The following is a 55,260-nucleotide window of genomic DNA, read 5'->3' on the forward strand; positions in this document are numbered from 1 at the left end:
CACGATAATATCGCTTATCGTCCCCTCCCTAATATGGACCAGCTCCAGATAGCTCCAGACAGTTGCACAGACAGACAAGACAAGACAGACTGATAATCTTCTAGATGGCTTGCCTCTGAAGAGCCACACCGTAAAAAGACACTGAAGACAAGCTTTGTATATTTATGCATCTGCACTTTTGCACAGCATGGTATTGAATTGACCCTTTCACTTTTTTTGAAAGTCAGCATTAATTCAACATCATCATACACAGGACATCATATCAGAATGCCCCCATATCCATTCTGCATTCTGAATGTCAACGCTGTAATCCCCTTATCAATTATGCTCGGAACCAAAGAAACATGTGTGTCTTGTACTGTATGTGAGAATCCCTGTCTGCCAATGTGTGATCTATCTGTAATGGTCTCTTTCTTCATGTCAAACGTGAAGATTTAGGTGTGATGTGTAAGACTCTGAACCCCTAATTGCTACCGATGTGCAGGTGCCTTGCATGATTTCCTCTGCCATCGGTGTATGAATGTGTGTGTGAATGGGTGAATGTAAATCACAATCTATTGTAAAGCGCTTTGGATGTGACTCGAATTATATTTGTTAAGTGAGCAGTACAGTGAAAGAAGTAAAATAAAAAACAAAGCATTGCATCACAAATACAAAACTAAACTAAACCACTTGACATATAGTTGTGACAAAATAGAACACATGCATTCAAAAATGACCATTTAAGGGAACTTGTTTTTGTTGACCTCAGACTTTGATCCAACTCAACAAACCCCCCTGTAGTTATTAAATCTGGTCTGAGCTAGGGTTTGAGCATTAGCGAGAGAACAAATCTGCCTTGTATTAACTCACTAAGAAGTGTGTGTGTGTGTGTGTGTGTGTGTGTGTGTGTGTGTGTGTGTGTGTGTGTGTGTGTGTGTGTGTGTGCGTGCGTGCGTGCGTGTGCGTGTGTGTGTGTGAGAGAGAGAGAAAGAGAGTATGAGCGAGACAGTATAATGAGGGAAAGACAGAGTGGGATGATGCAAATGAATAAGAAAAAGCAGGGATAGGCGGAGATAGATAGAGGAGGTGGGACAGATGGAGGGCGTGATGGGGAGATCTTGATTCACTTTCTGAGCATTTCAACAACCAGCATCTGACAGCAGCGTCAAGACATAAAGGACACAACTACATCCATGAGGATGGAGCTGGGAGATCTTTCATTTCATTACAACTTGGGAGAATGCGTTGTCCCTTAGAAGAAGTTTTGGACTTTACCATTCCACTGGAAGAAATGACTTAACCAGCTCTGGTAATAAAAAAAATGTTTTAATTCAAGTGTATGTGTGCTTGTGCGCGTGCTTGTGTGTGTGTGTGTGTGTGTTTGTGTGTGTGTGTGTGTGTGTGTGTGTTGTGTGTGTGTGTGTGTGTGTGTGTGTGTGTGTGTGTGTGTGTGTGTGTGTGTGTGTGTGTGTGTGTGTGTGTGTGTGTGTGTGTGTGTGTGTGTGTGTGCTTGCGTGCGTGCGTGCGTGTATGTGTGTGAGTGAGTGTGAGGGAGAGAGAAGAGAGAGAAAGGGGTGGGGGGGGCTGAAAGAGGGAAAGCAATAATGGGGCTATTGTACCAGTGTGTGTTAGGGGGTTCTATAGTCTCACATGGCCCAGTTATTCCTCACATTGTGTGCGTGTGTGTGTGCACGCGCGTGTGTGTATGCATGCGTGCGTGCGAGTGTGCACTTGCATCTTGGGCAAATGCAACATGTTATATTTTTTTAATGTGTGCCCAGTCTTACAGTATAAACCAAAAAACACAGGTGTCACACTATGTAGGGACTCATATGAGAGGAGGCTTCATGAGATGTAAGCAATGTGTCAGTTATGGACTCACAGTGGGGAGAGAGGCAGATGGGGGAGAGGGAGACAGAGAGAGAGAGAGAGAGAGAGAGAGGGAGAGGAAAAGAGTTAAAGCCCAGGCGATTATGGTCCAAACCTCAATGAATGGCTACTTTCATGTGTGGGAGATCAGTCTGCCTGTAGCGCTTATATAGGAAGCTTTGTAGTGCAACAGATTCATAAGTGACAGAAGTACACAAGCATGAGTGAGTATATATTTTCCATTTTTATTGTTATCATACATTGGGTGTTCAATGGGTGGAGGTATTTAATCTTTAATTTGTGTGTTTTCGTATTCACACCCCACTAGAGTACTGTAAATACTATATTGTTGAATACTGAAAGGACAGGATAAGTAATGAATAATATACAATGACACATGTTACATGAAGGAGAGATGGAGCATGCTTTCTAGTTATTTAATTAACCCCCAATTCGAAATCATTTTGAAAATAGCCAATATACAAGCTCACATTGTATCGCACACGTTGTGAGCTTAATGTAGATCGTCTATTTTTGAAAGAACGTTTACTTTTTTTTGGTTTGTTTTAAAAGTTTGCTTAATGACAAGAGCACAAGGCTAAAGTTGTTCAATTGGAAGCTGACCAGAGAACACCATACAGCACAGAGCACAGCTGACATTAATGAATGTGCTCACTGTTGCCCTCCTCCATAGGGTTCTTTATGTCTCTGCAGGTGTGCAGGTGCACCTGGCAGACCCAACCCTGCCCTGTCCGCTTGTGACCTTGAGCTTTGTAGATTTGAACCAAAAACTCAATTTATTACTGATTACTTATTATTCAGTAATAATAATTCTATTACTGATTATTCCCACCAGGTTTCATGAAAATCCATCATCTATCCCTTCTCAAATCGACCTTGATCATGATTGTGAGATTGAATTTAAAATGACATACCGTATTCAAATCAACACTTAAGATTATTATTTAACCAATCTCTATTTTCAGCATGTTTTCAAAATGTTCCAAAATATATATATATATATTTTTTTACATTTTCAAAATGTTTAAAATCTTTTGGAATAAACGTTCTACAGTCTCACAACGCATCGCGGTAGAGCGGCCGGATGGCAACCGTGAGGTTTCCAGTTCGATCCCGGGCTCCCCCAGAGTTAGTATCGAAGTGTCCTTGAGCATGAGCAAGACTCTGAACCCCTAATTGCTCCCGAAGTGCAGGTTGGTGCCTTGCATGGTTTCCTCCGCCATCGGTGTATGAATGTGTGTGTGAGTGGTTGAATGTAATGCACAAATGTAAAGCGCTTTGGATAAAAAGCTATACATAAATGTACCATAAAATAACACGTTTTTTAGCTATTTTCTTTTTTGGTTTGTTCGTTTTCAAGTCATTTTACAGTGGGGGGCTGAAGCCAGAGGCTTATTTCCCTCTGCTTTTTCCAACTCCTTCACCAGCCACCCAGTCAATGTGCATGATGACATTTAGTGAAGACCACCCTTGGAAAATGTTTCCTTTCTTTTGGCATTTAGTTGTAAACTTTCTCAGCAAGCATGGGGGCTTCCATTCAGCTGTCCCCCCCACCCCCACTTCCATATGTAACTTTCACGTCGCTTTGAGAGTCATCAGGGAAGTTGACTCATAGAAAGCCTACCTGCTGCCCTGCAAGCCTCGTTTGACGAAGACCATCTGGTAACTTAGCAGTCTGTATTTATTTGTTTGTTTTCATTCCCCTGAATGAATCGTCATCTGCTCCACTTCCTGCCTCTCTTCTTGGGCCTTGAACATGGGAAAATACTTGGTGAGATCAATAGTGACTCTCTCTACTTTCTCTCCCCCACTCGTTTTCTTCTAGCCAGATTGTTCCTGTGGGACTTCTGAAAAGATGGCTCACATGTTCACTCACTTCCTGTGGAACATAGTATTTTTGTATCCCAGCTGCAGTGATGCCGCAGCAATATAACACATCTTGTAAATCATTATTCAACAGTTTTCCAGATTGGAAAGTCCCCTCCTTTGTTTTGTCAACAGCACATAGAGCACAGAACAGGAAGCTGAAAGGAACCACACAAGGTCTTTTCCACCTCCTACTCCTACGCCACATGTCCACGTATTTCCACTCTGGACCCCAACCAATGTCTGTTTTACTAAAACATCATTCTAGATGTGTCCTTACACTCTTACACTACAATGCAGTGATCGGTTCCCAAACTCTGATCATCTGGTGTGTGGTCCCCTTCTGATCTCTGAACAACAGCATCCACCCCATGAGAACCAAGTTCATCTCTTCCGCTCTCTGAAGACGGTCTGAACTTGACCCTTGGGACGGCTATTCCGAAATGTTTTTGAAACTGGAGTTCAGGGCATTTGTCAAATTCTTTAACCCATCGGGGGTCATGGGGGATTGTTTGTAAAGAAAGTCTGAGGACAGAGGCGGACGCTGTGACCTTTACTCTGCAGAGACCATAATCTTGGCAGGACACCTCAGAGGTTTGTGTCCCCCCTCTGCCGCGTGTCAGGGGTGTAACTCTGCACCAGCATGGGGGTGGGGAGGAGGGAAATAGCAGAGGAGCTTCTCAGTGTGAATGAAGTAAGCACGGAGACATAAACAATAATGTGGACACTGCTCTTTGGATTAATTTTATGTGGACCTAGCTTCTATTTGGACTCTCTACGAGTACAGAAATGGTAAGTGCCTAATATCCGTTTACAGTACCATGAATACAGTAAATTGTTGACAAGATCTGTCAACAGCACTGTACTGTATACACTACTACAGCATTTTAACATTTTTCAAGGACATTTCTCAAGGGGTTTCATTTCTGGATGTTAAGGTATTCACCAATAGCTTTTCTTTTTAAAGCTTTTTAAGCTGTTGTCCATCCTTCCATGGCCAATCCCAGTCTATATTTCAATTTAAGTAATTTCTCTTTAAAAGTAGCAGACCAGACTATGTGGCGGGTTGTGTCTATTTTCAGAAGCCAATACCAACCCTGAAGGGCTGAACTGCCCCCATAATCACAGGTTACAGAGGAAAGCCACATGGAACTATTTCTTCAGCTGGGTGTGTGCATGAAATCAGTGAGGCTTGTGGGAGTTTTATATGCGCGTGGGTGCGTCCGTGCATGTTTTTTTTTTTTTTTTCGTGCATGTGTATGTGACACGCACCATCGTGCCTGTCCCTCTCGCTGTCCTGGAGTCTGCATGTGTGTATTTGGCCCAGAGCCGGCCCAGTGTTGACAGGCGGTGGGCTGATAGTAGAGGAGTAGGGGCCGGTGTCACAGTTGAACAGTGGGATGTTCTGTTCTCTGGGTCACTGGGCCCACTGAGACTCACATTGTCAGATAGAGTCTTGTGGTTTCACCCAGCTGCCTCATCTGAAGTGACATCACAGGCTGAATGAACGCCGATGCCGCCACAAGGCATCGAGTCCACAGGCAAAACGTTGAGATTTGATGTCCCAGAGTTTGAATTGAAATGTTGCACAAACCCTTACTGTATATAAGCTAGAAAGTTACAAACTTTGGAATTTGTTATTAATTTAATAGAATTGAAATTTCCTAAAGGATATCCTACTCCATCATTACTTATTGTCCATCAGTGTCTGCTTATAGAGACCTTGCCCTGCACGAACGGTATGTCACTTGTAAATACAGCTCTCCAAGTTATTTTTATAGGTGACGGGCAACAGAATGCTACTCAGAGTTGAGTAATGGCTGACATTTTCAACAAAAAGAACTGGCCGAGGGGCGCCCGCTGGCCTAGTGGTCAAGGCGCATACCACATACTAGGCTATGATGCCTGCTGGCATCGCCGGTTCGATTCCCGATCCGGACGACCTTTGCCACATGTCATTCCCCATCTCTTTCCCCATTTCCTGTCAGTCTGCTATTCTATCAAATAAAGGCATAAAAAGTCCAAAAAAGAACTGGCCGAAATGATGCATTCAAGGGGAACAAAAGTAGGTAAAGGTGTGTGGACAAGTGTCACCGATGCCAATTATGAGCATTTTAGCCTGTTATCTATGAGTTCCAGGGCCCCATGTCAGCTCTGGGCCTCCTGAACCATTCAGGGTTTTCTCCCTGTGTGGCGCCCCTGTCTGTGGGTGAGAAAAGACAAGGCCACGGTCTTGTAGCTGACACGCATGTCATGATGAGTCATCTGCATGTGTTTGTATATGCGTGCACGTGTGCATGTACAGTGTGTGTGTGTTGTAGGCATGTCTAGTCCTTTGTGGTTGTTTTCCTCCTTGGCTGATGATGGTGTATTCACAGCTGGAACTAATCTGTAGCATCTGTCTGAGAGTGTGGGGTTTGTCTGCTATTGTGCTTGTGAGAGCCATGAGTCATGGTGAGTTGTGATCAGAGGAGGTAGTGATCTGAACTGTATACTATACAGAAGTGGTCCTCAAACATTATTATGTCAAGGAATCGACCCCTATTTGATCACAGACTACTATCTGAAAACCCACAAGTTGAAATCTTTGCGAAAACGCATCACATCAGAATGTGTTGTTAGCTTGTAGGTCGGCTATTTTCAAATAGCCGAAATCTTTTGCAATTTGCATAATGACATTTATAATCCCTTTAACGGCACAGTATGACAATATCACAGTAACAGCTGTTGGGGTCCTGTTCAGGTGCATAATTGCTGACATTATTGACAGAAGGTGGCAGCAGAGATAGAGTTACTGTAATACAAAGGTATTACAAAGGTATTACAAAGGTAGCCATACAAAAATGTTACAGTATGTTGTAAGATTACAACACACTGTAAAAGTAATGCCAACTTTTTGATGTATCCCATGTTGTGTTGCTTGTTACGGGGAAACAATGAGCCATTATGACAGTTCTGACTGTGTGCCTTGTCACATGGCTTATAATTGGGACAGAGGGGTTTCTAAGCAGAGCAATGTTCCTATTGTAGTGCTGCTGTGTAGAGGCAGAATTCCCACTGGTCTGTTATGTGTATTGCTGGTGCATGCTGTAGGATCTTCACGTGCCAGATGGTTGCAGTGATAACTCAGCAGACATGGACCGTGTGAACTGGAATACAGCGCAGCATGGCAGACAGACACACCAAGTCTTACAGGTGAGCCATAAAGGGACCTTTAATTGTTGATAACATTTGTTTAATCTACACCAGTCTGTAGTTGTCAGTCTATTTACTTTTAGTTTGTTCAGAATAAGCTTCAACCCAAATTTGTGTATGTGTGTGTGTGTGTGTGTGTGTGTGTGTGTGTGTGTGTGTGTGTGTGTGCGTGCGCGCGTGTGCGTGTGTGCGTGCGTGTGTGTGTGTATATACTATACACACACACGCACGCACGCACACACGCACGCACGCACGCTCGCACGCACGCACACACACACACACACACACACACACAGTTATACACATAATTCTTTTTAAATTGCTTTCTCTTTAGGCTATACTACAGTATCCCTAAACCTCTTTGCCCTTTTTACTATTTTGAAAAACATTTTAAAATACTTCAAATAGCCGATCTACATCGACATGTTGTGAGTAGATCAGCTGTTTTTGAAAATAGCAAAGGCATGGACAAAAAGGTTGATTCAACTTGATACCATACAATAAACAGTTAAATTTGACTCAGAACTGTGTACTAATGGAACCAAATGGACCTTTACGGGTCACTAAGGAGTTACTATGTAGTACTGTATGTGCACAGTATGTAGGCCTACCCACCCCTGCAACGTCAAGTACATGCATAGTATGCTTTAGTTTTGAGGTCAGCTCTGTATCACAGAAACAGAGCTGGTATATCCAGTGGTGGATCATTAGGAGCCACAGTCAGCATCAACTGTGCTTATACTCTGTGTTATGTACCAGTCATGATTTAAAACAAATGATATTAATATTGTTACTGATCATATTCATACTATATTCAAAGGGATATGCTTACTTAACAGACCTTAATATGGACTTTGCTACATATGCACTTAATACAGTGGTGTGGTACAGTGAGGACCGGGTAGTGATACAGTATGTAGCAGTGCCGTGTTATGTTACACATTTTTGAAGAGTAAAGATAGGTAGCTCTGGGAGGGTCTAGCTTAACTTTGCAGTGCTATGAAATGTAATCACGATACATGATAGATTATCAAATGATATGTAAGGTGCTTGAAGATGTTTTCCACCTATTTGTGATGACAGAGCACCCCTTTGGACCTGTTTGAGACTGGCAAGTCTTTGAAGGTCCAGGCAGAGCGCCCTCATCTGGTTAGTTTGGGAAGTGGTCGTCTGAGCACAGCCATCACCCTGTTACCACTGCAGGAAGGTGAGCCCTGCTAGGTGTGTGTGTGTGTGTGCGTGTGCGTGTGCGTGTGCGTGTGCGTGCGTCCGTGCGTGCGTGCGTGCGGGTGTGTGCGTGCGTGCGGGTGTGTGTGTGTGCGCGTGCGGGTGTGTGTGTGCGTGCGTGTGTGTGTGTGTGTGCGCACACACGCTTGTGCGTGCACAGTATCTGAGCAAACTTAGTTCGCATGATGTAAACAGTCCTCAGTGTACTGTATGTGTCCATTGCCTCTATACTATAGGCTACTTTATAGATATTGTTCATCCGTACATTCCTGGCCTCTGTGTTGAGCAAAACGTGATGTAATCTGTATCCTAGTCACTAGTCAGCCAAATGGATAGTATGCACAAGGATGCTATTCATATGCAGTCAGATCTAACACGGGTTGGACCTTTCACAAGCAAACAACACAAATTCCTTCATACAAAGAATCACAGCATTCAGCTGAAGTTATGGAACTCACGGGTGCACCCCCAACACAAACACACACGCACAAAGGCACACATGCACAACACACACACACACACACACACACACACACACACACACACACACAACACGCACGCGCACACGCGCGCACACACACACACACACACACACACACACACACACACACACACACACACACACACACACACACACACACACACACACACAGCATTATTACTGAAAGCATTCTAAGATTATAACACGGATACAACAGGGATCATATTCACACAGCAGTCAATGGGCGTTTACAATTTACCTGTAAATTCTATCAACTTCTGTGATTTCTCTGTTGCCATCTATCCAGCAGCACATACTGTGGGTGAAATTCCTAGTTAAAGAGTTTACTTTAGAGGCCAAAAGGACACAAACAGGGTCAATGTGAACCTATTAGTCTGCCGGCCTAAGATTGTCTTTGGGGTGAACGCCTGTCATTTCCCATTCAAGCACTTGTTCAGTCTGATTCCATTGGTAACTTGGTCTTGCAGCCATCACCTCATGTGAGATCTGTACTTGGTCTGTGACTTACGGTATAACCACGGTTCCACACTGCTAAAAAGACATCCCAAGGCCAGCAGTGATCATGTGTTGTCTACTGTTGCAGGAAGGAATACACTGGGGAGTGAGGGTGCAGACATCCCTCTTCAAGGTGCAGGCATCTCCGCTCAGCACTGCTACATTGAAAAGCAGGCAGGCAGCATCACCCTGCACCCATGTGGAAACCAGTGCTCCGTAGACGGCCTTCCAGTCACCAAGCCTGTTCGCCTGACACAAGGTAGCACCTCACACACACTACAAAACATAGACAATTAGGCTACCTGTATTGCAATATTGAAATGATTCTAAAGATGTTTTAGATGGATGGAATAGTCTGTGGTAGTTGAATTATGGAAAGCAAACCACTCTTATTTCAGTCATTTTAGTTGATGTGTTTTGCAAATTGGTACGTGCCTTTGTTGTCGCTCCATCCTGCACTGTTAAGTCTCTTGATCATGGCATGATGAAGTTTTATAGCTCAAAGTTGAGAGAAAGAGGAGAGCACAAGGGGCAGTTTTACAATTGTTGTGTGTAGACTGTCTAGACAATTGTAAAACAGACCCTTGTGTTCTACCAGTGGTATGCAAACTTGCCCTCATAAGGGGCCAGGCATGTCCCCCTCCCCCGGTTCAGCCCCCACCTCCACGAGCAAACCGCATTTGAAGCAGAGTTCTGGTCGGTGGGTGTGGAGGCAGCAACTGCTCAGCAGCAGCAACACTACTTCAGGCTTTGGATTAAAGGGACAGGACTATTACTGAAAAATATGAATCAACATCTCTGCTAATTATTCACGACTGGAAACAAAGTTTCAACATCGGATTATTTGAGGTATGGCATTGATGTCACTGTGACATTGTCACATGATTATTGTGTTCCTGCTGGCTTGACAGATACTTGTATAATCCATCCCTAGGTTATTATGGCCAATTGGCCATTATTATTTGTATTTATTTGTTTTACAGTGTTTTGGGCTAAAATGTGTTTGTTATAATTTATAGACCCCATGATAATCTGTCATGTTTCAGACCACTGTTGAGCTGAATATCTCTTCCATTCATTCCATCATTGTTCTGCCCATGTCTAAAAGGCCTTCCAGTCTCCTATCTCTCATGCTTTATCACATACAGTATGCCCTCTCTCTCACCTGTTCTGTGACTGTGGCCACATGTTGCCTTGTTTTGTGGTTTACATTCAATACATTCCACAGTCAATGTAAAAGTGGACTTGAACACATCCATCTTCTATTGTTCTGTAATGGTAGCTACAGCTTAAAAGTAGAAAGCACAAGCGTCACAAAGTCATTTTTAGGAACCTAATGTATAGGACTGTGTGTGTGTGTGTGTGGGGGGGGGGGGGGGGGCAAAAGTTGCTTATGAATCATGTTAACCTAGCGAGATTAAAGTGGATACGTGGGATCAAGTGTTAGTGCTTTGTTAAATGTAGTCCTGTAAACCCCCTTTACACATAAATATGAGCAGCTGAGTTGAGTTTGAATGCTGATTGTCAAAGCTACCGTATTTTCTGCACTGCAGCAGCAACACTGTGTCCCTATTTGTTTTAGTATAGGCAGAATTGTAACGTTAGGCCCTAACGTTCGTAATTTGAATGAGTGTATGTCTTGGCTGTCCTCCACCTAAACAATGGCAGCATGTAACCTCCTGGGTTTGAATCATCTGCTGCTCATCCAAAGGGGATTCACCCTGGGAGGGAGAGGGAGGGAGGGAGGGAGACATTAGGCAGTTGCTACTCTGCTACATAAACACACCTGCTCCTTACACATATGTTTGTTTGCCCTGACAGGGTGCATGCTGTGCTTTGGTCAGTCAACCTTCTTCCGGTTCAACCACCCAGAAGAGGCTCAGAGGATGAAGAGCATGCTGCCTGGAGGAAGCTATGGATTTGGCACCCCAAGATCTCACCACATTGGTATGAAAGAACAAAACAAAACAAAAACAATATTTTCCACAAACAATGGGCCGGGACCAATTTGTATGGGTCTTGAGTACATTTCCTAGAATTCCTACAAACGTTTTAATTGTAATAAAAAAAGAAAATAACATAAAATAAAAATCCATATATTAAAAGAAAAAAGAAAAAAAAAAAACTTTAGGAAATAGTGAAAATAGCAGATCGACAAGCTCACAACAAGTCATATTGTGAGGAATGGTAAGTCTTGATAGACATTTTCACATGACATACAGTACAGTACGTAGCGACATCTTGTACAGGTCTCATTATCTGTGGCCTACATATTAATCTATTTCAGTCATGACACAATTTAGGCATTTGTAACTCAGAGAGTGGCTCGTACTGGTGATTCTCAAAGTGGGGTAAGGGTCGTTGGGGGGGTCCCAAGTAGAGCCTCATGGTTCTGTAACTCTGAAAGTGTACAAATGGAACCAAATCCATTCACAAACATTGGTTCCAATTGTTTGGTCCATTTGTAAACGCTCAGAGTTATGGGGGTCCTTGAAATGAAACAGTGTGACGGCCACTGCTGCAGATTCTATTCTCCTATGACCTTAGAGGTTTTGACGGGTGGTGCCTGACCTATGAGCCACCACACCCAGTCTGGTGGGCGTGCAGCCCACTCCTTCCTGACCAGGCCCAGATTGCATCTGCCCCGATTGAAGTATGGGGCCATAGCTTTTATATTTAGCAGCACCAATCCCTATAGGATTACAACACATAGGAGAAACCAAATATCCTGGGTTTGGTCAGAGTCCACGCAGTAGAACAAGGGCTGTGTGTGTGTGTCATTTTCTATGATCTTTGTGAGGACCAGAAATCCCCACAAGGATAACAAATCCAGAAGAAAAAGGTCAATATGTAAAAATGCCATTGTTAAAGGGAAACTAGGTAACTTTAAGACCATTTTTAATATATATGCAATACATTTTTTAGCAGTTTCCCTTTATCAGTCACTATATTATTGTGCTGGGGAGTTTCCTTGTAGAAAGACACCTTCCCTCTGGGTGTATTTTGGTTTTATTCCACTGTTTATGTTGACATTCATCCCTTGGAGGGACGTTTTTGTCAGGGGGAGTCCTTTTGAACTTGTGCACAGGTAATTGATAGGGCCATAAAAGTGTCAAGTGATCGTTAGTGATCTCTCTTATCAATAAAAGCATCAAAGCCAACTACCTGTTTGATGCCTGTCATAGAGGGGAGGGGGAGGGGGGAATGTGTATGTATAGACACATACTTGCCTAGTTTTAATTAATGAAGTTGGGATGTTTCCAAAAAGTTAATAGTACGATAGTGTGTGTGTGTGTGTGTGTGTGTGTGTGTGTGTGTGTGTGTGTGTGTGTGTGTGTGTGTGTGTGTGTGTGTGTGTGTGTGTGTGTGTGTGTGTGTGTTTGCGCGTGTGCACACATATGTGTTCCTGAGTGGCTATACTTTCCATGTATTCTCCATTCTAGTTCATATGCTTCCATGTCCTTTCTTACAGATGTCCATGGTGCTCTGAATGGAAGCCACCAGCTTGCTGCAGGTGAGAGAGGCCACCCAGGACAAGGCTCCCTGGCCAGCAACATAGAGAAGGACCTCCAGGACTCTCTGGTGCTGAAGGAATGTCAGGGCTCCCCCTCCTCAAGGCCTAGAAAACATCACCTGATTTCCCAGTCCCCTCGGCAAGCCATGCTCAATGGAAGAGACAGCGGACTGCAAGGGGATGCCTGCTCTTATTCCAAGCCAGCAGCCACATCAAAGGACTGCAGCTATGACAGAAGCTCCCCATCCTTGCACCTTCCTGGTGAGACGCACGGAGCATCAGCTCCTCCGGTGCCTGCCCGTTCCATGCGGTCCGCCCCCACCAGCCAACCTCCTGTTCCGCTTCCTCGGACCATCTCTGCTGGGGCCTCCGCTGCTCCTGCAGGGGGACAGAGAGTGCCAGGAAGCCCTAAACCTTTAAGGAGCGTCCAAACGTCATCGAGCCCTACACCAAACTGCAGAGGGCCAGATCAGGAGGCAGAAAACATTAGATCAAGTCACAGTCCATCCCCGATCTCTAATACGAGACTGACTCCCAAAATGCCCCTTGTAGCTCCATCAAGCCCTAGGTTAAGAGGCTCTTCCCTGCAGAAGAGATCGCCGAGTCCCCTGAGAGAGCCCAGTCCGTTGCTCTCGCACACTGACATTCTGCAAAAGTACAGGGCTCCCAGCCCCTCCATGTCCCGCAGAGGTACCCCAGGATTCCACGGCTCGTCTTCCTCCCTCTCCTCCCATACGTCCACTGTTAAGCCAGTCTCAGGGAGTCCTCGGGCCCCACGCAGGCCTGTGATTTGCTCAGAGGAGGAAAGTGTGAGGCCACAGAGTGCTCAGAGTCCATCACTGACCTGGGGCTTGGTTAAAGAGCAGGGTGGGGGGCATCCGGGGGGGCCGGGCTCTTTGTCTGGCTCGTCTCCTCTGACCAGCCCTCAGAGCCAGAGAAAGGCTTCTTGCACCGCAGAGAGCAGAGACCCTTTTCTGATGAAGCCTTACACCAGGGGACGCAAAAACAGCATCTCTGAAATCAACGACGAGGACGAGCTGCTGGAATATCATCGCTGGCAGATAGAGGAGAGGCTCCGTGAGCAAGAGATGGAGAAGCTGGTAAGTGATTTAGGACTGAACTGAACCATGTATAAATATAAGACCTGATCCATTTCTGTTAGAATGGTTCAGTTCACATTTCAGTGGTGATCTTGGATTTGTACTTTGGCATTCCTAAAGACACATATGGTCCTCCTCTCTCTGGAGTCCCTGGTTCCTATGAGTGGGTGGTCTTTTTCTTCTGTACAGTATGTCTGTTTCTATGCGTTAGTTGACAAGGATTTTAGCCTGCTAGCAGACAGCAGGTCTGAGTGTCCTGGCACACAGCCACAAGCTCAGCTCCCCATGGTGCTGGTGGCATGGTTTACCAATTTGGCTCCAGTCTGAAATGCCAGTGTACATTCCCCAGCCAGTCTGAGGGTACATGTGCAGAGGGCATAGCCAGATACCTCTCATCACTATGTTTAACCGATAAAAGAGCGACCTTCACATATTAAGATGCCTCCTCTTGACTGCAAGCTCCCACTTATTCATAGAAGCCCTAAAAGAACAAGCATAGTTCTTACCCATCCTCAGTCCGCTCCCACACACCCACCCACCCACCCTCCCTCCATCATTCCTCAGCCCACCCCAGCCGGGGCCTAACAGCTGAAGGGACCACAGAGGGGGCAGTTCCCGTCTGTCCATGAGCACAGGCTATTTCAGGAACCAAGAGGTTTCTGGTAACAAATAAGACAGTTAGAGACAACATGCAACTGTGGTGGAGTGGGAGGTGTCTGATCACTATGGTTTCTGTACAGTATGTGTGTAAACATGGAAGATACTCTCCCCAATGTGTTAGTTTCTCACACTACAGGGTTCTCATATATGATATAACTAGTTAGAGTCACACATTTGAACACGTCATAGCATGGGTAGTAATTGTCTCTCCTCTCTGGAACAAGGGCAATTGTTTTGTAATTGGATTCATGTGTTGAAAGTCAAATACACAATGCAGGTAATGCAAGGCAAGTTCATCTAACTATTAATGTACAGAATGTCTGTCCGCCCGCCGTCCGTCTGTCGTCTGTCTGCATGCTGACATCACTGATACTAAACAGTGTCGCCACCATCAGCCGCATGCTGAAACAATGCCCAAATTTGGAGATGAGCATGCTGACATCACTAATACTAAACAGTGCATTCGGTAAATTAATTGCAAATGTAGGTCGCAGTTTACTATCAGAACCGTCACAGCGTGTCTATAGACGTCCGTCTGTTCGTACGTCCGGGTGTGTACACATTTTTACTTGCCACTCTGACATCATGCTCTGGCTTCACTGTGATGTCACACTAACAGAATCCCTTTTATGCCCATATATGGAGTTCCCTGATGTCATCAATATTAAGCCCATATCTAACAGGACTTCATATGGGAATGCCCATCTATAGAGGCCACATCGGCCACAGGATCCGCCAAGACAGATGGCTAAGACAGCCCATATCTGTGTGGCTGGTTCTACAGTCAGGGATCTCCATGTATGGGCATAAAAGGGTATGATGTCATATGTCATTACATCATAGGACTTTCACATTACGAATAACTGAGTAAGCATGTTTGGGCTCTTACAGCATATCTCCATATACAGTACATGGATGGGTACCGGGGTCTCAATATATGGGTAACTGGTCCGATATACATCACTGGCCAGATGGCCAAGACATGGGGTGAGGCCGCGTCTCAGCATCTTACTAGTAGTTAGATAAGTCATTTTTGGGCAAAAGAAAAAGAAACATGTTATAACAGTATTATAGTATTAACAGTTATAATTTGTAGTCAGTAATCTCCTTTATATGAAACACCCATTCAGGACACAGAAAAACACAATATACCATTTTAATAGAAAACCATATAAGACTATATCAACATGTTTATAAGTACATTGATGATATATAGTTGCTATTATTTTCTGAGGCATTGTTACACACTCATTTTTCCTGGCTTGGCACAGCTTTGCTGGCATCCTTATCTCAGTATAATGGTGCCAACCTGAACCTGTAATCATTAACTCTGACAAAAGCACTTTGTGCACAGCTGTTTATCTGTCATTAAATGTAAAGGTCACAGCCAGAGTAGAAAGGTTAGTCTTAGCATCAATTGCAATGACCGGTGGGACATTTGACAGACAAAGGATGCCTGTGTTTTTGTTTCAGTACAGTTTCAGATTCAAAACATTGCTTAAAGTCATGCTGTGTAACCTTTTTAATTAAAAAAGAAAAGGAAAAAGGTTATTTGTTTAAATAATCCTCCACAGTATATATTTCACAATAACCATTCCACATATAGTCAATGTGCTTTCTTTTTATTCACGAAGTCGGCCCCCAATAAAATGACATCGGAAATGTGTTTATGTATTTTACAGTAATAAATAATGTTTCTGGCGACATGTTTTTGCTTTCCAAAATATCCTCCTCGGGCATTATAGGACCCAAAGGGGTGTCGCTAAACAAACAGACTTCTAAAATGAATGTTACACACTTACACAGTAACATTGATATGACCTTTCTTTGATTTCTATATGATCATACAGTAGTTTAAACCACTAATTTGAAAATAATGACTTGTCAGTCAAAAAGAATGATCTCTTTGTGACAGTAGTTTCCTCTGCTTGCTACTTGTGGACAGGAAGGTCCCACCCTGCCAATAGCAGTTTGCTCAGACAATTACTGCAGGTCTGTGTGGACTTTCCATCTTGGCCTGCCACTATATGCAATCTAAACAACATTACATTTAGAATAGCGTTGTTTGCACAGACCCCACCACATTGTCTGTTCAATTCCCACTGGATCAAGTTATAATTCATTCTCACCTCGAGCGAAAGCAAGCATTACTGAGGATGATGAAGAGCTTTGTTTACTCACAAACTCTACCCATCTATTGCCTCAGAGCAAACTCAGCAAAGCATACCATATTAGATGCTAAGAGCCACAGGCTTGTTTGGGCCAAGATTTGAGTAGTTTGTAGGAAAGCAGAGGAGCCAGGCCCAGGCCTCCATGGCCTGGGCCTGGGAGATAAATAGATAAATAGATAGAAATCTATTTATTAATTTAAAAGAATGGATGTTTGGTTGGAGATCACATGAACTTCAAATACTTCAGACTTATTCCACTTACTATAATACAAATGTTGGAGAGGGCTTTTCATTTCTTGACAGATGTATTTTAGGTATAATAACCATTTAACACAGTCTGTGTTATTACCTGCACTGTTATTTAGCTGGATAAGAGTATAAATCAATTTATGAAATATACAGTGGTGACAGAACAGAGACAGAACCTATCATTGGCAAATTAAATAAACAAAGGCACTGAAAAGAATGTCAACATCAGAGAAGCAGTCATGCTTTTAAAATGATCACACAAAAGCAACAAGGGCAGCAACTAAAAGCAGCTCTGATCCCAGAGTCAAGAGCAAAATGAGTGTTGATGAGTGGTTTGCGGTATCATGTGGTGCAGCCGGTAGCTATCCATTTCTATTTACTGTAGGTGAAAACTGACTTGTCTTGTCTTTTTTTGCGCCTTTCACTTTGAGCGCAGAGCACTTTATGAGCATGTTAAAATAAAATAAAAAACTGTCTAAGGAGTCTTCCTTTTTTTTAAAGATTTGTTTTTGAGCTTTTATGCCTTTATTGATAGGACAGTAGTAGACTGACAGGAAATGGGGGGAGAGACGGGGAGTGACATGCGGCAAAGATCATCCGGATCGGGAATCGAACCGGCGCCACCGCCAGGCAGCCATGCCTATGTGGCAATGCCTAAGTGATATGCGCCCAGGCCAGCGGGCACCCCTAATGAATCTTCCTTAAAGGTCTAGTAGAGAGCAAGTCTTTATCTGCCAGTTATCTTTTTTCAGATCAGACCAACAAAGACGTTTTGTGATCTGAGCTCGTAGATGTATACTATTTTCAAAACATTTTGAAAATCTTTGACAATATTCACATGCCCAATTTAATTATTACATTCATAACTAGACTGATCTACTCTGGGCCATGCAAGTCAGTCCGTATATACTGTAGGCGCAGTGGGGTGCGTAGCGTTTGTTCCAGCACGCATTACTCAGAAGTTGCGTTCGTCCGACTCTCCCCATCACTAACCCCAACCCTAACCACACGCATAGCCACGTAGTCGGAGTAATGAGATGTCGGACTGACATATTCCTCCCGGCGCGGTGGCACAAACGTAACGCAAAGCTCAACCAATCCACAAAGCCGATGGGTCTGGTTGGGTTGTCCTAGATCAAGGAAGCTGACGCTTCCAACCCCAAACACACAGAGTTATGATGCGTCGTCCTCCACAGACCCGCGGACACTAAGACAGATACAGGTTCTCAGAAACTGTTTGTCTCTGCAGCGCACACCTCCAGGTCACCTGGGACACAAACCAAATCTTAGGAAAATGTTAATACGTGTATATTGTCCTCTCCTTTTCAATTGGCCCCCCAGGTGTCCCACATGTGATATGTTAGAGTTTGACTGTCCTCTACATAAACAACACTGCAGCTCTCCCAGCTAACCCCCCCCCCCCCCCCCCCCCCCCAGAGATGATGTAAATGCAAAATGGCTGCCATGTGAATATGGCCAGTAATCATGTTCAACTCCATGTGGCTCACTTTGTCTGTGAAGTCTGTGATAGACGTGACCCAACTCATTGCCCATCTCACTCTGAGCCTGCCAAAATACTAGTGTCTGGCATGCTCTAGTACGATTCTGTTTTCATATGCTGTACAGTACAGTACTCGCCCTGGCAGAGGGTGTTAGGCGCTCCATGTTGAGGGCGCAAATCACGTCAACTTCGCCATGTTCTGCTATCAGGTTACCGCTGGCCGCTGCCAACGGCTTGACCGACCGACAGCTGCTTCAAAGGGACAATGTCACGCAAGGACATTTCAGGACGCTCAGGAATAGGATCTGCATTGTATGAGGGCCGTGTTAACCAGGGGCGTCACAAGAGGGGGAAAAGTGGGACTGAGTTAAGGTGGAGGGGCCTTAATTCTTTTATACTTTAGCTATTGAAAAATAGCAGATATACAAGCTCACAGCGCAGCACTGAGTGCCGTGTTGCGAGCTTGTAGATCAGCTAGGATTTAAAATATTCAAACACTTAAAAAGAAATAGCAGATCTACAAGCTCGCAGCGCGCCACTCTGTGTTTATCTGCTATTTTTCAATAGTTAAAGCAAATCATGCGTAATAATACGTTCCCAGTCTAAATGGGTTAAACCCCCTCACCCCTATGAAGAACATTCATGCGGGGCCCGCAGTGAATCCTTGTACCCAGGGCTCAGAATTTGGTGCGACACCCCTGCTCATCTACATTCCTTCCCTCTCCCTCCCCGTCCGCAGGAGCGCAAGAGGCTGGAGTCCATCCTGAACCTGTGTGCCGGGTACAACCAGGAGGACAGGCCAGAGGAGCCGGGCCAGACGGGGAGGACAGGGCTGTTCCCTGGCATGGGGGAGGAGGGGCATGCCAGAGGCACCTGCCCAGAGTCTGGAGGAGGAGGACCGTCTGCTCAGGGCGGAGACAAGGCTCAGAGGCGGAGAGAGACTGACGAGGAGTACCAGAGAGAAGAGTCAAGCAGTACGGAGAGCACCCATCAAGAGGTGAGATGCACTAAGAACACTCTCTCTCAGTATGCACACCATGTCTTCTGTTCTGTCTGTCTGTCTCCTAAAATGTCTTCTAAATCCTTATGGTTTTCTGAAAAAAACGTATGTTTCTGTATCGGTGGTGCTCAAATAGCAGATCAACAAGCAGATCAACAAGCTCATAGTGCCGCGCTATGAGCTTGTATCTGCTATTTCTGAATAGCTAAAGCAGGGGCTGCTAAAGTATAAAATAATGGTTGAAATCTAAAGTGCTCTCCGGGTCTAAATGGGTTCAAGTGATATGCTAATCACATTGTGTTCCTAGTACGGTCAGTGTGAGGAGCTGTTGGGATATGGTATGCCTGGAGCCAGCAGCCAGGAGCAGCTTCAGCTGGAGGCTGAGAGGAACATGGTGCTGTCCAGAGTGGACCAATTGAAACACACCGTCACTGAGCTGGAGCAGCAGATACAGGAGGCCAGGCAGGAGGTTAGAGCACTGAGCACCACTGGATCTGGAGTCGGGAGCCATTTGTGGGTCGCCGACAAATGATCACAATTTATTTCATGAATAAATAAAAGAAAAATCTAATAAATTCCATAAATTAGAAACCGAATGTTTAAAGGAGTAGTTCACCCTCAAAATGACTTTTTTTCTTTTGATTACTCATGCCATAGACATAGAGACTTGAGTTCAATAATATTTTTTTTTATATTTGTCGCATTCCTAAGACAAAAATGTGATTATAGTAAATTTACCCCCATTATTCCGGATGGGGACACGAATACATGGCCCTGCATGGGGACCCAAATGCATGGCACTGGATGGGGAAACCGTCAGGGTAAGTTTACTATAATCACATTTTTGTCTTAGGAATGCGACAAAAAACAAAAAATATTATTGAACTCAAGTCTCCATGGCATTAGTAATCAATAGAAAAAAGAAGTAGTGAAAATAGCCGATCTACAAACTCACAACACGTGAGTTTGTAGATCTGCTATTTTCACTAGTTTGGGTCCCTGGCAAAAGTCTAATTTCTATTTTGGGTTAGAGCAGTAGAGCACACACACGCGCGCGCGCGCACACACACACACACACACACACACACACACACACACACACACACACACACACACACGAACAATAACAATCATACCGTGGCAAACAAAACGTCTCTTGGATCAAATTACTGTTTGCCGATTCACCTCTGTGTGAGTTGATGTGTGGTTCAGCATTTATTTAGTTCACTGCTGTGCAACACAATGCTATTACACCCCACGTGTCATGTAAGTCAGATTAACTTCACCTCAAAAGCACCGTAGCGTTCTAATCTAATTGGTGCAAATCTTTCATATCTCCATACTGAATTAACTGAAGAGCTTATTTCACAAACAATTGATGCTGTTATTTAACCGCTCAAGAAAATATTTTATTTCATTTATTTTTATAAAATTTCTATTGAAAATATTCGCCAAGATAAGGTAAGATTGATAAGATATATATACTGTAAATAAATAAATAAACAACAACCACATAGCAGCCATCAGTCATAAATAAAGTAATAACACTCAATTATAGGGACAAATATAGGAACGTCAGGGTTAATATGCTTAACCACATTGACAGGCACGTGCACACATAGACATCAAAGGGGGCTTGAGCCCCTGCCCTTTTATCAGTCTGTAAAAAGTGCCCTCTCCAGACCACAAATGCAGTTTTTACTATGGCGAAAGAAATGCAAATGCCCTCTTTCCATGCCATGCCTGAAGGCAGCGTTCAAGAGAATTGCCTTTTCCAAACTCTCCCGAAGCTGAATGCAGCATCTTGAAAGAATTGCCCTCTCTGTGTAGAAATCAAGCATCGAAAATAGCAGACCTCCAAGCTCACAACGTGTCGCGACGCGTTGTGAGCTTGGAGGTCTGCTATTTTCAATGCTGCACGTCCCTGCACATTGAGATCTTTTGTTCGTGTTTGTTGTTGCTGTGAAGTGACTGTTAAACGGCTCCAACCCCCCTGCAGGTGGAGATGGAGCGAGCTCTGCTGCAGGGCGAGAGCCAGGCGGAGCAGGAACAGGTGGAGGTGGAGAGTGAGAGGATCGCTCAGCTGCAGCTCCAACTCAGCCAGCTGGACAAGACCACCCAGAGGGAGAAGAGCAAGGTGGGCACGCAGCCAGGGCAGGTTGCAAACATGTAAACATAGCCCTGTCAGCCCAGTCTGCTCCGTCCGTCACACACACACACACACACACACACACACACACACACACACACACACACACACACACACACACACGAGAGAGAGAATGCACGAGAATGTACGGCACGCTAAAAACAACAAAAAACATACCGTTGTTGACCATAATACTGTATAACTGAGCCATGCACTGACTTGTGACTTTTGCAAGCTGTTCTGACCCTAACATGTGCCCACTGTCTGTTTTAGGTCTCCTTATGCCGTTTATGCAGTCGTTGTTTTTTTGTGTGTGGATGTGATTTCATTCATTGTATTGATCTAAAACATAAACATTCCCAGTTTTCCTTCTCATTAATGCCACTGAATTGACTGAAGCCTGGCTGTCCATAACGCCCTGACCTCTAAGCTCTGCTTCATTCATCATATATTATACTTAACATGGAACGCTTGGCTGCATGGATTTGAGATTGCATCTGTATTTTGCTTTGTTTTTCTCCCTTGGTTGGCACGTGTGCGTCTGTGTGTGTGTGTGTGTGTGTGTGTGCGCGCATGTGTGTGTGCGTGCGCTCACGCATGTGTGTGTGCGTGCGCGAGTGGCTGTGTTCGTATCACTGTGTGTGTGTGTGTGTGTGTGTGTGTGTGTGTGTGTGTGTGTGTGTGTGTGTGTGTGTGTGTGTGCATGCATGCGCACGTGTTGTGCATGTGTGTGTGTGTGTGTGAGTGTGTGCGCGCATGTGGCTGTGTGCATGAGTGTGTTGTGTGTGAGTTTGTGCATGCATGCGCACGTGTGTGCGCACATGCGTGTGTGAGTGTGTGTGTGTGTGTTTACGTGTGTTTACGTGTGTTTTAGGGGAGGGCTAATGTGTCGGCTGAGCGGCAGCTCCTGGACAGACAGAGGGAAGAGTACAATGAGCTGAAGAGGCAGTTTGATAAGTGTGCCTTGTCTCTAAGGGAACAGTTGCAGGAGCGACTCTGCAGGGTCAGTGTTCTCTCACAGCAGCCCACTGGCTGGCAACAGTGAGTTATACTACACCTAGTGACAGACAGAAACGCAGGCACTGCACACCTAAAGCACTGACTTGTACTGTACATAGCTGCATGGGGTCACAGGTAACCGGGAGAGTGGGGACCTGAGAAGTCTGGCCACCTCAATGTGAAATTGACAATTCTTTCCTAAATGTAAATACTTAACAAGAATAACTGTATGCTTTGGGAAATGGTCTTAAATAAGGTAAATTGCTATATTCATGATTTGAACATTTTTGAATATTTTGTCATTTAAGGCCTAATATTTCTACATATATTATAATATTTCTACTACAATATGTCTACTACAAAAACAATAAGTTGACGGGTAAATTTAGGTCTGATAATGATGTACTGTGCATGTTCAAATCATGTAGCCTACCTGTACAGTACATTATTTCTGAACATTTTCCAAAGCATACTTTTATTATTTACTTTTTCACATTTATGAAAAAAATTGCTGATTTCACATCGAGGTGCTCAGACTTCTCAGGTGCCAAGTTCAACTCCTCCTGTATCTGTCATGCACCAGGAATTGCTGACCTACAAGCTCACAACGCGAGGCAGCGCAACGCTTTGTGAACTTGTATTTCCGGTACGCTACACCTGCGTGCAACTATTTGAAGTATAAATCAGGCTTAACATTAGCACTGTTTGATGCACTCCAAACAGAGCTAATGATAGTTTGCTTATTGTGCACTTCTACTTCCCCTGACGTGGTTCTCTTTTTACTTCAAAGCTGAATGCACATTTCTAAGGTTCATATTAGCTCTTTGCATGTTTGTGAGATATGAATAGACACTGTGCTTGTGCCACTTCTTGTGGTTACTTGGTCTCTCTTACCTACTCAGTCTGGATGCTGGGGAACTCCGGCCTATTGCAAGTACGATGCATTAATATTACCACTCAGCACCCTGCCTCTAACAGCTTGCTATTGACTTGCATATTAATCTTCATCATGAATGATGACGCCCATCCTTTGTGAACATTACACTGTCACATAAGGACAATAAGGCAATAAGGACAGTGGTTAAGTAAGGAGTATTCTTCTATAAATACTTGTTCTCTCTTCAGCGTGTTCCAACAGTGTGAGTATTCTGTGTGTGTGTGTGTGTGTGTGTGTGTGTGTGTGTGTGTGTGTGTGTGTGTGTGTGTGTGTGTGTGTGTGTGTGTGTGTGTGTGTGTGCGCGCGCGTGTGCGTGCGTCTGATCAGGAGGCTGAAGCTCTGGAGAGTAGGACCAAACAGTTTGAGGATCTGGAGTTTCGTCAGCTGGAGGAGGAGAGCAGTCTGGAGGAGAGGAAGGAGCTGCAGACCTCCCAGCTCCTCCAGGAGCGAGCTGAATACCACCGCAGTGTGAGCCACAGGAAGGTGCTTACATCCACACTCACAGCAATTCTCTATTATGTTTCTAAATATACAATGGATAGATTGACAAAAAGCTATATTTTGCGGCTAGATGTGTTTTCACATGGCACATTTTGAAAGAAATAATTAAAAAAAGAACAATGAAACATCAATTTACTATTTACTTACTATCTACTATTTACTATTTTACTATTACTATTTTCAAATTCAACCTTAAGAGGTGGCTTAAAGTCAAATTTATAATCATGGGTAACTATCTGCTCCATCTGTCACTGGTGTCACTCATAACTTGTTATAATTATGTCCCCTTACTGTTTTTACTGTACTGTACTGTACTGTACTGTACTGTACTGTACTGTACTGTACTGTACTGTACTGTACTGTACTGTATGTATTAAACGTATTGTATGTACATGTTTTTGTATGGATAGCCTTATCACCACTTTTTTACAGCCTGCTCAGGGACTAAAGATGCAAATTAGCTTATGGCTAACTCTGGCTCATTTACATTGATGTGAAAACTGACATGTTGATTAATGTGCTTTGTCCCTGACAAATAAATGAATAAATACTTAAAATGCAGCATACTGTCATACTGTACGTGGCCGTGACATTGTTGACAATAAGACGTTGATGTTGATTGATTGCCCTCCAGGAGAGGATGTCAGCTCTGGATGCTCAGGCCAAACAGATGGGACTGCAGGCAGCTCAGGAATGCGAGAGGATGGCTAAAGACAGAAGCCTGGCCCTGCAGCTGCTGCAAAAGGTGACAAATTGTGCCATCAATGTCCCTCTATTTTACTTGCATGGACCCTGACAGGTCCATTTTTCTGATATCTTAGTACTAATATCTACTAACTAACAAGCTCTGTGAGCTTGTAGATCGGCTAGTAATGACAGATGGGCTAGTATAAACAAAAGAATTATAATACATTAATTCTATCTATGCATTGGTGACTGAACGCACACAATATGGCTCTATTTCTATCTACTGCTTAGGCCTATATACATTATCCATACCTGACCGGCCCAGGTACAGAGTACCTGATGTGATGTTATACTGTATCTTCTTTTATATTGTTATCTTTTTATTTTATTTCAATTAGCGTTACCCTACTGGGTAGAGGTAAGGGTAGAGTATACCCTTCATCCTTACTGTGGTGCTGCTTTGACAAGTTACTGAATTTCCCCCGGGTAGTAATAAAGGTCTATCCATTGTATCTATCTGTTACTTGTGTGACCATGCCGTGTGTGTGTGTGTGTGTGTGTGTGTGTGTGTGTGTGTGTGTGTGTGTGTGTGTGTGTGTGTGTGTGTGTGTGTGTGTGTGCGTGCGTGCGTGCGTGCGTGCGTGCGTGCGTGCGTGCGTGCGTGCGTGCGTGCGTGCGTGCGTGCGTGCGTGCGTGCGTGTGCGTGCGTGCGCGTGCGTGCATACGTGTGTGCGTTCTAGGAGAAGGACAGGCTGTGTTCCCTTGAGAAGAGCTACCATGCTCTAACGGGAGGGAGAGGCTTCCCCAAGCCCCACAGCAGCAGCCCCAGAGAGGTGAGCAGGAGCCTACCATATCACAGCCTAGCACAGTTACAACACTTAGAACCACTGTTTCTTAAACAAGTTTTATGGGTCGCGAGTAAATACATTTCATAAATAAAATGTAAACATTGGATCATTTCCATAAATAAATAAATAAATACAAGTTTAAGAAATACTGAAAATAGCAGATCTACAAGCTCACACCGTGGTGCAAAGCGATGCGTTGTGAGCTTGTAGTTCTGCTGTTTTCACTAGTTTGGGTCTTGTGCAAACATCTCATTTCTGTTTGGGGTCTTGAGCTAAAAAGTGTGGGAACCACTGACTTAAACCCTCTAGACTTAATAAACTGGATATGAGTAAGCTCTGTACTTGGACCGATTTTTTCTGTTTACACAAAATCTCTCGCCTAATGTCCCCCCAAATCATAGATAGAATATGAATGCTGGGGTTCAAGTGGTTAAACACTGTTACGTGTGGTTGGTGTTATTATTATTATTAAAAGCTGGGCTACAATTAAGGCAACACTGCTTATTGTCAGTGCTGTAACTCAGATCAGCTGTTTAAACAGGAATCTAGGGCTGCAGGCAGCTATCCATTATTTTCAGTGATTCAATCAATTACTTTTGCAAAATCAAATAATAAAATATTTTGTATATATCGTCACTGTCGGGCAGAAACCTCGTATCTCCAAGTTTCAAATTGGTATGTTTTTTTTCTTTTCGCAAAGTAAAGCGCTGCTTCATCATACAAGGCCGTCGCACAAAACTAGTGAAAACAGCCGATCTACAAGCACGGTGCGAGGCGTTGTGTGCTTGTAGATCTGCTGTTTTCACTAGTTTAAATCATTTCTTAAATGACAAATACAAAACGAACGGTTTTGGACATACAAGGTTTCCACCCGACAACGACGATATATTTATTTATATATAAATTAATGGACCCGAAAGCAATTCTATTCTAATTCAAAATTTCCCCAATCTATAATTCTTTTAATGATTGGAGCGATTAGTTGGATTAACCGTTGCGCCCCTACAGGAGTCTCTTCACATCAGCGAGCCTGACCTCGCTAACGAGGAAGGTCTGCTTCCTAGCGCTCGCTCCTCTCCCACCTCCTCCTCCTCCTCACACATCCCCTCCCCCGAACTCTGTCCTGAACCCTGCCCTGTTAGGCCACAAGAGGTAAACCACAACAAAACCCTTCTTCAGACTAGAGCCCGGCCGACAGGCACATGCACACATAGACTTCAAAGGGGGCTTGAGCCCCTGCCCTTTCACCAGGCTGTAAAAAGTGCCCTCTCCAGACCATGAATGGAGTTTTTACTAAGGTGAAAGAAATTCAAATGCCCCCTTTCCATGCCGTACATGAAGGCAGCGTTCAAGAGAATTGCCTTGTCCAAACTCTCCTGAACTTGAATGCAGCATCTTATGTTGAAAGAATTGCCCTCTCTGTGTAGAAATCCAGGCCGTTACGCCACATCCACAGTATTGACTTGATTATGCCTAGTTCAATGTGGTATCAAGCACCTAAAATAGCCAACCTCCAAGCTCACAACGCGTTGCAGTGCGACATTCTCTGCACGTCCCTGCCAGCCGATATAGCCGTCTAGCTGATATACCGGTAATTATACGACTAAATAAATCTGTCTTCGGTCGGGCTCTACTTTAGACCAACCTAACAAACGTGTGACAGCCGCTTGTTCGTACACAGTAAAATCCTAACTCAGAGAGTTTGCTAACTAAAATGAATGAGCACGACAGTGTGATGAAGTGAAGAAGAAAAAAGGAATTATAACTCGTTTTTGAAACGTTTTGCTGCTGTGTTTTTAAAATTGCCTGAGCATCAGTTTGTATGAAGTACAAACTGTAAATATATATATATATAATCTAAAGAAATGGCTTGGTTTATTCTGCCATCATCATACTGAAATATATACAGTAACATACAAAAAACGGGCTAGTCCCAGTTGTCCTACGCCCAGTTGTCCTACGTCCCAGTTGTCCTACTGTGTCCCAGTTGTCCTACTGTAGCCTGGCTGTATGGGCTAGTCCGCGAACAGACTGTAAAGCAAGCGATCTTCATCCCATTCATGCGTTTATCGTGCGCTTGCCCAGGCCTTACGGCCTGGGCATAAATATAACGATTGCATTCACCACGGCTTCGTAACTCGCGCGGCGCTCCGCCGGACGCGCGGCCCTGGCCCGCTCTTCGCGGGCCCTCGCGCCTGTGGCGCTCGGGCGCGAAGAGCAGGACCAAGGTCCGCTGGCCTTTGCGCCGCTTGCAATGTCGTGGACAATAATTACAGCAGTAGGATGGCGAATTTTCGGCGAGAGCTGTACACTACTTGAGTAGCTGTACGAATGCTGAGGTGGGGGTAGGCTACATGTAGCTACTGGCTACAGTAGGACAACTGGGACACAGTAGGACAACTGGGACGTAGGACAACTGGGCGTAGGACAACTGGGATTTTCCCACAAAAAACATATTTCCATGGAAATATAGGCCACAATATATATAAAATATATTGAGAAAAATGTAATTCAAATATTTTTAAAACATTTATTTGGGTAAATTTGCAAACATTTTGAAATTTTAATACACTTGATATTTATTTGTAAGTCACTTCATTGTAGCTGGATGATGTGACAATGTGTGACATTAGTTGGTGTGATGGTATGTTTGTGTAATATTTACCTCAATGGCAGAGTGCATGTGAGTGGTTTGCAGTGTGAAGCGAATGGGAGTGAATTGTTTTTTGGAGTATTTCTCCGGTCAGTCATTTCCTATATTCCCTGTGTTCTGGCTGTTGGTTCAGGAGTACCTCAGGATGTCTGATGTCTATAAGATGTATGGAAACTGTTCTGTCCCACACCATCCTCCTCCTCCTCCTCCTGCTACTCTCCACTGCTATTCCTTGGCCGTAACGTTAGCCCCGGCTCTGCCCTCTGAGGTAGAACCACTGCCTGCTCTCTGGCATTCTCCTTTTGTCACATAACTCTAAACTTATGCCTAATTTATGCTCTGTCGTACCATGGCGCCGCAGGCCGGAAATAGCCAATCTGTAAGCTCACAACGTGTCGCGGATGTGACGCGATCTGAGCTTATAGATCGGCTATTTTCAGTATACGATGAAGTATACATCGGCCCGTACTGCGCTCAACATACAGTAGCACCACTGATGTTGTATCTAAATGCTTTGCTTTTCTGTTTCTGCTCTCTTTTCCTATATTGTGTGTGTGTGTGTGTGTGTGTGTGTGTGTGTGTGTGTGTGTGTGTGTGTGTGTGTGTGTGTGTGTGTGTGTGTGTGTGTGTGTGTGTGTGTGTGTGCGTGCGTGTGCGTGTGCGTGTGGCCGTGTGCGTGTGTGTGTTTGTGTTCGCGCGTGCGTGCGTGATGTGTGATGCGTGTCTTCATGGGATGGGTTGGTTGTTGTGTTGCTGATGATGAAGGAATACATCACAGTCAGTCAGTTAAGCCAGATCTACAGGATGCAGATACACGACTCCTCCCCTTCCTCCTCCATCCAGTCATTCCAGCTTCCTCCTCATCCTCCCCCTGACCCCTCCTTACTGTGCCACTCAACTGCATGTGGCCCTCCCCCCTTGCTCTCTATGCAGGTGTGTGATCCTTGCCTATCACGTTCATGTATAACCCCATTTTTCAACTGACTTTGCTTTCAATTCTTTGGGAAATGATTCCTGCTTTCATTCTTGGTTACTTTTGATTGCACAAAGAGGAAAACATATCGTCGTTGTCGGGTGGAAACCTTGTATGTCCAAAACCGTTAGTTTTGTATTTATCGTTTTAAAAATGATCTAAACTAGTGAAAATAGCCGATCTACAAGCACACAACGCCTCGCACCGCGAGGCGTTGTGTGCTTATAAATCGGCTGTTTTCACTACTTTTGTGCGACAGCCTTGTATGATGAAGCAAGGCTTTACTTGGTGAAGAAAACGTACAAACTTGAAACTTGGAGATACAAGGTTTCTGCCCGACAGTGACGATATTCTATAGAAAAAGAATTCCTGCTTTATAATTATTATTATTATTAAACTGTTCATTAAAATATAAGGTATCTGGTGAACTTTAAATGCTCCCCTTTGCCAGCGCAATCACCATAGAACAACACAGGTTTGATATCGTACTCTGTTTCTTAAACTGAACCCTTTCCCTTTTACTGCCTGCTTGGAATGCTGCTCTTTTCTCCTCTGGCTGAACACTTTCTTTCATCTCAGAGCCAATTTGATGTGAGCAGGCATGCCATGCCTGCACTGAACCTAGAGAGGTGGTACCAGGACATCATGGCTCTGGGACAGATCCAACAGTCATGTCCTCCTCCATTACCTGCCAAGTCTCTTTCCACACGCAGACAAGGGCAGGTAAATTCTCTGTTGTCTCTCGCATGTCTCTTCTTCCTCTCTTATCTAACTCTGTGTGGATGGGAAGACGATAGATGTGTGTATGGAACAGTCAATTATTTGGTTTGATTATGTGAACGTTTTGCTTTCTGTTTTCACTGGTCCGTGTACTTCTATCCTTACTTGACTACATAACATGAATTGAATGAATTAATGGATTATGAACATATAATTTATATTTATAAACAGCAAATAGACTTTTTTGTTACCACTGCGCTCTGACTTGACTTTTGCGGTGTCCTCTTAGATCATCAAACATGCATAGGAAATGGATCGCACACAGTGGCAATTAAGAGTTACTTTTCTTTTTTGCTTTATTGTATATTTCTTAGGATGAGAAACAAATGTTTCGGCTGTCCAGCTATTCTTCATACACTGAAGAAGCCTGGATAGCCGAAATGTTGCGAAATATGCAATAAGGCAAAAAAGAAAAGTAACTCTCGCCACTGTGTGCAATCCATTTCCTATTCATAGGCCTATTTATAAACGGTAGACATTGTTTTGCTACATTTTTAGCTGCAAGTTCTCAACGCCAACTTGCATGTTCTGTATTTGTCAGTGGTCACTGGTCCTGCCACCTCAAACCAACCAATATGTCAAAGTGGAGAAAGTGCCATCGTTATCTCAGCTGGGCCAGGAGGAGGCAGAGATTATGTCCATGTGTCCGTTTGTGGACAGCTAATCTTGGACACTACTGGACCGATCAGCATGAAATTGTACACTCCCAGTTTGTAGGTGCCTCTCAATCCAAGTGAGAAGAATATTTAATGCAGTGTTATTTTCAGGTATTTCAGTGCAAAGCAGATGGAGATATTGGACCGACAGCATCGTACTCTTTTGTCAATAGTGTTGCACACTCCAACGGAGTGGAGAAAAATGCACCCAAAAAGGTCAGTGTATTAATCACACACATCTGACAGAATGTGATCTCCTCTTTTGTATTCAGCTTGAATAACTTCCTGTCATTACGTCTGATGTCTTCCTTGTGTGCTATCTTGGGTATGCAGCTGGCGTTAAGAGAACTGTCAAGTCTTCCAGACATGGACTCCAGGAAACAGTTGGCTCTGCAGATTAAAGGTAATGTTGTCCCTGAATGATCATTCGTACTGTATCACATTAATGTCCTATTGTTTCTTATATCATTTATTTGGGTAAATTGTTGACAGGTTAGAGGATTTTCACTTACATGTCATTTGTTTATTCACATCTTCTGGACAAATATTGTACATAAATAGTTAAAGCCTCTTGCTCCTGGCCTTTTAATGAGAAAATGGAAATAGTGTGTCGTCTGCCGGTTATCGTGTTGTCTATTGTTTACTGTATAATGTGTACCAAGACAGACAACTCTGTCAGAAGACCAAAGTAGAATGGCATGTAAAGCAAAGGGTGGCAGAGACCCTCACAGGCACTAGAGGGCACTGCAATCCTTCCTCAACAGCGGTGGACAGTAACAAAATATTGTACTTTTCACTCTGGGAAGTACATGAATTAACCACTTGAGCTCTAATATAGTGATTATATTTATTTATTTTTCCTGGAAAATGTCTAAATCTATTGATATAAAAAGAACACACTTTATAATGTATTGTACTTTTGAATACTAAAGTATATATTTTTTAACCATGTACTTTTTTGTAGGCTATAGGTACAAATTTGACAGAGCAACTTTCACTTTGCAGTTGAGTGATATTTGTCCAGGAGGAGTGTATACTTTCACTTCAAGTACCAGGCCACAGCTCTTTGTCCACCACTGTATCCTCAGTGACCTCAAGAAATCCCTTTTGCTCTCACACACACAGGTCCTTCCCCTATGGTCCATCACTCCATTCTACACCACCAGACGCCGTCTAGTGGCAGCCAGGCGTACGACACCCTCAGCCTGGAGAGCTCAGACAGCATGGAGACCAGCGTTTCCACTGGCAACTCCAACGCCTGTTCGCCAGAAAGGTGAGCGTCTGGGAAGGAAGACGAGGCTTCTGGCTCTGTTTCCATGGGAACACTCAAGTCTGCCTTGTCTCCCTGAAGAAGGGTCACTGTGCTTTGTTCCCCCGACAACATGTCTGCTGTCTTGACTAGTTGTTAACGCTGCCTTGTTGCCATGCCAACGTTCTCAAGTTTTTCAATGTTTCACAAGAAAATAGTTTGCTAAACATTTAGTCAAAACGTAAGGCGGTTTGCTGGTTTCACTGCGGAGCTCTAAGCGCTAGAAGAGTTACCACTCACTGTTTTTTTTTTTTACAGTTTGGTTTTTCAGGTACATCTACAGTATATCGTCAGTGTCGTGCAGAAATCTAGTAACCCAACTTTTTGGTCAGTTAATGCTACACTTCGTCACACAAAAGTAAAAAATAGCCAATCTAAAAAAACATTATATAGTATATCTGTGGGTTTTATAAATATCAAACCAATGAAAAGTATTTAACATGAGTTTGTAACTAAATAATAACTACATTGGATCCATTGGAACACAGGTTAATTAGTCAATTTCCAGAAAAGAAAGCTTTTCGGGCATGAAGGTTTTCACCCGACAGCTACAAAGTGTTCTTGTCCAGCCTTGTAGTGCAGGTGTAGTTTTTTAGGCCCTGCATGAAGGCCAGAGGCCTAGCTGCCTTGGCTCTTTGGATGAGTGGCAAACATTTAGTTTCCCATGTGGGAGACTCAGATTTTAAGTCTCCAATTAAGGGAGGTCAGAAGGCTGGTGAATGTAGCAGAGTAGCCCTACCTGTAGCCCAGAAGTCTAATATTCCGTTGGCCAAGCGGGGAGGGGGATTCCCCTTTAGATGAGCGGTTTGGTTTCCCAAACCCAAGTTAGAATCCAGGTGATTACACAATCATGGCTCATCAGATATGAACTCTGTCTGTGTGTGTGTGTGTGTGTGTGTGTGTGTGTGTGTGTGTGTGTGTGTGTGTGTGTGTGTGTGTGTGTGTGTGTGTGTGTGTGCACGTGCACGCATGTGTGTGTGCGTGCGTGTTGTAGTGGCTGTGGGCTGGAAGCCCAGAGGATAGAAGACATGGAGAAGATGTTAAAGGAGGCACAGCACGAGAAAGCCCGGCTGATCGAATCTCGGGTGAGTTCCCAACAAAGTAAAGACCTGTGTTTAAGGGGCTGAGAATCACAGAGGATTATTTTACATCAACAACAACAAAAAACCTACTCCTGAAGAAGCTGTTTGTATACACACATCAGGGACATATTTTACAAACGCCCTCGATCGGGACTTAATTTCTCATGTGTCGACTGCTGTCGCTGAGGCACTTTGTTTTGCAATATTTGTCTGCCATTAACACTCCTTATCCCTCTTTACTCCCCTACCTCTTCTCCTCGTCTCCCCATCTGTTCTCCCCTCTCCTCTCCTCTCCTCTCCTCTCCGCTCCCGCTGCTCCCAGGAGAGGGAGGTGCAGGCTCGGCGGCAGATGTTGGAGGAGGAGCGGAGGAGGCGCGAGGAGGCCGAGAGGAGACTCGAGGACGAGACGACACACAGACACAGGCTCGTGGAGGAGGAGGTGAAGATGAGAGAGAAGCACTTCTCCCAGGTCAGTGGAACAGCAGGACAGAGGGATGAAAAGAAGGGAGAGGGGAGGGGGAGGATGAGAGACTGAAAGAGACTGAGACACCACAGAGGAGAGTGAGAAGATCAGAAGAGTTTGTTAGAGAGTAGAGAAGAGACACAGAGGAGGTCTGGAGGTAAAGGGGGAGTAGAAGTAGAGCAGCAGAAAATTGTGGGCTCAATGTAAAATAATAATACAAATTATCCCTAGTTTGATCTCGCCTGATCATGTCTTTTCTTCTGTGGTATGACTATTCAAAGTAAATAAATATCCAGTTAACATGCACCAAATCACTTTTTTCCCCGTCTGTAGGCCCGTCCGATGACACGCTACCTGCCTAACAGGAAGGAGGAGTTTGACCTGCGTGCTCACGTGGAGTCGTCGGGTCACAGCATAGACACCTGCCCCTATGTCATCCTCACCGAGAAGATGTGCAAGGGCCATCTGGTCAAGATGGGGGGCAAGATCAAATCGTGGAAGAAACGCTGGTTTGTGTTTGACCGCCTCAAGAGGAACTTCAACTACTACGTGGGTGAGGCCCCCTGCATTTAAACGGATTAAAAGCACTGCGATACCTCAACAGTTAGATTTTTAACAACACAAAAACTTTGGTAGGATTCTTATTCTAACTTATGTTTGTGTCAATAGAGAAAACCTTTCTCTAGTACAATATATAAATATATTGATTTATTTAAAATAATGCATTCACCTTGATCTTAAATCAAATCTGTAAATGTATTAACTATGGTCCGGTCCGCCTACATGCCTTAGAATGAGTTAATCACCACCCAGGACGTACATCAAAGCTTTATTATGATTCTTCATGAATCACAAATATTCTGCTTGGCTTGGTTTACAGAGAAATGTCATTTGGCTTTATTTTCTATGATTCCATTGATCACTGTAGTGAGCAGAACATAGAAATTCCAAAGTACCCGCACAGTACAGTAGCCAGCACTCCCTCAAGTCAGACCAGTTGTTCTAGCGAAAGTTATTTCTTACTGGCAAGAGTTGTGCTACTGCTAACCTACACTAAACTGTAAACTTCTCTCTTGTAATAAGATGCATTCAACACAGCTAATTGAGTCTATTTGGAGTTCAATCTTTAAGATCATGTGTATCCTAATTGAAATTGATTTGAAATTCATCACACTGATGGGAGCAATCGAATTTCGAAAGTGTTAGAAATGAATATTTAGAGAAATTAACTTGTATGTCCAAAACCATTACTTTTCAGGAAGCTGTGTTCCAATGTAGTTATTTTGTAGATACAGCTATTTAATATAATTTATTGGTAAAAGTATATATATATATATATATATATATATATATATATATATATATATATATATATATATACGGTATATATATATATATATATATATATATATATATATATATATATATATATAAATATAAAAAGAAGAAATATCTATATATATATATATATATATATATAAAATAAATATTTCAAAAACAGCAAACATAGCTGATCTACAAGCTCTCAACTCATCGCAATGCGACAAGTTCTGAGCTTGTAGATTGGCTGCTCTTACACAATGCCAGAGTTTGGAAAATGTAGCATGGAGATACAAGGTTTCTGGCCGACCGCGGCGATATCCTTATCACTGAGTCCCTCGTTCTCTCTGCTTCTCTTTCTACTCAATTGCCTAGCCTTTTCACCCCCTCAATCCTGATGAAGATCATGGTGATGATGATGATGAAATAAGATGCAATACCCTCTCAAGATGTGTTTTTCTTGGGGAGGAGGCTAGCTCCTGGCTTCTTCGGGGCTAACGAAACAAAACGCAAATTTCAAAAACATTTATCTCATTACTAAGCAGATTTGGGCGCGCGGGAAAACGGGAAAGCAGAAGATAAAATGTGGGCCGGATTTCAAAAGAATGCTTTTAATTGTTGCTGGGTGTTTGTTTTATTGCCGGGTCTGGAAAAGATGAAAACAAGAAACGCTGTTTATTTGAACAAGAGCGAAATTCAAAAACATCTTTTTTTAGACTTGTTTTCCAGTGCAAGAGACGTTGGACAGGACTGTATGATGCTTTATTCATCTCAGGGAGGCCCCTGGCACAACCCCCATTTAATATCACCCAAAGAATGATGTAGCCTAATTATCTGACATGGGTTCATCCTTAAAGCATCCTCAGAATTCTCTGGATCACAGTCACTTTAACGGCTCAATCTGGTGCAACAGTAGAATGTGGCTTTGGCTCCCATAGAAGCGCTCTTAAGATCTGCTTTAAGAAAAAACTCTCCTTTTACATGTCAAAGAATGAAACTCGCTCAAGAAAAATACAAACAATAAAAAATTGATTGGGACCCAAGTATACATTTGACTGAGCAACTTTTCACTTTGAATAATTTAATAATATTTGAGTATTTATAGTTACTTTGACTCAAGTGCTGACTTGAGTACTTTGTCCACCACTGTGATTGTTTCGCTGTTAATTGCGACTGTATGTCGCTATTTAGTATGAAAACCTGTTGCTCATGTCCGTCTGTCTGTCTATCTGTCACACCTCATGCTCCATATACTGTATGGCCAAGACACTCGCAAATTGCGATAGACCACATGAGACTGACACAATATGTCCATATATGGGCGGATGTGCGCACTGTGCACACGCCCATGTGCGTGACCCTGTTCTTTAGGGTCTTGCATCAGTCCAAGACATAATATCGGGCAGACAACTTGTATCTCCATATATTAATCTTATTTTTAATGTTTTCGTTTTTTGTGTTAACTAATTCCCTACTGTCACACAAAAATAGCCAATCTACATGTGAGCTTGTATACTGGCTATTTTAGCTATAAAATAAGTCAAATGAAAGAATGAAAGCAGTTTTGTCCGGGTTTTAAAGATATTGAATCAAAACTAGAAATACTGTTCCTTCGAAACAGTGTGGGCTCGGTTCCAACCCAACAAATAGGATACTTTAAGGTACTGTAAGGTACAGTACCTTACAGTATTGTACTGTACCTTACTATACTGTACTGCACCTTACTGTACTGTACTGTACTGTACTGTACTGTACTGTAACTTACTGTACTTTACTGTACTCTACTGTACTGTACTTTACTGTATTCTACTGTAACTTACTGTACTTTACTGTACTCTACTGTACCTTACTGTACTGTACTCTACTGTACCTTACTGTACTGTACTGTACCTTACTGTACTATACTATACTGTACTCTACTGTACCGTACTGTACCTTACTGTACTGTACTCTACTGTACCTTACTATACTGTACTTTACTGTACTCTACTGTACTTTACTGTACTCCACTGTACCTTACTGTACTTTATTCTACTTTACTGTACTTTATTGTACTTTACTGTACTCTACTGTACCTTACTGTACTGTATTGTACTTTACTGTACCTTACTGTACTGTACTCTACTGTACCTTTCTGTACTGTACCTTTCTGTACCTTACTGTACTTTACTGTACTCTACTGAACCTTACTGTACTTTTACTGTACTCTACTGAACCTTACTGTACTGTACATATTATATGTGTTCTAGATCTACATTTTTGATTCTGTGTTTGGGAACCAGCAACTGTCAAATGGACTCCAACTGTAGTGGAGTATATTGAGTGCATATACTGTAGGCTAACAATCCCAGATCACATATGTCCTCCACTATGTCTATAACCAAGGCGTTCTTCTATGTGGCCACTCCAGACTGAGGAGTGGAGCATGGCTTTTATTGTGTTTGTGGATCTGACTTGGAAATGCATTGGTTTTGATATCTCCCTGACAACCAACAACAACCACTAATATGGCTGACTGTCCCTGCGGGCTCTAGGATATATGGCTATGGGATTTACATCCCATCGCCCGGACTTGATTCTTGATCACAGCTGTGTAATCAGTAGAGTGGAGAGGGACATTTATTTATAGTTTTAACTATAACTATAGTTTTATACATCACACAGCTTAGACATTTGGATCAAATCAGAGAGCAGACCTGTGTGAACGCAATGATATAGATAGCATATCTGAAGTGTGAACACTGCAGCCACAGCGCCTTAACATAAACATGGGTCTATTATCCTTCTCTCCACTCTGGGGACCCATTGGAAATGCATTGGGTGCTTAAAGTTAAACATTTTTATTTTTTTATAATTAAACTACAAAACATTTCAAAAAGAAAAATACACGCACACTTGTCCTCAGTAAGCTGAACACATAAAAATTTGAATGGTGTTGAAAGGTGTAAGCGTTTAGGAGATGAAGCGCGCCAAAGTTTTAGGATACTGACTAGTATAGAAATAAATAAATAATGAAGATAACATACGTGTGCTCGCCTTTAGGCGAGCCCACAATAAGTATTACCTAGAGGTTGGGACTAAATAATAACTACATTAGATCCATTGGAACACAGGTTATGTTTTCTGAAAAGTAAACATTTTGGACATACTGTATGAAGTTTCCACCTGACAATATCTTATCTTCCTGTTTTTTATCCTCTTCTTGCAGATAAACATGAGACCAAGCTGAAAGGACTCATTTACTTTCAGGCTATTGAAGAGGTTTATTACGATCACCTACGCAGCGCCACTAAGGTAGAGAACTTTTACAATACCTTTTACAATACAAATTCTACCTCCATATTTCTTAACACACAAACAAGCAGAATGAATGTTCTTACATTTACAGTATGTTACATATCGTACACAATATTTTCTACAGTAGAGTAGTACATCAGTAAAAGAAAAGCTTAGATGTACTGTCAAATTGAATTTCTAATTCACAAATGTTATTTTGATCGCAATCATGGCATTCAAATGTTCAACTCTGATGGCATGTCCAATTTAGGGACACCCGGTTTGGTAAAAGTGGTAAAAATAATCATAATAATATATCTTTTAAATAATATAATTGTATACATTGCAATAATTTATAATTTAGGCATTTAGCAATAATGTGTGATTGTCACGAAATCCCAAGGCAAACCTGGACCTCGGCACACTGTTTTGAAACCACGGTTACACTGTATAGTTGCAAACCGAGAACTGTGAGGAAAGGTGATGTGTAACAGGTGCACTTTGTTGTTCTTGGTGTACCACATCCCCCCTCCTAATACCTGTGTGTCCTGTTATCCTCCAGAGCCCTAACCCGTCTCTGACATTCTGCGTGAAAACCCACGACCGCCTCTACTACATGGTGGCCCCATCTCCAGAGGCCATGAGGATCTGGATGGATGTCATAGTGACTGGTGCCGAGGGCTACACACAGTTCATGAGCTGAGGGAACGCTCAGAGACACACCTGGGTCGTAACGTAAGAGAGAGACATGTCTGAGCAGCCAGACACCTGAGCTGTGCGCCGCACCAACTCCCAGTCAGTCACTGCCCGTTGAGATGGAGATGATTCACCTTGAGGGGATGTGATCATGTAACGGATGGACATCTGAGGGAGAGATGAATAATCTGGAGCTCTCGGCAAAAGCCTGATGCCCCGAAGCAAATGAAGGTTTTTTACCATAAAAGGCCTGTATTTATTTTAAGTGCTAATTGTATTTATATTGTCTTAAAGCCAGAGTAAGGTAGGGGAAATATAAATGTTATAATGCCTGGAAATGAGTCTATCAAGGGAACCGTGTACAAAAAAAGAGATGACATAAATCACATTCTGTTTGTATTGCCAAAGATAAATATTACAATTACTACAGTGCTTGTTTCGTGCAGAACAAATCCTATCTTACTGTTTTATTGGTTTTATATCTAAAAAACCTGCAGCACACATTGTTTACACTCCTAACGTAAATCAACATTTAATATGCATTACACAATTACAATTTATGCTGCTTTTGATTGCATTTTATTTCTTTGCAGTCTGTTCTTTATTTGACCTTTGTTATGATTAACAAGGAACTTAATTTGGTAAATATTCTAACAATAATTAACAGACATATTTTAATTTGCTTGCTTTGCTGAAACAATAGCAAGTGCCAGATATTGTATTCTTGATGTAAAGTTTGGTCAGACTATTGTAAGAATATTTGTTTTTATACTGTTCAAAGGGCTTTCATACACTAACACACAATAAACATACTTGTATTTTACACAAAGAACACATTCTGCCAGCATTCTAACAGGAACCATAAAATGGAAGAATTTTAAAATAAGAAATATTGTAACATTATCACATACATACGAAATAAAAATGTCTACGCATCTGTTTTGTCTAAATGAGTGTGTGTGTGTGTGTGTGTGTGTGTATACTATATATATATATATATATATATATATATATATATATATATATATATATATATATATATATATAATATGTATATAATATGTATGTATGTATGTATGTATGTATGTATGTATGTATGTATATATATATATATATATATATATATATATATAGTTTTTAAACTTACGAACACTTAATTAGCATTTTATACTCTCACAACTAAACTGTTAATTACAAATTATGTTTAAATACACTCATTAACCATAATGAACTGCTGTTTCTGAATCGAGAGCAATGCTTGGTGTCCCCTTCAGTGAAGATTTACCACATTGGATGCGGTGTATGTTTGCATTATGAGAGTCTAGTGGCTTAATTAGTAGTGTTGCTGTCAACACTGACTATCTACTTGATCTGCCCCATATACAATATTCATTATTTGGTTGCTTCAGAAAATAAATTTTCTTCTTGGCCCTAAAGTATGTAAACAAACAAGCCTCCAAACATCATGTACTGAAATTACATGCAATTTATCTACACATGATTCAACACAGAGAAATTCTTAACAGTTTTGAAAAGACAGCTACAAAAAGTCTTGTAGAAAAAAGAATGGACATAGATTCTCTGCTAAAGCAGTGGTTCTCAACCTTTTCAGGCCGTGACCCCCAAAATAATCATATTTTAACTGGGGACCCCCAACCTGACGAGCACTAAGAGTTGAGGAATTTCATTTGACATAACACGGTTCTATTGTGAAAATAGCAGATCTACATGCTCACAACGCCTTGCGCTGCGAGGCGTTGTGAGCATGTAGATCTGCTATTTTCACAATTTCTGCCTCTAATATTTGACAATTTGTCCCATGTTTAATGTGTCATTTCAGAGGTATTTAAAAAGTCCTTCAATTGTCACTTTAGAAATGTGCAGATACCCTCTATACACTTAAACTTTATGTTGGTTTGTTTACTGTTGAGTGAAGAAAACAACGTTGCACATTAAGTTAATCATCTGGGGACCCCCCAGAATAATTTGGGGACCCCCCTGGGGGTCCCGACCCACAGGTTGAGAACCACTGTGCTAAAGTATAGGGAACATTTTTATATGACGATTTTGTCAAACTTGCTTGAGGGAAAATAATCATACTCCCCTGTGAACACAGTTAGAATAATGCCAGTGCACTTAAGTTGACAGACAGTAACTTGTGGCTGGGCTGTATTTGATTAATTAATCCCAGAGATCGTTGCAAGATGAAAAAGACGTGCTACTGTCTGTAATCACAGAAGCACACTCTGACAGGTAGATTCAATTAGCCTAAAGTTAGCCTTGAGCTGGACAGTCAATTTTTCATTCCCTGGCTCAAATTGGTCAACATGCTATTGCCTTTGAACGTATCAGAGTTACAGCCTCACACATTCGTCTTTGGCTGACACTGAAATAGATTTTCACATCCTGCCTTTCATTCAGGGGCGTCACAAGGGGTCGGAAAGTGGGACTGAGTTACTGGGGCCCAAGGTGGAGGGGCCCTAATAACTTTATCTATTGAAAAATAGCAGATATACAAGCTCACAGCGCGGCACCGAGTGCCGCGCTGCGAGCTTGTAGATCTGCTATTTTTGAAAAGTTGTAAAAATGTGTGAAAATCTTTGAATATATGTATTTTTTAAGCGAACATTTCTAACTCAAATTTTGCTTCTGGGGGTCCCTGGAACCAAATATTTTGAGATCGGGGTCCGTGGCCAAATACATATCATCTTGGGGGTCCTTGACATAGGTTTCTTGCACACATTTTCACGTTTTTTCAAAAATAGCAGATCTACAAGCTCACAGCGCGGCACTCGGTGCCGCACTGTGAGCTTGTATATCTGCTATTTTTCAATAGTTACTCATTCATGGGGGGCCCGCAGTGAATCCTTGTACCCAGGGCCCAGAATTTGGTGTGACGCCCCTGCTTTCATTACCATGGAACATCTGAAGTTCCTTGTTGAATAAATAAACAGATATTCAAGAGGGTTGTGAGAGAATTACTGTGCTGATGAACTTGACTGACCACCTTCTTCAGTATAACTGAAATAGTTATGAACAATAGGTCTACAAAAAATAAACGGTTTCAAATGTAACAGCAGATAAAGTGATAATAATCTAGAAGTAGTCCTAAGTGAAAAGCCAGTACTGACCTCATGAGGGCAACAAAAACATTAATTTCTCTACCAGGCTAGTACTTTACAGTTGTGGAGTAACTTGGTGATGACTGTGTGGATATCTAAAACCTGTAGGCCTACTTGTTTAACAAATAGCTTTGGGAGATGGCAGAGACAGTAGGTAGGTAAACTGTATTTGTAAGATAAAGTAAATATATTAAAGAAAAAAGGTAATTCCCGGATTTCCCACGCACAGATCATGTCTGCACAGATTGTATTAAAAAGAAAACACATCAGTGTTTCAGTCACAAGAACCTTGTGATTTGTTTTATTTTAATTCCCTGCACCACAGAAGGTGATTGGTGTTCTCAATTTCTTAAAGAAAGTAAATACAGTATACCAGGATAAATACAGTTAGTATTACACTTTTTATTTTCAACATGGCCCAACGTGAAACATGTTATTTTACGTAAGCTGGATGAGACTTTCCTGCATCATTGAGAATGAGCACTATCTCAGTAGAATGATAGGAATTAGGGCAAATAAAATGGCAAGGTTACCCTTTAGGATTAGAACCAAGATAACATATCACTGACTATGTAGGGCATTACCAATATATAGATAGATACAGAGATAGGCCTACATGTATAAGCCATGTACATGAGTGCTCTTAACATTCTCTCAATAATTATGTTTTCATGTGCGGATAGAGCGGTATAAATTATGTTGTGAATACCCTAATGAATCTGCCTTTAAGAAAAAGATCTTAGTTCTTGAAAATGTCACACTAGGAGCTCACAGTTGATGGACAAGGAGCCCCAAGGGTTGTAAAGTCTCAGACTGGGAGCATCAGATTGACACATCACAAGCCCAGAGAAACTCATTGAGGGACCACTTGGGACACACCTGCTCTCAACAGTGTAACCTTGCACAGCTTAAAAGGTAATGGATGCAAAAGGAATAGGTAAGTAAAGAGTGAGTTCCAATCTGTGGCCTGTAATTATTATAGATCAGGGGCCTTGAATGTTTTCAGGCCAAGGACCCCTTCGCTGAGAGAAAGATGAAGCAGGGACCCCCTCTACATATTGTATAAATGTGTGATGGAGATTCTCCTTCGATTTCATAGATAGATTCATAGACTTGTTAATAGACACTTAAACCACTTAAGACACTTAAGCACATAAATCGTCGATACTTAGTCAACTTCACCTTTCACTCTGTACTTGGTCTGCTCTTTTTTACCTCTACACCAATCCTATTTAAAAAATAGTCGATCTACAAGCTTGTAGATCTGCTATTTTTGGCTGAAGTTCTCCTCTGAGTATAGGGATGCGAGGGTTCAATTGTTCATTTAAAATAATGATCCTCTCACACAAGGATTTGGTGGCCCCCCTGTAGTAACTCTGAGGACCCCCTAGGGGTCCCGGAACCCCTGTTGAAGACCCATGTTATAGATGATCTTAGATTGTCTTGGGTCTTAATCTGAAATGTTAGTGTGTCAGTTTGACTTTGTGGGAAATAACTGTAAAGCTTTGTAAACTACAAGAATCTTTCTGGTTTTGTGTTCCATGCACATCTTTAAGAATAAGGAGTGGTTTCCTAATTCTATGACATCCCAGAGGAAACAAAAATAAGCTGTAGTCCTCCAAAGCAAACACCACTAATTCACAGCGGTGTCCTTAAGGAATAGAAAATAAACATAATGACCTTAACGTCTGGATTACATCTGCCATGATTGGTGTTGAATACAAATGATGTTAGACGAGCTGAAGCATACAATGATGTGATCAAATGCAATCAAATGTGCACTGCTTTTTTGGAGACTTCATGGATTTAACCAAATATTCAACCAAAATGCAGCAATTTGTAAACTAAACACATACAAAAGCACGCAAAACATCTCTGCAGAGATGCATTCATTCAGAAGTTAGGACTGAACTATATGTTTTAAAATCATGTTCAAAGAGGGCCAAAACTTGAGGACAATAAATTCTGAAAGCAATGGTGATGAAACGATGATGTAACCCATACTAATGTGCCATACATGTACTTTGCATGCAGCGTCTTCTTTTCTAACTTCTATGGGGATACACAATATTGAGACAATGAAATTGGCTATGAATTAATTGGCAGCCTTGCTTGTACACATAAAGAACGAAACCACAACTTCGTTTAAATTAGAGTTTGAAATGATCTGTTGATACTTCTAGATTTCACCAGGCTGTTGATGACTAGCCAAATGCAGATTATTCCCTGAAATACATTTAAAAGACATGTGTTTTTAAAGGTAATATGCGGTGTATTCAAGTCATTATGTACATTGTGATCATTGAAAATTGACATTCTAATGTCATTTGTCAACATTGAAACTCATAGCAGCATTCAATGTAGTTACCTACATGGATGTGTCTCATGGTGAGAAAACAGGGAGTCCTCAGTGGACCAATTAAACCAGCTGAGAGAGCATTCAGCGATATCCTGGGAGACCTGCTAACTTCACCAACCACTATTATCTCAATCTGGTCACTGTTACGACTGCATTTATCTAGATTGCATCAGGTTAACCATCTACAACTCTAGCTTTTCTAATAGCAAATTATGTGTTGGCTACGTTACAAGATGAAAACAATGTTTTGCTAATAGCTTCAGTAACTGAAAGACTCAATGATGTACTGTATTTCCCAAGATAACCTAATGAACACAACTTTTAGGTTTATTGAGCCTACATAGATAGTGATACACCCTTTCACATCCAAGCATTGATTAATAATCAAAATTCTCAATAAACTATGAAAACTGTACATTTTAAATGGTCTTTTTAGTTTATGTTGAAACACTTACTTGACTGACCATATTATTTGCACATAGTAATAGACAGTAGTGGTAGCAATAGTAGCAATACCACTAAGTAGAAATATAAGTAAAAGTCCTGTATTCAAAATGAGACTGTGTCACGCTGTCAGGCATCAGAGTCTATGTGGTATGCACCTGGACCGCTAGCTTGCATTTTTTGAAAGTATACTAAACTTAACGCTAACCCTAATACTAATTTAGTATACATGTTTGTATGGAGAAGCAAGACGTTATCAAAATTCTGTCTTTGTCCCTTTTATGCCCATATATGGAGATCCCTGATGTCATCAATTTTAGGCCCATGTGTGTCACAGTGTGTGACACCTCATCCCAGTGTGTGACCCTACACCTCATCCCAGCGCATCCATATTTGGGAAAATATGGCCACATTTTGTCCTGCTTACACAACCAACTGCAATGCGAGTCACATTTGCAAATGAATTCCGTCCTTGTCCATTTTATGCCCATATAGAGATCCCTGATGTCATCAATATAATGCCAATATATGGACATATTGTGTCAGTCTCATGTGGTCTATGACATCAAACATCTACGCACACACTGTAGGCAAAGTGCCAATATTTATTTTAGGACGCAGAGGGAAAGAAAGTTGATCCCATGCCAAAGCACCAGTGCTCGCCCAGCAGTCTGCTGTCACCCAGCACGCCAACTGGTATAGCATAAGTCTGCAAATTAACTCTAAGCGATCAAAGAATTGTAGTGCAGTAAATAGTACAATATATAAAGTTGGGAGTAGATTTATAAGTATTTTATTTTATTTTTTATTATACTCAACTAAAGCATGCTTCAGTAGACAAATATATTGGGTGTGCATAAAGAAATGGTGACGGACCCAACTAGGCAAAATTACAATACCTAGATATGCAACTCAGCAAGTGAGGTATGACTGGCCAGGATGTAGGAAGAGAAATGCAAAGGAAGTATGGACGAGTGTGTGTGTGTGTGTGTTTGGAGAACGAGAGAGAGAGAGAGAGAGAGAGAGAGAGAGAGAGAGAGAGAGAGAGAGAGAGAGAGAGAGAGAGAGAGAGAGAGAGAGAGAGAGAGAGAGAGAGAGAGAGAGAGAGAGAGAGAGAGAGAGAGAGAGAGAGAGAGAGAGAGCGAGCGAGCATTGTAAATCCCATGGCAACAGCTACCAGACAACAAGTCTAAAATAGGGGGCAGTGTCTGCTATTACTATAGCAACAGGAGAGCAGCTCATTCAGACAGCTTCGGGATTTGCTGAAAGGAGAACAACAAAGCTTTATTCTTTACATAATTCCCATTAACAACTGTCTATTAACATAAAAAATTAATAAAAAATAGTAACCAGCTGTGTCTCACTGAAGAGGCATAGGAAGTTGTCATGAAAAAACAACACCAAACAAATGCATTCTCAGTAAACAATTGGTAAACATTAATAATGAGAAATTCATAACTTCCACTAGTAATCCAATGACCATGCTATTAAAGCTGATACATATCTATTCAGATGTGACTCAAGCATTACAAACAAGCAGAGGGAGTATTTCCCAGACATTGTGAAATGTCAATTTCACAGCTCATTATAATTTCTCAGAGCAGCTGTAATGTTACTTATAGATAATAATGGTTTGTCTGTGAACATGAAATCATGGAGGAATAGTAGGCTATAGCATGAACATCTATCATGAAAGCACAAGTTATTAAATTACACTGTCTGTGTGGGGGGGCCTGTTGAAGAAGAGATAAACTTATAAGTGAAGTCAACCTTTAAAAAACGATCAAATACTTGCATAAAAACTAATTTCACCCACTGCTTTACACTTGTAAACCCGTTATGTGACAATGAAGATGCTTCTGCTTCTTACCATAAAACCCATTTGAGCCGCCCGCTAATGGATAAGTAAAGTAGGATACCAGCACCAGATTCAAACTTCATCTTGTTGTGCGTCACTACTACTACATTGGTTCTCAAAGTGGGGTCCGGGGACCCCAGGGGTCCTTGAAGGAGTTCCAGGGGGTCCCCAGCTAAAAGATATAGGAACCAAATAGTCCCTTATTGGTCTGTAACCCTGATAGTGTTCATTTGTTAAATGAACATTGATTTTACAATATAAATTGGGGTCCCAGAGATAGAAATGCCATTAAATGGGGGTCCCATATCCATATGTCAAACTGGGGCCATGGGGGGTCCCTGACATTAAAATGGTTGAGAATAACTGCTAGAGCTGTAAAGAAATTCTCTTAAGGGGGTCGCTGGCATATATTTTCAAATGGGGGTCCGCGGGCTAATATGTGTCAATTTGGGGGTCCTTGTCATGAAAAAGTTTGAGAACCACTTTACTACAAGTCTACTACCATATAGTCCAGTATCCTATTCAGTGCCAGCTGGTCTACTTTTAATGGCATGGTATAATTTGTGTTGTAATAGCCTCTAAAGCGAAGTGAGAAAACAAAATCCACATAACGATAACGTAGCAGCCTGGCACCCAGGCTATGCCATGCCAATGCCATGCCATGACATGACAGGGTGGTTTGTTTACGTGGAACATGTGCACACACAGCGCGCCGCATGAAGAAAACATGGGGAAGACGCTTTGCCTCGCCTACTACTAACCAATCAAAGTTGGTCGTCCACCCGTTCCAGCCAATGAGAGCGACCCTATCAGTGCAGCCGTCCAATCGCTGTCTGCCCGGAACACTGATGCAACTAAGCTGCAACAGCAAAACACAACGTCCTCTGCTAGCGCGCAGAGGTATACTTCCACGTTGATAGAATCAAATAGTTCCCTCTTTTTCCAGTTAAACTCTGCTACAATAACATATAACGTATATGATCTTAGATTTATGCCAGGTTGACAAATCAAACGGATGTTTTACATTCAAACAGTCACGAATCGAGGCTTTTTCAACAGACTGTGGATATTACATTGTTATCAACATATGTGTGTGCATCATAGCCAGGACATCATAGGACACACTATCATCAGCATCACTCCACTATACTGTGTGTGGTACTCAGTGGTGTAAAGTAACTAAGTAGATTTACTCGAGTACTGTACTTAAGTACCATTTTGAGATACTTGTACTTTACTGAAGTATTTCCAATTTTCAATGCTAGTTAGCCTCACTCCAATACATCTTGGATCCAAGATGTAGTGGAGTAGCTATTTTTACTCCACTACAAGTATGACAACTTTAGTTAAGTTACTTTGTAGAGTTTGATTATTCCTATTAGCCTACAACACATTAACCACTTCAGCAGTAGGCTGTATATATTTCTGACAATTTAAAATAGCCGATCTACAATCTCAAAATGCCGCGTTGTGAGCTTGTAGATCTGCTATATTCAAAAGATTTTTATACATTTTAAAATGCGTGAAATGGGAGGAATGCGAGTACTTTCTACTTTTGGTACTGTAAGTATATTTTGATGCCAATACTTTTGTACTAACTCTATTACATTTTGAATCCCGGACTTTTACTGGTGACAGAGTATTTATATATAGCAGTATTGATACTTTTACTAGAGTAAAACATGTGAGTACTTTTTTCCAGTACCACTGATGAAATGAGGCTGAGCCTGTTGGAGGAGCGGGGCGGAGTAATCTCTCCATGCAGCGTGTTGTGCTCCGGTGACGCGCTCCGTTGCTAGGTGTGAGTGAACTGATGCTCTCTCTGATGAAGAGTCTCTCTCTCAGTTATCAAGTCGATCACAACAAAGCAACAACACTACTACCTCTGTGCCGTGCCGGATACCCCGAGCAATAATATGGCTTTTTAAATCTTTGTTTTGTTTGGACCTGGAAAGAAGTCGTGCTTTGCTTTAGCAACGCACCCAAGTTCTCTACATTTTCCGCAAGAATGGAGTAAGTAGGACTCTTGTCAACTTGTGACTTTACTTGGATTCAGCAGTCAGCACAGGCTAGAACGTTGCTTTGTGGTTTATGATGGGCTGTGGTGCTGTTATTGCTTTGTTGCAAATTTGCACAGTTGGACAGGCTTGATTTGATAAAGTACATTTTGTGTGATTGTATGGGCATTTTGGCCTAATGTTGCTCGTGATTGATCAAACAATAAACCTAAGATTGAACATTTCTCTCTCAGTAGGCTTCTCGAAGGGCAGTCTATATATTCAGTGGTAGAGTGCTTTGTTTGAATCAAATGTCACCTTGTTGCGCAGCCGTTTGCCTCTATCAAAATGATTCATTTGAGAGGTTTTAAGTAGGTGGTCGACATGATCTGGTTAGTCAGATTTTGACGTTACAGAAAACAAGAAAGTGTGTGCTTCATCTTGTCAACAGCTGATCCCATGACAACGTCACTAAGGTCCCACGTGGTTTGAAGGCGTGGAGTGCTTTTGCTTTGTGGTTATTCAGCACTACACATGGGTCATTCTCTCTCTCTCTCTCCCTCAGTCTACACATTCTGATGGTTGACTTCCTTTGTTTGCTACTATTTGTCTGACATTTGATTATATGTTTTATTTTTTTAAAGACTGGCAATGTTGGAAAGATGTAATAAATGTAACGCATGCAAGTCTTAAGCTTTACTTTAAAGAAAGTGTTTCTTCATATGGTGCATTTGCGGGGATCACTTCAAGGTGATATTCATTTTTAGGTCACTGGCCAAAAGCACTGCACCATAGCCACTCAAAGCCGAGCCAAAGTGAGGCTCCGAAACTTATTGGTGGCACCAAGCTGTGATTTACAACCTGCCATCGCCACAGTGAACTTCATACTTCATGTACTCATTTCATATGCTTTCTCATCTTCTAACATCCTCGCTCTCTGTTTACCTTCTAGGTTTCATTATGCTTACCCAGCCCTGCTCTCTGTGGCTCATTTGTCAGACCTTGCTTGCTCACATCATATGCTTGGACGTGGACTGAATCAAAAGACCAATAGACAAAATGATGGCAACATCAGCTACTCTTTGGAAGACAATTCGTGTCTGCCAGGCAGACCCCCTCGCTCTCTCTCACCCACAGGCTAACCACAGCCAATCACAGGGGTGCAGGGGGGAGGTGTCAGAGGAGAGTCAGCACTTAATTGGTGAGTTGCAGAGAATACGCTTTTTTATTTTTCCCCATTTCAGGTGGGCACGGCACTGCAGCACATTCGTTCTCCCCGAACTGTGAGTAATAAACTAGCTATGTCTAACTGATTAATATCGCTCAACTTTTTTTGAAAAAAATATCCTCCGAGCCACCCGCTATATTTGTCGCTAAGACCGATGCCGTGGCAGCATGCAACGACGATATCTGCAATTTTGCACGACTGTGCTTCAGTGAATATTTCTATGACCTTTTTGGTTCATTTGGGGTTTCTTGATGTTTTGCTTGCCTATGTTGAATTGTTTATTTAGACATTTCTTTCACTTTTCCTCAATAGGTGATGGTCTCACTGACTGGATGACAGAAGAAGTGGATTTTGCCTCGTACCTCCCCACCCCTCCCTCCCCCACCAATGCCTCCCTTCCCCCTTCACCCCTCCAGAGTGATATCCAGGTGCCCTCTGACTTGGAGGTTATGACCTCTCTACTGCAAGAAGAGCTCGCTCAGCTGGAAGACTACTTCCTCTCCGAACCCCTGCCAGAGAAAGGGCTCAAGTTGGGGAAATGTGACAAGGGTCCAATGCCAGTGGGGCCCCAGCCGTTTTGCCAGCTACCGTATGCGGCATACACCACTTCCAGCCAACCGGAATCCAGTCCCCTTCTTGTTACCTTGGCAACCGGGGAACTGGACCTGCTGAGCATTTGTGGTGGGCCCATGGGTCGATCCAAAATTCAGAGACACACGCCATACAATTTCAGCCGCCCGAATGGGTGTGGTCGCAAAAGAGTTCCTGATGGGATGAGGTTGGGTGATGGCTATGAGAGCAATATATGGAGTTCCAAAGGCAATAACTCAGGTACCTCTGCGGTGACCCTTAGCAGTAGTTACAGCTGTGCAGAAGATGAGCGGCTGGTAGGGAAAGGTTACTGTGTGGGCAGTGCAGTGGAGATAAGATGTGCCGTTGTACCCAAAGAGAAGAATTGCTGTTTCAATCAGGAGATGGTAGGCGGTGGAAAGGTTGTTAGTGGCGGGTTTGGTTTTGGTGGTTCGCTAGATCATGTCACGCATAAGAAAGAGGATCAGTTGATGTATGGTGGTAGGGAGACCAGTGGAAGTGCCACCATCAGTGAGGCACTGAGTAATGTCAAAACAAGCATGGAGGTGAGTAAAGCCACCATTCCATGGAAAAGCCAAAGCAGCGATGGCTGTTACCTTCAGACAATACCACAGTCTGAGGCCTATCATAGCTTCTTGGAGAACATCAATGAGCAGGTGAAATCAGAGAGTTTACAGATAGCGCATCAAAACGATCTACACTGTAGCTATCTTGATGATCAGGGCGCAGAGTGTCTTATAATGGCTAGGGAGGGTCTTAACCTAGGGTCTCCAAGCCACAGACAGGCATGTGTACTGAAGGAGGACCACTGCTCTGTGAAATACGAATTGGACATCATTCCAGAAGGCGGTGGCGGTGGCGGCGAGCGCGGCGAGCGCAAGCAGAAGAAGCGGGATCAGAACAAAACGGCCGCCCACAGGTATGTTTAGGGCTGTTTAGTATTAACTTTGTTTTTATTATTTTCCGTTATCGTTTATGCCTTATTTATACTTAGTTGCGCACAAGACGCAATGCGCAACCAAGTATAACTCGGGCTTAAACGTTAATGTTAGCTATGTGAAAAGGCGGTCGCTTATCCCGATTAGGGAGTCTTACTGGTTAATATGAAAAATAATATGATTACACTAATGCTCATTTTTCCTACTGTTTCATGTCAATGCAGGTATCGCCAGCGGAAAAGGGCGGAGCTAGATATCCTAGAGGAACAGCTGCATGGTCTTGAGGGGCGGAACCGGGAGCTTCGGGACAAGGCAGAATCGGTAGAACGCGAGATCCAATACGTGAAAGACCTTCTGATTGAAGTTTACAAGGCCCGTAGCCAAAGGCTCAAGCAGGACACCAATGCATGACGCCAAACTTGTGCAAGTAGATTTAAAGTGGACATAACAGGGAAACTGTAAAGTTTTTTTTTGTTTTGTTGGAATATCCACAATTGAATGTTTGTGATTCTTTTGTTTTGTTTGTTTTTTGTTTTCGTTCTTTTGTTTTACGGTGTGTGGGATAATTGCATGTTTTGTTTTGTCCCCCCCCCCCCCCCCCCCCTTTTTTTACAATCAAAAGTCCAAAACCTATTCAATGCTTCCACTACTTTTGCAATATTGAAATCAAACCCATTGAGTCTGCACTGTGATGTAACGTTTTAAATGACAATCATTTTGAATGCGATTACAAGTTGAATGGGTCTACTAACTGAGATCAGCTTAATTTCGAGTGAGCTAATATTTATTATGCAGGTTTAAATTATTTGACAGCCTTACATTGGAGTTGATGTCAGCAATAGAACTGAAAACATATTTGTATTTTCAAAAAAATATTTGTAAATATTACCCATTTAAAATAATTGATGCAAACTAATTTATGTTGTGAGTAGAGGTGAAATAGTTGATTGATTGATTTGTTTTGAATGCACATTTTAGAAAAGATTATTTTTCTAGAATTATTTTGACTGTCCCTTGAGAAGGAACTATTATGGTCATGGTTATGGATAATTCGACGCATACATACTACCTATATTATGGTGAACAAAATCATCTCATACAGTAAATAATAACTTTTGAAACTCAACCTTGGCAAGAAATCTAACATTATAATCTAAACATTCTATCTATTATCAATACTTTATACTATCAATACTTTCTATCTATACAATCGATACTATCAATACTTTCTATCTATACTATCGATACTATATCAATCCTTTCTATCTATTATCAATACTATTGATATTATTATACTATCAATACCTTTTCTCTCTGGTGTGTTTTGGAAAAGTCTTTCATTTTAAATAGTCATTACTAAATGGGAATCATACGTATACTTTGAGAAAATACACTATATTGGTTTTGCTGCACAAGAACATATTACTTTACCATCTATAGTAAGTGGACAACCATATATAGCCTATATTAGCACACCGGTAAATACTTTTATTTTTTAATAATATTTTTGATTAAACTATCATTTGTAGTTTCTTTTAAATAAAACCAGTCCAGCTATTATTTTTAAGTGAATATTGGTACATTTTCTTTCATTTACTTATTTTTTTTTGTGACCAAAAAAGAAAAGTTAAATGATGCAAACTGCCTTGAATGTGAAAACATATTTCACCATGCTGTAGACTTTTCTCATTTGAGAATTGCAATACAATCTGTTTTTGCAGCTCAGGTTATGTAATGCAGTGGTTCTCAACCTTTTCAGGCCGGGACCCCCAAAATAATCATATTTTAACTGGGGACCCCCCCACCCTACGAGCACTAAGTGTTGAGGCATTACATTATGTATAACACGGTTCTATTGTGAAAACAGCAGATCTACATGCTCACAACGCCTTGCGTTGCGAGGCGTTGTGAGCATGTAGATCGGCTATTTTCACAATGTCTGCATCTAATATTTGACAATTTGGCCAATGTTTAATTTGTCATTTTAGAGGTATTAAAAAGTCCTTAAATTGTCGCTTTAGTGTGCAGATACCCTCACTTAAACTTTATGTTGGTTTGTTTACTGTTGAGAGAGAAAACAATGTTGCACATTAAGTTAATCATCTGGGGACCCCCCAAAAGTATTTGGAGAGACCCCCCTGGGTGTCCCGACAACAGGTTGAGAACCACTGATGTAATGTATCCCATCCTCCTATAAGTGTGAATTGAATATTCATAAAATGGAAGATTGGGCCTATATTCCAGTCTTTACATGGTAAAGATGTGACAGATAGGGTTCCTTAGGTGCAGCTATTGTAAGTTTCTATAAAGCAGTCAAGTCACACACCTTCTGCATGTGCAGCACATTCACTTCACGTCTCTTTATATGGCTTTCCCTCTCTGTAGAAAATGTAGGATCTCGTCTCTGATCGCTTGTGTAGGCAATACATTTTATATGGCTGGTATGCACTAATTTATAACAACTTTGTATGTATGTTGAGAGGAGCTAGTAGCATTTTCTTTGTAGAAAACCGACTTGAAATTAGATTTGTGAAGTGAAATTATTTTCTGTCATATTTTGTTTTGTTTTTGGCAAACTGGCCACTCCAAGGAAATTGGAAATAGTCAAGTGCGTTTTTCTGTTTCATTGTTTTGTTCCCATCTAATATTTAGGGTCATACTATGAACTTTCATTCATGTTGATTATGACATTTATTTTTATGGGTAGCCTAAGCAAGCTGTCTGCTTGACATAGGAATTTAGGTTCCTGTAGTTAAATGAGCTTATAGCGCAAATCTCTAATGATGGATCTAATTTATAACAATTTTAAAGCAACTTATTTATTTTATTTTTCATCTACATTTTCGTTGTGTTCATGAGTTTTTACAAATAAAGTGATTGTGAGTCCATCAAAGTTCAGATATCTGTTTTTTAAGAGCTTAATCAGTCAGTCTTAATTGTTATAGCGATGACAAAAACGTGATTATTTAACGACAAGTTACAACAACCAATACTATCTATGTAGCTATATAGTGTGTAGGCGTATAAATATTTGGAATTGGAATGAATTTGCCGGAAAGTTTAGCATTTTTGGGTGCGTTTTTTGCGCTTACAAAACCCAGATCATACCGGTGACTGACAAGAGTGGAAGGCTGTCACTGCGATCGCTACAGTGATTCTCAAACCATTTTAATTTCAACCCCAGTTTGACACGCATTAGGCTACGGACATTTAATGGTATTTCTATCACAGAGATTTATATTGTAATGTCAACGTTAATTTAACTCTCGAGAGTGTTCAAATGAAACGGGTCCATTTGGCTTCATTTGTACACTCTGAGTTACACTTGTAAGGGTCCATTTGTCTGTAACTTACAGACTCTCTGAGTTAAAGAGCCATAAGGATCCATTTGGTTCCAGAGTTACAGACCCATAAGGGTTAATTATTTGGTTCCAATCATTTCAGGAACTCCCTCAAGGTGCCCGGACCCCACTTTGAGAACCAATGCCCACAGCCAGCGTAATAATATGACTCCGATGACCCTGCACCCATATACTATTTTTCGATGAGATTAAACTCGCGATAGGCCTACACCAAACAGTTTAAAATACAGTTGTATTAATATCCTTTGCGAAATCTGTTATAAATGCAGGACGAGGACGCAGGAGACCGTTTCATCGTTCTCCGCATAATGTAGGGTTTAGGGCCGATCATGTCGGGAAAAATTAAACAATTGCGGCCTAAAGATTGTTTTCGGTTGATCGCAGGAAATTGATTGGTTTACCTGTAACATTATTTATTGTTTCGCAAATAAGAATACTCTCTGTTTAGGTCAAACTTTATTTTGTAACGATAAAAAAGGACCCATCGCAGCTTATAAAAAACAATTGACACAATTTCAAATAGACAAGCAATGAAAAATGCCAAACTTTCAACGGATTTTTTTTATTTAGGCCTATAATTTTTCTTGTTTTTATGGATACATTTTATTTAGAATAATAGAGAACTATAAATCGATATTACTGAACAAACAGATATAATTTATTTTTTTAAGCATCATAAA

General features: G+C 42.0%; 2 protein-coding genes across 2 annotated transcripts; both read left to right on the forward strand.

The window, feature by feature from the left end:
- Positions 1-6,873: 6,873 nt before the first annotated feature.
- Positions 6,874-38,688, forward strand: phldb1a (pleckstrin homology-like domain, family B, member 1a; the record flags this gene model as incomplete). The annotated part of the gene is made up of 23 exons (XM_080749371.1): positions 6,874-6,933; positions 8,017-8,140; positions 9,246-9,416; positions 10,979-11,104; positions 12,630-13,771; positions 19,092-19,349; positions 19,669-19,821; positions 21,352-21,489; positions 22,376-22,504; positions 23,765-23,920; positions 24,573-24,683; positions 25,366-25,458; positions 26,482-26,625; positions 28,260-28,394; positions 28,892-29,059; positions 29,679-29,822; positions 30,869-30,938; positions 31,661-31,808; positions 32,839-32,929; positions 33,249-33,395; positions 33,723-33,942; positions 37,918-38,003; positions 38,548-38,688. The coding sequence occupies 23 exons, from the start codon at positions 6,874-6,876 to the stop codon at positions 38,686-38,688; spliced, it is 4,155 nt and encodes a 1,384-aa protein (XP_080605497.1).
- A 10,832-nt stretch (positions 38,689-49,520) lies between these two features.
- On the forward strand, positions 49,521-51,629 carry atf5a (activating transcription factor 5a; the record flags this gene model as incomplete). The annotated part of the gene is made up of 3 exons (XM_080749372.1): positions 49,521-49,662; positions 50,002-51,199; positions 51,443-51,629. The coding sequence occupies 3 exons, from the start codon at positions 49,521-49,523 to the stop codon at positions 51,627-51,629; spliced, it is 1,527 nt and encodes a 508-aa protein (XP_080605498.1).
- Positions 51,630-55,260: the final 3,631 nt, after the last annotated feature.

This window comes from Nannobrachium achirus (assembly GCF_963921795.1).
Source record: "Nannobrachium achirus genome assembly, chromosome: 19".
NCBI lineage: Eukaryota > Metazoa > Chordata > Actinopteri > Myctophiformes > Myctophidae > Nannobrachium > Nannobrachium achirus.